This window comes from Phaseolus vulgaris, chromosome 10, assembly GCF_000499845.2.
Source record: "Phaseolus vulgaris cultivar G19833 chromosome 10, P. vulgaris v2.0, whole genome shotgun sequence".
NCBI classification, from domain to species: domain Eukaryota; kingdom Viridiplantae; phylum Streptophyta; class Magnoliopsida; order Fabales; family Fabaceae; genus Phaseolus; species Phaseolus vulgaris.
In genome coordinates, this window is record NC_023750.2 from 4,019,449 (window position 1) to 4,089,383 (window position 69,935).

The 69,935-nt window shown below is 34.6% G+C and overlaps 9 protein-coding genes and 1 pseudogene across 13 annotated transcripts; 4 read left to right on the forward strand and 6 right to left on the reverse strand.

The window, feature by feature from the left end:
* Positions 1-6,581: 6,581 nt before the first annotated feature.
* On the forward strand, positions 6,582-7,215 carry LOC137819192 (uncharacterized). The gene is made up of 2 exons (XM_068622966.1): positions 6,582-6,904; positions 7,059-7,215. Exons 1-2 carry the CDS (start codon positions 6,582-6,584, stop codon positions 7,213-7,215), a joined length of 480 nt encoding a protein of 159 aa, XP_068479067.1.
* Positions 7,216-8,086: 871 nt separating this feature from the next.
* Positions 8,087-11,991, forward strand: LOC137819586 (disease resistance protein RUN1-like). Of its 3 annotated transcripts, none has more exons than XM_068623481.1 (6): positions 8,087-8,203; positions 8,283-8,687; positions 8,779-9,862; positions 9,946-10,206; positions 10,318-11,043; positions 11,457-11,991. In XM_068623481.1, the coding sequence occupies exons 2-6, from the start codon at positions 8,548-8,550 to the stop codon at positions 11,877-11,879; spliced, it is 2,634 nt and encodes an 877-aa protein (XP_068479582.1). In that variant the 5' UTR covers positions 8,087-8,203; positions 8,283-8,547; the 3' UTR covers positions 11,880-11,991. The 3 variants fall into 3 exon arrangements, with proteins under 3 accessions (XP_068479582.1, XP_068479584.1, XP_068479583.1); XM_068623483.1 differs by having other exon boundaries at positions 10,318-10,528; positions 11,457-11,692; XM_068623482.1 differs by lacking the exon at positions 8,087-8,203 and having other exon boundaries at positions 8,358-8,687; positions 8,856-9,862.
* An 804-nt stretch (positions 11,992-12,795) lies between these two features.
* On the reverse strand, positions 12,796-17,539 carry LOC137819587 (disease resistance protein RUN1-like). Of its 2 annotated transcripts, XR_011082339.1 has the most exons (6): positions 16,993-17,524; positions 15,807-16,825; positions 15,448-15,723; positions 14,606-15,334; positions 13,113-14,079; positions 12,796-13,015 (listed from the first exon to the last, which is right to left on the reverse strand). XR_011082339.1 is itself a non-coding variant. In XM_068623484.1 (3 exons), the coding sequence occupies exons 1-2, from the start codon at positions 17,496-17,498 to the stop codon at positions 15,846-15,848; spliced, it is 1,563 nt and encodes a 520-aa protein (XP_068479585.1). In that variant the 5' UTR covers positions 17,499-17,539; the 3' UTR covers positions 15,223-15,723; positions 15,807-15,845. The 2 variants fall into 2 exon arrangements, 1 of the variants encoding a protein (XP_068479585.1); XM_068623484.1 differs by lacking the exons at positions 12,796-13,015; positions 13,113-14,079 and having other exon boundaries at positions 15,223-15,723; positions 15,807-16,902; positions 16,993-17,539.
* A 1,972-nt stretch (positions 17,540-19,511) lies between these two features.
* LOC137818102 (disease resistance protein RUN1-like) lies at positions 19,512-23,763 on the reverse strand (annotated as a pseudogene).
* Positions 23,764-25,466: 1,703 nt separating this feature from the next.
* On the reverse strand, positions 25,467-27,247 carry LOC137819193 (uncharacterized). Its single transcript, XM_068622967.1, has 3 exons — positions 26,945-27,247; positions 26,194-26,872; positions 25,467-25,690 (listed from the first exon to the last, which is right to left on the reverse strand). The coding sequence occupies exons 1-3, from the start codon at positions 27,245-27,247 to the stop codon at positions 25,467-25,469; spliced, it is 1,206 nt and encodes a 401-aa protein (XP_068479068.1).
* A 2,172-nt stretch (positions 27,248-29,419) lies between these two features.
* On the reverse strand, positions 29,420-33,681 carry LOC137819568 (disease resistance protein RUN1-like). Of its 2 annotated transcripts, XM_068623450.1 has the most exons (6): positions 33,096-33,681; positions 31,903-33,004; positions 31,467-31,742; positions 30,630-31,358; positions 29,826-30,227; positions 29,420-29,723 (listed from the first exon to the last, which is right to left on the reverse strand). In XM_068623450.1, the coding sequence occupies exons 1-6, from the start codon at positions 33,611-33,613 to the stop codon at positions 29,706-29,708; spliced, it is 3,045 nt and encodes a 1,014-aa protein (XP_068479551.1). In that variant the 5' UTR covers positions 33,614-33,681; the 3' UTR covers positions 29,420-29,705. The 2 variants fall into 2 exon arrangements, with proteins under 2 accessions (XP_068479551.1, XP_068479552.1); XM_068623451.1 differs by lacking the exon at positions 29,420-29,723 and having other exon boundaries at positions 29,781-30,227.
* A 3,927-nt stretch (positions 33,682-37,608) lies between these two features.
* LOC137819194 (uncharacterized) lies at positions 37,609-38,187 on the forward strand. Its single transcript, XM_068622968.1, has one exon. It carries the CDS (start codon positions 37,609-37,611, stop codon positions 38,185-38,187), a length of 579 nt encoding a protein of 192 aa, XP_068479069.1.
* A 3,920-nt stretch (positions 38,188-42,107) lies between these two features.
* LOC137819532 (disease resistance protein RUN1-like) lies at positions 42,108-45,971 on the reverse strand. The gene is made up of 5 exons (XM_068623410.1): positions 45,401-45,971; positions 44,199-45,297; positions 43,794-44,036; positions 42,968-43,696; positions 42,108-42,563 (listed from the first exon to the last, which is right to left on the reverse strand). The coding sequence occupies exons 1-5, from the start codon at positions 45,925-45,927 to the stop codon at positions 42,144-42,146; spliced, it is 3,018 nt and encodes a 1,005-aa protein (XP_068479511.1). The 5' UTR covers positions 45,928-45,971; the 3' UTR covers positions 42,108-42,143.
* Positions 45,972-48,014: 2,043 nt separating this feature from the next.
* LOC137819195 (uncharacterized) lies at positions 48,015-51,003 on the reverse strand. Its single transcript, XM_068622969.1, has 6 exons — positions 50,731-51,003; positions 50,358-50,570; positions 49,965-50,015; positions 49,592-49,676; positions 48,286-49,158; positions 48,015-48,082 (listed from the first exon to the last, which is right to left on the reverse strand). The coding sequence occupies exons 1-6, from the start codon at positions 51,001-51,003 to the stop codon at positions 48,015-48,017; spliced, it is 1,563 nt and encodes a 520-aa protein (XP_068479070.1).
* Positions 51,004-59,205: 8,202 nt separating this feature from the next.
* LOC137818103 (disease resistance protein RUN1-like) lies at positions 59,206-66,081 on the forward strand. The gene is made up of 5 exons (XM_068621329.1): positions 59,206-59,800; positions 61,844-62,945; positions 63,081-63,356; positions 63,466-64,242; positions 65,464-66,081. Exons 1-5 carry the CDS (start codon positions 59,274-59,276, stop codon positions 65,938-65,940), a joined length of 3,159 nt encoding a protein of 1,052 aa, XP_068477430.1. The 5' UTR covers positions 59,206-59,273; the 3' UTR covers positions 65,941-66,081.
* Positions 66,082-69,935: the final 3,854 nt, after the last annotated feature.

Below are 69,935 nucleotides of genomic sequence, written 5' to 3' on the forward strand. Positions count from 1 at the left end.
TCCTAAATCTGGTTTCTTGCAAAGAATTTCATTCTATCTTAAAAAGTTTGCGAAAACCTCCTTTAAACCATTCACCCCCCCCTCTAGTTTAAAGCCGTACATTCTAACACAAGGGAAGTGGAGTGAGTGAGGCCAACAAAAGATGTACCTGAATATGCAACAGAAGTCGTGGAACTAGGGTTCTGATCCTCATACCATTTAAGAAATTCATTGAAAATAGCAGGCTGGCTTGAGGTATCAATTAATGTATGGTCCATAGTAGAAGGTTTCACAGGGGCAGTTTGTGCAACCACAACAGATTTAGGAGGACGACCATGTAAGGCATAACATCTGTCAATTTTGTGGCCAAGTTTGCCACAATGGTCACACTTGTGACGCCCTTTGCCTGGCTTGTGAGGGCGAGGACGATCATTATGTTGAGAGACTAAAGTAGAAGAATCATCAACATGAGACATTATATCAGTGGTGTGTTTACCTGGCACACACAAAAGGGTAGAACAAGTGGAAGTAAAATTGGGCACGATAGGAGATCCCAAAATTTGATCATGAACATGATAATAATCATTAGGAAGGCCATGTGAACCCAATAACATGAAGAACTTGGATCTTTGTTCTAGTTCTTGAGAAGGAGTGGGAGCATGAGGTAATAACTCATTAAAATCATGAAGAAAAGCATGAAGTTTACCAGATATTATGCCATTGTACCATCAAGACATTTGGGAGCAACAATTGTGAGAAGATTTTGACACACACCATAAAGACGTTGAGTATCATTGGTGTATAATAATTTTTCTTGTTCCCAAACTTTTGAACATGTCTCATAGGTACGAAATATTTGTTTTAAAGATGAGTGAATGGTAGATTTTATAACAATGCATATTTGAGCATAAATTTTCAACCAACGGGAAACCTCATTTTCAGCAACAGTAGGATGGGTAAGATGATCAACATATATAACCTTTTCTCTTAAGCCATAATTAAATATCTGATGCCCAAGTGTCATAATTGGTTCCATCCAATTTGTCAATGGAGAGATGAACATTGATGTAATTAGTATAAATAGATGGATCCGGCATAATGACTGCGGAAGAAGCCACAGTGGTAGCGGCAGCGGAAGAAGCCATAGTGGCAGCGGAAGTGAAAGAAGCCATAGAGGATAAGGACAAATCAAGTCATTGGTTAATTGGCGACAACAGCAAAGATGAAGGCTCTGGCAGCGTCTCTGGCGAAGGCTCCGGTGAGATTCTGGCGGCGACTCCAGTGAGGGTCTGGCGACGGCTCCGGCGAGGTTCTGGTGGCGGCTCCGGCGAGGTTCCGACGGCGACTCCGACAAGGCAATGGGGCAGTGGCTGGAAAATTCCTGTGAATAGTGGGTTCACCAAAAATTGAACCCTAACGCTATGCTTTGATACCATTTTAAAGGAAAAGAAAGAATAGGGTAAATCTCTTGTGTATATTGAACACATAAGGTTATATAAGAAAAGAAACATATGGGTTAAGCCCATTACATAAATATGAAATATCTAACAATATCTATAATATCTAATAATATCTAATAATATCTAATTATATATAATAATATGTAATAATACTTAACAATAATAAAAATTTATGCAATAAATTTGAGTTATTAGAAAATTAATGTATTTTTCCCTTTTAAAATTGTCTTACAATCATGCTAGAATTGTCAGAAATCCAACAAATATTTTTTGAATTGGACATTTCACCAATACGTGTCCCACAAGTGTCGTATGAGTCTTAGTGTCCAATACAGGTGTCTAACATGGACTGATGTGATTCCAATAGCATAGAAGAGAATGATTCTTGACATTCTTGGGAATCAACTTGAGTTGGACAAATGTTAGGCACTTTTTCTTAGAATTGGATCAATGTTCTAAGTCAAGAACTCACCAAAACTAGCACCAAATCCAAACTCACATGGAAGTTCCTCATATTGTCAAATTGAACCAACAAAAAGAGGTAAAACTTAAAATCACCGAACAGAATTGGACAAGGAACAAACTGAACCGAACAAAATGAAATTAAAAGGCAAAGAACTGAAAATGATTGCTGGAAAATAAGAACAATCGAACCAAAAACTCAAGAACACAAGACAACATGAACAATGAGAAGGAAGGAAGGAGAAGAGAATGCTCATGAAGATGGATGCAAGGTTGGATGATCACGCCACTAGAAGGATGGTTGCTCCTAGATGAGTGTGCTCCCGCCACTTGAGGACACCATGGATCCTTCAAGATAAGACTAGAGAAGAAGGCTCAAAAGCTCTCCAATGCACACTCAAAATTTGAGTATAGTTTCTTTACTATTAATTCCAATCTGAATTTTACAAAGGGAGCACCTCTATTTATAGCCTAAGGTGCTGAAATGCAAGCTGCACAAATTCAAAAACTCCCTCCTAAAAGCTTCTAGAAATTGGCGCCTAAAATAATGCATGAGGAAGGTGTGACCTCTTCCTTCATTTTGGCACCTCCTATTCTACTCCTACACCTATCTACTAACGCACCCCCCGTAAGACTCCTAACTAAAGACTAAAAGATGCTTTAACAATAGAGGTTTCTAATGTTTCCCTCTAAGCACCTTCAACAATATTCTTTATTATTTAATACTTGGCCTTGCCCTTCATAGGATGGACTTGGGTTTGGGCTTGGGCTTTGGGCTTGGGCCTCTCTTTATTTTATGTCTTCTTTTAATTTTGAGAAGACTAGAAGGAAGAACTTCAAGTGTGATGGTGAATTGCCTCTTCCTTCATTAATAGAAACCCCCTTTACTTGACTCTCATCATGGGCACACCATTTAAGAGGAGAGTTTGAGCCTTACAGGACACAACAGCAAGTTTGGTCTCCCAAACCTTGCATACTACTTACTTCCTTTCCTCAACGACAAATTTCCTCACCTTTATTGTTGAGACAGATTTAAGTCGACCTTTTCATTAGTTTTGTATTTGTACAGATCATCTCTTTGACTGTGTTGCATTATTGTTTTCTCTTCTTCTAACACTTCATCAACTCATCAATTTCTTCTGTGGAATCGTCATCTTCATCATCAAATCTGCCATGGATGTACGATGTGCTCATCAACTTTAATGGAGAAGACATCCAAAAGAAATTTGTTTCTCATCTTGATTCTGCCCTCTTTGATGTTGGCTTCACCACTTTCCTTCACTGCCCCAATGCACTCAACACAACGCACATCCAACAACCTATTCTCAATCTCTCTCGTGTAACATTTATTGTTTTCACCAAATCCTATACTCAATCTGCTTGGTGTCTTCATCAATTTCAACAAATCATTAAATGACACAAAACTTATAGTCTACATTATTAAGGAAATAATGATTATCAAATTATACGCAATTAACTTGATAATGATAGAATTATACCCCACCTATTATATATGTTATCATAATTATTATTAATGTTAGAAAAGAACTACAGTGGACGAAACTCGAAGCCAATTTCCTTGAGTGACCAAAGAAGCTTTAACCACCACACCAGACAAGTTCTTTTTGTCATATTATGATTTTTATTATACTTATTATTATTATTAATATTATTAATATTATTAATATTAATATTAATATCATTTATATTATTAATATTAATCATAATATAACTATTATTAATATTATGAATATCATTTATATTATTAATATTATAAACATTATAAATATAATTAGTATTAATAATATTATTAAATTTATTATTATTATTATTAATATTAATATTATCATTAATATTAATATTGTTATTATTAATATTAATAAAAATATGAATATCAATATTATCATTAATATCAATATTATTATTATTACAATTATTAAAAATATTTTTTATGTAATACTTTATATATGGATACAATCTGTATGTAATATTCCCGCTTCATACGCTTCATGCAACACCTAATTTTATTTTTAGTTTTTTAATGGGCTGCAACACATACGATGGAATTAGAAAAAATGTGTTATAATTCTAATTGAATTTAGAGGGAGACAATCAATATGAAATATTATTATTGATACTAATATTTATGTTATTTTTTTCATTTTTTATTTTTTTTATAATTTTAATATTATAAATTTTTCTTTAATTAAACTAAAATTACTTTTCTAATTTATTTCTAACAACGTAATACATCTTAAAATTATTTCAATTCCATGTAACCTTCTTTTATATTTTAATTTTTAATTTTTAATTTATTTTAGTTTGTCCATTGCTTTTATTTCCCATCAAGAACTATACGAATCTAAATCTAAACCCTAAACCCTAAACGAATCTAAATCTTAGTTTTTAATATATTTAATCTTATGTAATGCTCACTTTACATATGGATCTGGACCCGTATGTAAAAATCAATATGTAACACTTACTTTACATACGAATCTGGATCCGTATGTAAAAATTCGTATGTAATGCTAACTTTAGATACAGATTTGGATCTGTATGTAAAAATCGGTATGTAACACTTACTTTACATACAAATCTGGATCTGTATGTAAAAATCCGTACGTAACGCTCACTTTACATACGAATTATCCGTATGTAAAAAACTGTATGTAATGTTCACTTTACATACGGATCTGAATCCGTATGTAATAATCGGTATGTAAATAACAAATTTCTTGTAGTGTTATACCCTATATAATGGCGCTGAAATCATTTTCAATGAATTAAATTGCGACATTTATGACTGACACTATTTACATATAAAAATCGTCATTTTAAACAAAGTGTTAAAGTGGCAGGTGTTGCGGAAGGTAGCTTAAGACTGTCACATTAAACTTTGTGGTGGCCAATCCTATGACGGTTTGGGAAACTATCACACGCGTATATTGTGACGTTTATAAACGCTAGGTTATACGAAAATAATTGTCGCATTATACATCTTTTTTTTAGTGATTGTTTTAAGAAAAAGAAGTATAATAAAAATAAATTTGTAATTAAATTATGTGAAAAATTATTAAAATAACATTAGTAAGAGTTGTTTTATGGGTGTAAAATAAAATTTCGGCAATGTTAGAATAAGCTCGAGAAAACAATTTTTGTTATGAAGTTTAGGAAAGATGAATATTCATTTCAAATAAGACAGAAAAAGGGAGAATCAAAACAAAATATGTTTTTTTTATATAACCATGCCTAAAGCAGTGCAACATAAAAGTATGCAGCAGAGCAAAATGCAAAAATAGAATGAGTCATCAATATAATATATATGTGTACCTACAAAATATGTTTTTTTTCTTTATTTTAATTTAAAATAATAATTTAATTGTTAAAGAGTAACTGTAAAATTTTATTGTTTTTAATATGTAAAGGATAAAATTGAAAAATTAAATGTATGTGCAAAAGAGGAAAATTCTATTGTTATAGACTAATATTAATAATATTATTATTAAGTTAATATGATGGCTAGCATGGGTTTTTTTGAAAAATGGGTTTATTGTATCAAAGAATACCTCGAATCTTCTTCTATCTTTGTTTTAGTTAATGAAAGTCCATCTAAGTAATTCAAACCGTCTTAGAGGTCTAAGATAAGGGGATCCAATTGCACCGTTCTTATTCATAATTGTGGCTCAAGGCCTATCAAGTTTAGTAAATCAAGGGCTACAAAGGAAGTGTTTTCTGAATTAAAATTCGGTGCAAAAAATATAGAGGTGAAATTGCTTCCGTTTGCAAATGACACTTTGATCATGTGTAAATCTAATATCCAAAATATTAGTGGTATTAAAGGGATCCTTAAATGTTTTGAAATTTGCTCAGGGCTTAGAATAAACTTCTTTAAGAGAAAAATTGGAGCTATAGGAGTGGACAAAAATGTGTTAGGATCTTTCTTTGAGGTTCTCCATTGCAACATTATGAATATTCTTTTTTTATATCTTAGTTTACCAATTGGGGGAAATTCTACTAAGGTTTCTTTTTGTGACCTAGTGCTTACAAAGGTTAAGAAGAGGCTATCTATGTGGAAACGTAAACATCTATCATTTGCAGGTCGTGTGTGCTTCATTCATTTTGTGTTGAATGCAACCCCTTGTATTATCTCTCTTTGTTCAAAGCTCCATCATCTATATTGAAAAAAGATTACAAAGTTACAACGTAAGTTCTTGTGGGGCTGGGATACTGAAGGAAGGAAAATTGCTTGGATTAAATGGGATAATTTATGTAAACCTAAAGCGAAAGGTGGGTTGGGCATCAAGCAAATAGACATTTTCAACAAAGCTTTATTTGGAAAATGGAAATGGAGACTTGGCTCTCTTGATAACTGTCTATGGAAAGATATTCTTGCTTCTAAATATGGTTCTTGGAGAAATTTATCTGAATCTAGAGTTTCAAAGCATGCTTCAGGATGGTGGTGCCATTTAAACAAAGTGTGTGAGGATGAGCAGGACATCAATTGGTTTGATTGTAATATGGAATAGGCGGTTGGGTCTGGTGAAAAAGTAAAGTTGTGGGAAGACGTTTGTGTTTATATTGTTTCGGTTTATAATTGTCAATTGAAAGCTAGATTCCCAAGGTTGTTTAATAACTCTCATAGATAATTCCCAAGCTAGATTCCCAAGGTTGTGGTAAATGGAACAGAGACAACTGGGTTGGGAATTAAAGTGGAGAAGAGAGTGGTTTAAATGGGAGAAGGCCCAAGTAGATGAATTTATGACTGTGCTGGAAGGTCAAACCTTGAAAAAAGGTAAGGAGGATAAATGGTTATGGAGAGACCCGCAAACCTGTAAGTACTCTGTCAAATCTGCATATGCATTCGTTTCTAATTCTATTCCAAGTGCATCTAAGGATATGTATAGGGTTATGTGGGGCTTGTTGGTCCCACCATCAGCACAATATTTTGTTTGGAGAGCATTGCAAAATAGGATCACCAAAAAGCAAAATTTGATTAGAAGGTCAGTCCACCTTGCAGATTCATTATGCATTTTATGTGGGACGGAGGAGGAAACGTCCTCACACCTTTTCTTAACTTGTCAGATTGCGAGCGTTGTTTGAAATTATTGTAGTAAATGGATTGAGGTTAGATCTGTAAATCATTTTTCTTTGAAGGAACACTTTGAACAATTTCATTGCCCTTGGCTTAGCAAAGATGGCAATAAGTTCTGGAAATGAGTGTGGGTATCCATCATCTGGTGTATTTGGAAACATAGGAATGAGATTGTGTTTAACCAAGCAAAAGTGGATGCGAGTGAAATCTTTGCCCTGACCCAAATGCGATCATGGACTTGGTTAAAAAACAAGGCTCCAATAGTGCTTTTTTCTTTTTCCGACTAGGTCCAATGTCCAAATACTTGCATTAATATGACAGTAAAACGTTGATTTCGTGAGGATAGAGAGGTTGGTATGTCTTGGCTGGTTTTTCTTCCTTTTTTAGGATGCTTTGAGAGTATGTAATGTACCCTTAAAGCGCAGCGTATAAGGGTTGAAGCCCCTTTGTGCTCCTTTTCTACTAATTTATTTTTTTGCCAAATAAAAAAAAAAGTTTACAAAGGATGTTAAGCATATTAATTAATTCAATTCATCTACCTATATATTACGCATATCTATATGAGTGGTTAAGAGTAAAATATTAAATAAATTTATTTTCTCTTTTCTCTCAATGCCTTCCACTCATTCTCTTTCTTATTAATAGATTACTCTATAAATAGGTTGATATTTATTATGTATAGTATTCTTTGCACACACATTCCAACTAAGAGTACCTCCTGATAGAAGGCATGAAGATCTCATCTACGCTTTGAAAAGAAAGATTATATAAGATAATCTCTACTCGTGTAAAAGAAAAGTACAATAATATTTTTTACGGCATGATTAAATTATTAAATAAAAAATTGATTAAATTAGTAAATAAAAAATTGATTAAATTTTTGAAAGTTATATAACTTTTCACGTTTTTCATGAGTTTAGACATGCTAAACTAGCAAGGTAGAATTCAAAATCAATATAAATAAAAGAAAAAGAAAATATTTGTTTAATGATTTTAACAAAATGATATTGAAATAATTTTATAAACTGATTATAGATAAACTGAATGTTTTTCTAAACTGTATTTATACCTACATTAACCTGTTTTAGATATACATGTGTAATGTGAAAGATGATGATGTTATAAGCTTTTAAAACTTTAAGCGTTATTTGCATAAAATAAAAAGGTTCGGCGATGGTGTGAACGCGCTTCCACGACCACTACAGAAGTAAGTTTTGTGTCTGTACACATCATCTCTTTGACTGTTGCATTATTGCTTTCTCTTCTTCTAACAGTTGATCATGAAGGAAATTTGTGTCTCATCTCGATTCTGCCCTCTCTGCTGTTGGCTTCACCACTTTCCTTCACCACCCCAATGCACTCAACCCAATTCACATCCAACAATCTATTCTCAATCTCTCTCGTGTAGCAATTGTTGTTTTCACCACAACCTATTCTCAATCTGCTTGGTGTCTTCATCAACTTCAACAAATCATTGAATGGCACCAAACTTATTGCCGACATGTTCTGCCCGTTTATTACGAAATCCAGCCATCTGATGTACGTCTTCAGATGGGTGATTTTGGAAAAGCCCTCAAAGCAACTGCACAACAAACATTCTCACCACAACAACTGGAGCATGGCATGTCCAGGTGGAGCCACGCACTCACCAAAACTGCAAATTTCTTTGGATGGGATGAGAACAATCACAGGTAAATGACTCACTTAATCAATCATATTTTAAGCTTGTAATACAATTTTGTTAGTACATGACTTCTTCTATAATTGCTATTGAACTTGAAGGAGTGATGCAGAACTAGTGGACAAAATTGTTAAGATCGTTCTTAATTTATCAATCTTGTCTGCTACTAAATTTCCAGTTGGATTACAATCCCGTGTGGAGGATGTGATTCAAACCATAAAAAGTAAATCCACCCAAGTTTTTACGATAGCGATATGTGGAATAGGAGGATCGGGTAAAAGCACCCTTGCCAAAGCCATCTATAATCAAATTCATGGTACATTCACGGAGAAAAGTTTCATTGAAGATATTGGACAATTTAGTGGAATAAGAGGGGATCTTCGTTTACAAGAACAACTTCTTTCAGATGTCCTAAAAACGAAGGTGAAGATAAGCAGTGTTGAGATGGGAAAAAAAATGATTCGGGAAAGACTTTCTGGGAAAAGAGTGTTCATTGTACTTGACGATGTGAATGAGTATGGTCCATTAGACCTATGGGGAAGTAGTTCATGGTTAGGTGAAGGAACTGTAATAATCATTACAGCGAGAGATGAAGACCTACCGAATATGCTTCGAGTTGATTATGTTTATCCGATGATTATGATGAACGCAAACGAGTCCGTTGAGCTTCTTAGTTGGCACGCATTTAGAGAACCAAAACCAAAAAAAGAATACTATTTACTTGCAAAAAGAGTAGTTGCTTATTGTGGATCACTACCTCTAGCTCTTGAAGTCATTGGAACTTATTTATATAAAAGGACGAAAGAAGAATGGAATACAGTATTGATAAGATTAAACAATATTCCCCATAATGAAGTTCCACAGATATTGAAAATAAGCTTCGACGGTTTACGTAATCAAATAGAGAAAGATTTATTCCTTGATGTATGTTGTTTCTTTGTTGGTAAAAGCAGAGCCTATGTTACCAAGATCCTAAATGGCTGTGGAGTAGACCATGATAGTGGAATAAGAGTTCTCATAAAGCGTAACCTCATCAAAGTTAAAGAAAACAACAAATTTGGAATGCATCATTTGCTAAGAGAAATGGGAAGAGAAATGATTCGTGAAATTTCAGGAAAGGAATCTGGAAAGAACAGTCGACTGTGGCTTGAGGAGGATCTAAAACATGCATTGTCAGAGAACACTGTAAGAACATTCTTAATCTATGGTTTTGAAACTTCTTTTGAAAGTGGTTGATTTCTCATGTGCAATACAAATATTTTTCTTAGCTCTTTTCATCACCGGGCACAAAAGTCATTCAGAGATTGTCTAGCGGAAGAGATTTCTTCGAACGTTATCCTGTAGAGGTAAGAGACCCATCAAAACTGCTTAAACTCGCTGGAGATTCTGAGTACCCTTCTAAGAAACTGAGAGGGATCAGTCTGCAAAGGTTTTCTTCAGAATACTTACCTAACGACTTTAATCTGCATGATGCAATAGCGATTGATTTAAAACACAGTCTTCTTCGATTCGTCTGGAAAGAAACCCAGGTTTTTATTATGTGCCATTTTCTTTTAAAGCTCAGCTTAAAATAGAAATATTATTTCTTTCCACTTATAACTATTTTATTTTTTTCATTTTCTATTTTAATATTCTTGAAGGTTTTGGCTTGTCTAAAAGTCTTGAATCTTAGTCACTCGAAGTACTTGACAAAAACCCCTGACTTTTCGAGACTACCAAGTCTTGAACACCTCATTCTCAAAGATTGTCCTAGATTGCGCGAAGTACACCAATCTATTGGTTGTCTCTGCAATCTTATACTACTAAATTTGAAGGACTGTACAAGTCTAAGCACTCTCCCCAGTGAGATATGTAAGTTGAAATCCTTGAAAAATCTCATTATATCTGGTTGTTTGAAAATTGACCTATTGGAAAAAGATATAGTGCAAATGGAATCCTTGAGAACTCAAATTTCTGAAAATACAGATGTGAAACAAGTGCCTTTTTCAATTGTATGCTCAAAAAGCTTTGCATATTTATTCCTACCTAGATTTGAAGGATTATCACATAATCTTTTTCCTTCTGTGATTCGGTCTCTGATGTCGCCAACAATGAATCCCTTATCTTATATTCATTCCTTCATGGATATGGAGGATAATAGTTGGGATGATATTTCACCATTGCTTGGCAGCCTTACAAATCTTCGAAGTGTTTTGGTGCAATGTGACGCCAAGTTTGAACTATATGAGCAAGTAAAAACTATATTGGTCGAATATGATGCAAATATTACAGAATCAGGAATTTCAAAGCATAAGTTCAGGTCTTCTCTGACTGGCGTTGGAAGATACAAAGAATTCTTCAATACTATCAGCGATAGCATACCTAAGGTTCTTCTCTAGCCTTCCTTTGCTTATAACCTTCACCATCATTTTAGCTATTATTTTTTAGAACAGAAAATAATCCTAATGAAGTATTTAGTAGAAACTACGCTACTGAACTTTTAGCACCCTTCGCTTCTATAGCCCCGCGACTTCATCTAAAAGTATCTGAGTTGAATAATCAAAGAACCAAGTGATTATGCTTATACTAAGTACTTTGAAATTGATTTCCACTTTATTGCTTTACTAGCTTCATGGTTTTTTTATTCCTAATGATCGTATAAATATAAACTAAGAGAGACAAAAACAGAAATGCAAAATGATGGTGATATATACACAACAAAACTATTAACCAGATTTGTTTTAATCATGTATAACATTTTTGTTTCACTAAACATGCCCTTGTTTGTCACGTGATACAGGTATTTGCAAGCAGTGAGTCATGTGATGTTTCTCTGCCAGGTGACAACGATCCTTATTGGTTGGCCCATATGGGTGATGGACATTCTGTTTCTTTCACTGTGCCTCAAGATCGTGAGGTGAAGGGAATGGCTTTGTGTGTCGTTTATTCATCAACCTCCGAAATCATTGAACCTAAACATACTACTGTCTTAATTGTTAATTACACGAAGTGCACATGCCAGATACACAACCATGGCACAGTAATTTCCTTTAATGATGAAGATTGGCATGACATAATGTCAAATTTAGGATCAGGAGACAAGGTGGAGATTTTTGTGACTTTTGGTCAGGATTTGGTGATTAAGAGCACAGCTGTCTACCTGATATATGGTGAGCCAAGGAAAAATTCCCTCATTAGATTCATAAAGAAAATTGTAATGTGACTTTTCTGGTAAGTCATTTATCTTCTTTTTGAACAGCAGGATCATTTTTTTCCCATCTTTTCTTTTGTTTATAGTGTAGCTTATAGTTAAGAAATTCATGTTTATTTCATCCTGTTTTCACTCCTTAGTGGTGCTTCCTTGGCTTTGCGTGAGCGGTTTATTGTATTTGTTTTCTGGATTTTACTTTTGTCAATTATTTTCCCTTTTAGCATATAATATTTCAATAGGAATCCTCTTAAAATAAGACATTGCATTATGATATAAAGACAGCTGCAGTTTGATAGTTTGCTATGTGTTTTGTTTTGTTATCTGGTAGGTAGTCTCTGTTTTCGTTTGAATATAATAAACATTGAAAGATGAGTACATTTTTTTATAGTGGTGCAAGCACGTTTAAAAAATTCGACCAACGCCCGCCTACTTTGAACCACTGGAAAAATAAATATTATGCTAATACCAATGAAATTTTGTCCAATATATTCCTTTTTCTTTATATATTATGCGTCCACTTTTTTAAGTTTTAAAATATAACACAGGCATCTTTGTTTACATTACCCATTCATCTCGTTAAGATAAATCATTGTAACAAAATAAAAAAAAGTATACATATAATTTGAGAAAAAATACGACAGGTCATTTTTTATAAATAAGAAGAAACAGGGTAAAATAAACATGAATTTGTTAACTGTAAACTATACTCAAAGAAAAACAAGGATAGGATCATAGGATTAATTCCATAATAAGGCAGTTGTTTGACCGTTGTATTTTCAGCAATTACAGTTATCAAGGATTTCATTCGCACTATATCATTCGACAGAGTTTTTAAGGATTTTAACTTATATTTCTTTCTGGGAAGATTGCTTTAAAACGAGATGGTTATAAGTGGAAACAAATAATGATTTTAAAAGAGAATGGCACGTAATAAAAACCTGGGATTCTTTCCAAACGAAACGAAGAAGACTGTGTTTTAAGTCAATCACTATTGCATCATGCAGATAAATATCGTTAGATAGGTATTCTTATAAAGGTACTCCGAATGTCCAGCGAATTTCAGCAGTCTTGTTGGGTCTCTTACCTCTAAAGGATAACGTTCCAAGAAATCACTTCCGGTAGGCAATCTCTGAATCACTTTTGTCCTCCTAGATGAAAAGAGCAAAGAGAAAGAAGTATATTGCACATGAGAAAGCAACCACTTCCAAAAGAAGTTTCAAAACCATAGATAAAGGATGTTCTTACCGTATTCTCTCACAGTGCATAGTCTGCATCCTTATTAAACAACAGTTGACTGTTCTTCCCTGAAATTTGACGAATAATTTATCTTCCCATTTGTCTTCCTAATTTGTTGTTCTTATTATGAGACTACGATATATGAGAACTCTTATTCCACTATCAGCGTCTATTCCACAGCCATTTAGGATCTTAGTAACATAGACTCTGTCCTTACCAACAAAGGAAAGAACATACATCAAGGAATAAATCTTTTTCCATTTCTTTGTGTAACCCGTCGAAGCTTGTTTTCAATATTGTGTAAAATAAATATGAATTTAACTATGAGCTATACTCAAAGGAAAACAAGGAAAGGATCAGAAAGATAAATTGCACTAGAGGACACAAGGATTAATTCCATAACTCAAGGGATCCTGCTTTTCTCAAAGAAGATGAATTGTAATAAGGACACAGGGATTGATTCCATAACTCAACGGATCCTGTTATGTTCTCAATGAAGAACATTAACTTAGCAGAAGTCACACATTACCATTTTCTTAAAGAATTTAATTAAGGTATTTTCCTTTGGCTCAGGCCAAGAATCCATTTCCAAGTCATTTGATTCACCATATATCAGATAGGCAACTGTGTTATTGACCACCAATCCATGACCAAAAGTCACAAAAATCTCCACGTTGTCTCCTGATCTTAAACATGAAATTACGCCATGCCAATCTTTATCATTAAAGGAAATTACTGCGTCATGCTTGTGCATATGTAACGTGCACTTTGTGTAATTAACAATTAAGACAGTAGTAAGTTTGGGTTCAATGATTTTGGAGGTTGATAAATAAACAGCACACAAAGCCATTCCCTTTATCTCACGATCTCCAGGTACAGTGAAAGAAACAGAATGTCCCTCACCCTTATGGGCCAACCAATAAGGATCATTGTCACCCGGGAGAGAAACATCACAAGACTCACTGCTTACCAATACCTGTACAATGAGATGAAAAGCTTAGTCAATTATGTAATTTTTCAATTCAAACTGTCTTCTGCAATTATTATTTTATAATTCAAATTACAAAATGAGAATTATAATCAAATAATGTAACTCATAATTAAGAAATAGCACTGATGATTAATTTAAACAAATCTGGCTAATAGTCTTGTGTATATATATAACACCATCATGTCCTTAGGACTTAGAATGCATTTCTGTTTTCGTCTCTTACAGTTTATAATTCTACGATCATTGGGAATAAAACAATTATGAAGCAAGTAAAGCAAGAAAGTGGAAATCAATTTCCTATTAAATAGTATAAAAAAGTATAATCACTTGGTTAGTTGATTATTAAAATTAGATACTTTTAGATGAAGCTGTGTGGCAATAGAAGTGAAGGGTTCTAAAAGTTTCATATTGTAGTTTCTGTCAGATACTTGATCAGGATTATTTAATCTTTTCTTAATAATAGCTAAAATGATAGTGCAGGTTATAAACAAAGGGAAAGCTAGAGAAGAACCTTAGATATGCTATCGTTCACAGTATTGAAGAGTTCATTGTATCTTCCAAAACCAAGGAAAGAAGACCTCAACTGATGCTTTGAAATTCCTGATTCTGAAATATTTGCACCATATTCGACCAGAATAGTTTTTACTTGCTTAGATTGCTGAAACTCGGTATCACATTGCACCAAAACACTTCGAAGATTTGAAAGAATTTTAAACAACGGTGCAATATCATCCCAACTACTATCCTCCTCATCCATGCAAACCAAATGAATATAAGATAGGGGATCCATTGTTGGTGACATCCAAGACCTAATGATAGAAGGAAAAAGATTATGTGACAATCCCTCAAATCCACTTAGGGATATATATCCAATGCTTTTTGAGTATACAATTGAAAAAGGCACTTGTTTGACAGCTGTATTTTCAGCAATTAGTGTTATCAAGGATTCCATCTGCACTATATCTTTTTCCAATAGGTCAATCTTCGAACAACCAGATAGAATGAGAGTTTTCAAAGATTTCAACTTATATATCTTTCTGTGCAGATTGCTTAGACTTGTACAATCCTTCAAATTTAGCAGTATAAGATTGCAGAGACATCCAATAGAAGGGTGTACTTCGCGCAATCTTGGGCAATCTTTGAGAATGATCTGTTCAAGACTTGGTAGTTTCGAAATGTCAGGGGTTTTTGTCAAGTACTTGGAGTGACTAAGATTAAGGACTTTTAGCCACGCCAAAACCTTCAAGAAGATAGTTTTTTGATAAAATATTAGAAAATAAAATAGTTATAAATGAAAACTAATAATGCTTATTTTAAGCTGAGTTTGAAAAGAAAATGGTACGTCATAAAAACCTGGGGTTCATTCCAGACGAATCGAAGAAGACTGTATTTTAAATCAATTGCTATTGCATAATGCAGAAAAAAGTCATTAGGAAGGTATTCTGAAGAAAACCCTTGCAAACTGATCCATCTCAGTTTCGTATAATGGTACTCAGAGTTTCCTGCGAATCTCAGAAGTCTTAATGTGTCTTCTACCACTAAAGGATAACGGTCGAAGAAATCTTTTGTTGTTAAAAGCATTTTCAAAGGCAATCTCTGAATGACTTTTGTCTCCTGCGACGAAAAGAGCTAACAAGAACAAACATAATGTGCATGAGCAAGCAACCCCTTTGAAAAGAAGTTTCAAAACCATTCATTAAGAATTTTCTTACAGTATTATCAGATAGTGCATGTTCTATGTCCTCATCAAGTCACAGTCGACTTCTCTTCCCAGGTTCCTCAGGTCCCTTTCCTGAAATTTGACGAATAATTTCTCTTCCCATTTCTCGTAGCAAATGATGCATTCCAAATTTGTTGTTTTCTTTAACTTTTATGAGCTTACGCTTTATGAGAACTCTTATTCCACTATCATGGTCTACTCCACAGCCATTTAGGATCTTCGTAACATAGGCTCTGCTTTTACCAACAAAGAAACAACATACATCAAGGAATAAATCTTTTTCCATTTGACTATGTAAACCGTCAAAGCTTATTTTCAATATATGTGACATTTCATGCTGGGGAATATTGTCTAATCTTAACAATACTCTATCCCATTCTTCTTTCTTCCTTTCATATAAATAACTTCCAATGACTTCAAGAGCAAGAGGTAGTCCTCCACAATAAGCAACTACTCTTTTTGCAAGAAAATGGTATTCTTCTTTTGGTTTTGGTTCTCTAAATGCATGCCAACTAAGAAGCTCAAGGGACTCGTTTGGGCTCATTGGATTTATCCGAAAAATATAATCAACTTGATGTCTCCTCAGTATGTGTTCATCTCTCGTTGTAATGATTATTATAGTTCCTCCTCTGAACCAATGGTGGTATTCCCATAGGTCGAGTAATGCACAAAACTCAGGCACATCGTCAAGTACAATGAACACCCTTTTCCCAGAAAGTCTTTCCCGAATCATTCTTTTTCCCATCTCAACGCTGCTTATCTTCACCTTTGTTTTTAGGACATCTGAAAGAAGTTGTTCTTGTAAACGAAGATCCCCTCTTATTCCACTAAATTGTCCAATATCTTCAATAAAACTTTTCTCCGTGAATGTACCATGAATTTGATTATAGATGGCTTTTGCAAGGGTGGTTTTACCACATCCTCCCTGTCCACATATCGCTATCCTAAAATCTTCCGTGGATTTACTTTTGATAGTTCCAATCAGATCCTCCACTTGGTATTGTAATCCAACTGGAAATTTAGTAGCAGACAACACTGGTAAATTAAGAAGGCTTTTAACAATTTTGTCGACTAGTTCAGCATCACTCCTTCAAGTTCAATAGCAAGTATCGAAGAAGTCATGTATTACCAAAATTAAATCTCAAGCATAAAATTTGGTCATTGATTGAGTGATTTACCTGTGGTTGCTTTCATCCCATCCAAATAAATTTGCAGCTTTGGTGAGTGCCTGGCTCCATCTGGACGTGCCATGCTCCAGTTGTTGTCCTGAAAATGTTTGGTGTGCCGTTTCTTTGAAAGCTTTACCAAAATCACCCATCTGAAGACGTACATCAGATGGCTCAATTTCGTAATAAACGGGCAGAACATGTCGGCAATAAGTTTCGTGCCATTCAATGATTTGTTGAAGTTGATGAAGACACCAAGCAGATTGAGAATAGGTTTTGGTGAAAACAACAATTGCTACACGAGAGAGATTGAGAATAGGTTGTTGGATGTGCATTGGGTTGAGTGCATTGGGGTGGTGAAGGAAAGTGGTGAAGCCAACATCAGAGAGGACAGAATCGAGATGAGAAACAAATTTCTTTTGGATGTCTTCTCCAGTAAAGTTGATGAGCACATCGTACATCAGTGGGAGTTTGGATGTCGAAGACAGCAATTCCATGGAAGGAAATGATGACGTCATGAACTATTACAAGAAGAGAAAGCAATAATTCAACAAAGTACGCCGAAGATTCTTTTATACTTGTGGAATCGAGTTAAGACCATAAGAGAACCTTCTTTACTTTAGCATTTAAGATATGGCTAATTCTTTATACAAGTGAAGTAAATTGAAAAGGTAAATCTTGAATAGATTTTTGTATTCTAAAATTGGAAAACAAAATCCATAAAGTTATTATGGAATTAAAAAAGTGTTTAAATACATATATATTTAATGTAACAAAATAAATATATATATATATAAATACATATTTTTTGGTTATACATTTGTACGACTACAAATTAAATATTAAATATAACTACAAAAACTATAGCTATATATTTGGATATATTCTATTTAATATTTTTCTATATTTTATTTCCTTAATTCATTTGGTTAATCAGATCTTGATTGTAATGGTCTTATAAGTAAATAACGTGTCATGTTAAATAAATTAATAACATTGTTTTAATAAAAGAGAATAAATATAAGAATAATATTTTTTATGTTATATTATGTTACTTGAATTATTATTAATCGAGTCAACTATCGAATAAATGTGAATCTCATTCTTAGAGTAACATTTGTTATTTGAATAGTGTTCGAATCTTTTTTTTATAAGTCTTATTTTTTTTATATGATTTTGTTTTTCTTCATTCAATGGTCATTCTTTATTTTTTATTTGCACCATTACGAAATTTGATAAATTTTTGGATTGGTGCTTTCAGTAAAATTTTGGATTGACGCGTTCGATAAACTTCCAGATTGGTACTATCTATCGGTAGTACATGAATGATAGTGTTAATCCAAAATAAAAAAACAGAACATCCATAATTAAAAAAACCATTATGGATCCGCTAATCCGTAATTCAAAATATGCATTTCGGATTCAGAAATCCATAATTGAAAAAAATCATTCCATATACATCATTCCATAATAGAAATCAAGCTTCTAGATTCAACAATCTGAAAATAAAAAATTTATGCAAACTTTGCTTCCAGAACACCTCCTCGTCTAGAAAGCAGCATGATGAATCCATAGCACACTCCTAGATTCCAATTTCAAATAAAAAGTGTAGGTCAATTTCGAGATTTATAAAATTATAGGGGTGCAGGAAGAAAAATGTAGGAGTGCAATAAGAAACTACCATAATTGATGTAAACTGGAATGAAAAAATATAACCATGTTTCAGGAAATATCTCAGAGAATACCATGTTAGAATAAACTCGAGAAAACAGAAATTTTTTATGAAGTTTAGGAAAAATGAATATTCATGTTCAAATAAGACAAAGAAAAGGAGAATCAAAACAAAATATGTCTTATTGATATAACCATGCTTAAAGCAGTGCAACATAAAAGTATGAAGCAGAGCAAAAGTGCAAAAACAGAATGAGTCATCAATATAATATGTGTACCCACGAAATATCAACATTATTGATATAAAACAAAAGTATCAACATTACAATTTTCATAAATTATTATCATAATTACTTTTAATATTATGATTATTATTATTATCATCTTTATTATTATTACATCAATTTATTAAATTAATTTTTTATTATGTTATATATTCATATAAAATAAAATTATTAGTATTATAATTATAAATAAATATTTTTAAGATTAAGAAAATTATATTATTATTATTATTATTAAAAATAATATTTGAATACAGAGAACTGATAAACATGATCAATGGTTCAAGAAACAAGCACAAGAACCACCATAAGAACAACAAAGCAAGTGGATAAGAAAACCCATTTGTGAGGAGTTCCTTCATAAACTTAACATAACATATGTTGACATTTTTTGCTTAAAAGGAATGATAATTTTCAATCACTTTAATATGCCCATGAATTGTGTTAATGACCTTTCCTTATCTTTCTTTATTACGATAGGTAAACTCTTCAATTGTGGTATCTGATCTTTCACCTTTTTCTTTTTCTTTTCTATTATTACGATAGGGAATATATTGTGTTAAATTTTAGAAATAGTTTAACAATAATAATATTAAAAATAATAATAATTTTATCATTATTATTACACACAAAACTAAGAGAATGAGCAACTAGAAAGGAAATACAATAAACAACTTAAGCACAGGCAATGCGAGAAGTGAGAAACAGGACAAAATAAACGTTGAATTTCTTAACTATAAAAAACTACTCAACAGGTTCTTTTTCCAAGTCATTTGATTCACCACATATCAAATAGAGAGCTGTGTTCTTGACCAGCAATCCATCCCCAAAAGTCATGAAAATCTCCACCTTGTCTCCGGATCCTAAATTTGACATTATGGCATGCCAATCTTCATCATTGAAGGAAATTACTCTGCCATGCCTGTGCATATGTAATGTGCACTTTGTGTAATTAACCACTAAGACACTTGTAAGACATTCAGTTGCCACGATTTCAGGGGTTGATAAATAAACAACACACAAAACCATTCCCTTCAGTTCACAATCCTGAGGCACATTGAAACAAACTGAATGTCCCTCACCCACATTCGCCAACCAATAAGGATGGTTGTCACCTGGAAGAGAAATATCACAAGACTCCCTGCTTGCCAACCCCTGTACAAGGAGATAGGCTTAGTCATGTTTATAAGTTTGCTATTCAAATGATCACCTACAATCACCATTTGATAATTCCAAATCACAAATATGGGCATTTTTAATTCAAATTACAATGTAATACACAGATCAAATTTAACCAAACTGATAATAGTTTGCTGTTTATTTCTAAATCATGTGTAGCATGATCGTTTGGTGTGTCGATCATTAAAATCAAGTACTTTTAGATGAAACATTACGACTATAGAAACGAGTTGCAAAAAGGTAAGTAATGTAGTTTCTTTTAGATATTGTATTAGGATCATTTCATGTTGTCTTAACTGATAGCTAAAATGAAGGGTGAAGGTATGTAAACAGAGGTAAAGAGCTAGAGAAGGAACCTCAGAAACGCTATTGCTGAGAGTATTGAGGAATTCATTGTAACTTCCAACACCAATCAAAGAAAACCTCAAGTGATGCTTTGAAATTCTTGATTCTGTAACATTTACACCGTATTCAACAACAATTGTTTTCACTTCATTAGATAGCTGAAACTCCGTGTCACCTTGAACCAAAATACTGCGAAGATTTGCAAGGCTGCTATGAAATGGTGCAAGGTCACGCCAATTATTATTCTCCATATCCATGCAAAACGGACTAACAAAAGATTGGGGATTCAGTGTTGGTGACATCCAAGACCGAATGATAGAAGGAAAAATACTAGTTGACAATCCTTCAAATCCACGTAGGGATATATATCCAATGCTTTTTGAGATTACAATTGAAAAGGGCACTTGTTTCACAGCTGTATTTTCAGCTACTAGAGTTATCAAGGATTTGATCTGCGCTATATCTTCTTCCAATATGTCAATCTTGAAACAACCAGAAAGAATGAAAGTTCTTAAAGATTTCAACTTATATACCTCTCTGGGAAGATTGCTTAGACTTGTGCAGTCTTTCAAATTTATCAGTAGTAGATTGCGGAGATCTCCAATGGATTGGTGTACCTTGCACAAACTTGGGCAATCTTTTAGAATGAGCTTTTCAAGACTTGGTAGTCCTGAAAAGTCAGGTGTTTCTCTCAAAAACTTGGAGTGACTAAGATTAAGGAATTTTAACCACTTTACAACCTACAAAGATAGTTATTTTGCAAAAGATTAGAAAGAAAATAGAAAATTGCAATAGTTATAACAAGAACCAATTATACTATAACATGTGAGTTTTAAAACAAAAAAGCATGTAATAAATACCTGGGGTTGTTTCCAGACGAGTTGAAGATGACTATGTTTTAAATCAATTGCAATTACATTTTCCATATGAAAGTTATTTGGTACGTACTCAAAACGAAACCCTTGCCAAGAAATCCATCTCAATTGTTTAGAAATGTACCCATAATCTCCAGTAAGTTGTACATGATCCAGTTGTAGCAGTCTTAATCTCTTCATTTTCTTGAAAGCACGAGCTTTGAAGCAATCTCTGCTGGTTAAATGTAGTTTCAGGGACAATCCCTGGGTAGCTTCTGTCCCCTGTGATGAATATAGAGAACAGGTTAACAACAAATGCATTGCACTAGAAAAAGAAAATAAATACAAAATAAGTTTCAAAATCATATAAAGAATGTTCTTACAGTATTCTTTTTCAGTACATCTTGTACATCATCCTGAAACCATAATCGACTCCTTTTCTCTGGTTCGTTTGGGCAACTTTGACGAATAATTTCTCTTCCCATTTCTCGTAACAAAGGATGCATTTGAAGTTTGTTGTTCCCTTCAACTTTTATGAGACCACGCTCTATGAGAACTCTTATTCCAATATCAGCATGCAGTCCACATCCATTTAGTATCTCTGTCACATAGCCTCTATCTTTACCAATAAAGAAACAACATACATCAAGAAATATATCCTTTTCCATGTCATCGCACAAACCGTCAAAATTTAATCTCAATATTTTCTGAACTTGAAGCTTGGGAATTACTTTTGCTTTTGGCAATACTCTTTCCCACTCTTCCATTGTCTTATCACATAAAAAGGAACCAAGGACCTCGAGAGCTAGTGGTAGTCCTCTACAATAAGCAACCGTGTTTCTTGCAAGTTCATTAAACTGTTTTCTTGGTTTTGCTTTTCTAAAGGCATGCCAACTAAAGAGCTCAAGGGACTCATTTTCATTCATAACATCTATTTTATAAACATAATCAACTTTGAGTCGGCTCAGTACGTGAACATCTCTAGTTGTAATGATTATCACAGTTCCTTGACCGAACCATTCACGATTCCCGCATAGGTTTTCTAATTGTTCAAACCCATTCACATCATCAAGCACAATCAGCAACTTTTTTTGAGAAAGTCCATTCTCGATCATAGTTCTTCCCATCCCAACGCTTTTCACCTCAGGCTTGGATTTAAGGACACCATAAAGAAGATTTTCTTGCAAATCAACATGCCTTCTATCTACTCGATCCCAAACTTGTCTAATATTTATAAAACTCTTACCGATGAATGGACGATAAATTCGATTATAGATGGCTTTGGCTATGGTAGTTTTACCCGATCCTGCCATTCCCCATATTCCTATCATACAGACTTTGGTGGAATGATTTTCAATACATTCAATTACCTTTTCCACGCGGGTGTCTAATCCAACAGGAAATTGGGTATTAGACAAGTCTTCATAGTCCAGCAATTCAAGAATGCGGAAAACAACTTTCTCCACAAGTTCAGCATCATGCCTTCAAGATGAAGGGTAATGTATTACCAAAAGTAAATAACAAGCTTAACATATGTTCATTCAGTCTCAAACAGAAAAAAGTACCAAGAATTCATTTGTTTACCTGAAATCTCTGACATCCAAACCACTGATACCTGCAGCTGTGGTGAGTGCACGGCTCCATCTGGACAATGCATGCTCCATTTGCTCTCCAGAATAGCTTTTGTGTGCAGCTTCTTCCAACGCTTTTCCGAAATCATCCTTCTGATAACGTACATCCAATGGGTCAATCTCGTAAAATATGGGTAGAAATATTTGACCAAAAGTTTCGTGGCATTCAATGATTTTTTCAAGCTGAAGAAGACAGCAGGTAGATAAAGGGTATGATTTGGAGAAAACGATTATTGCAATCTTAGAGGCTGCTATTGCTCGCATGTGTTCTTCCAGCTCCATTCCCTCCTGCAGATTCTTCCTTAATCAAAGTTTTGACTTGAGCTTGTAAAAGGAGAGAATGGAGATGGGAAACGAACTTTTTACCGATGTCTTCTCCCCAAAAGTTGATAAAGACATCGTATCTGAACTGGGGTTCTGATTTTAAGAAGGATGAAGACGATGATGATGATGATGGATAAGAAGAAGCAAACTCCATCAAAGGAATTGAAGTCAACTCTTCAGAAGCAATAATGTTAAGATGTTAAAATTACAATTGTTTATGGACTTATCATCTCATCTAAGAGTCTGGTAAGAAATTTCAGGATAAAAAAGTTATATAAACGGTGGCGTCTTGGAGGAAACGGAGAATATTCTCCTCGGGTGAATCCAAAACACACCTCTGTATATTCAGCCTAGTTACCAACGAATCCACACTCATTTCCACGCAACCATGAACAAGGTCTGCGGCCACCACCACCACACTCATTCTCCTCCGCCACGTATTCGCGGCCATGCTTGGCTTTATCTTAATCATCTGGATCATCCTCTGTTTGAAATTCAAAAAAATCTAATTTTCAATTAATTTTTTACTAAACTATTCTCTCAATCTACATTACTACACCTAACACCTCGTACACACCCAATTCCACTTTTATCTACATTAACAGCACACATATGATGTGGTAAAGTGTCACTTAAAAAAAAAATTAATTTGTATATATTTTAAAAAAATATAAGGATTCAATTTATTTTTTTAATTTTTTTTATATTAAATTAAATATAACTCTAAATATACAACGAATAAAGTAATTATATTTTATTTAAGAAAAAAGATGGTGAAAAGATAATAAACTCTATTATATTAAAAAAACAGGTTAGTGCTGCAAAGAATAATATTTTTTATATGTAATCTCGAAGTGCGTTATGACCCACCCTCAATCACTCTATTTTAAATTCCATATATTTTTATTGATTAAAGTGCTTAGCTCAAGCAAAAATATATTTCCGGGCATTAAATTTTTAATGGAAGGTTTATCTCCGGTAGGTTATTTTTTATATTGTTTATGTTTTTTGTAATGCAGTGATAAGGAGTTTATCATTGTTTTAATTAGGTGAAAAGCTACCTCTGTTAGATAACAGACTGCTACCTTAAAAGCCATTTTAAACCCATAGATGATTACAATTTATAACAAAAAAAAAAATTGAGATGATGAACAAATGAGAAAAAAAAAAGACAAAGAATATAAAAAAGAATATTTTATTTATTTATTTTCTTTTTCTTACTTAAATCCAAGTAAAGAGTCTGAATATATACTAGTATACTCATTATAGGTTAAACTAAAGAGATATAATGTAAAATAAAGAGTCTATAAAGGCTATAATAAGAAAAGATAAAATAAAAGCTACACATATATACAAAGAGAAAAGAAACTACCAAAAATTAGAAAAGACAAAATTAATATTAGCTTCCTTCTAGAAATCTTGTATTCATATCCTTTGTTAGCTCCCACAATTTGGAGAGCAAATATTGATAAAACCCAACTTGGAACAAATACTCTTGAAAGATTGAGGACTGAAGACTTTGGTATAAATTTCAGTCAGTTGTTTTGTGGTAGAAATGGAAAACAAATGTGAGACACTTCTTCATTTTTTTCCAGAAAATGTAACAATCTATTTTACGTGTTTCGTACGCTCATGAAACACTGGATTTGATGCAATATATATGGCTGAGTCATTGTCGCAGTATAAAAGAGATGGTTTCTCAAAAGGAACTTTGAAATCTAGGAGATAAGTTAGCCATTGAATTTCACATGTAACAATGGTCATTGCCTTGTATTCAACTTCATAATTAATAACTCTTTGATATTGTTCCTTTCTGTTAGTGTTGAGGGAATAAAACGGAACAAGATATTTGTGAACAGAGAATATATATTTTATTTCACTACTACTTTTCAAATAAGAATACAATCTCCTAAATCGTCTTACAATAGACTTCTCAAATTCTACATTCTCTCTCATAAAACCTATACTGTAATTTACATTTAACTCAGTATAAATTACATTCAAAACTAGAATTAAAGATAATAATTATTGACTATTCAAATGCTAAAATAAAACTGATGACGACTTTGAGTTTAATGCTAAAATATCCTCCTCAAATTCAAACCTTTCATATTATTCATTCAGATTTCTTTTCTGAGTGTCATCACTTCCAAATTTATATTTTTCCTTACCCCAACTGCCCTCTAGTAGTCACCATACTATTCTGGATTGGAAGCAACTTTAGTTTTCTTCACTGCATCAATCCGTGCAGAATTTTGTATTGAATTACTTTTAATTTTCCAAACAAAATCTTCTTCACTTTCACCCTTTGAATTAAAAGGATTTAAGAAAGAAAATGACTTCAATGAGCTTTGAACATAATGATTAGACCATATATCCCTTTCAGATGATGTCTCAACACCATTCCATTTATGGTCTTCTCCTAAATCAAAACCACTATTTTCAAGTAAAACACATGAACCAAAAGGGACTTTTAATTTGAATTGTAATTCATTCACCTTTTATTTTTGTGCCAAAAGCAACAAATGAAGTTCTTCAACTTGATTGAATCTAGCTTCCTTGTCTTTCTCCATATCAACATATTTTTCTTCCAATTTTGTAAACCTTTTTTCTAGATTATCAAATTTTGCTTCAACGCTCTCCAATAATTGTCCCACACTGAGAATATTACTTTTCAAGTCAGGTACATAAATTTCAGTGACACTTTATTTGGATTTAAAGGCCATGTGCTCCTCCTCCATTGGATTGAGAGCAAAACTTTTTCCCTTCATTTCAACTTTAAACAAATCTTTGCCATCAACATCTTTGATTAAGCAATGTTTATTTTCAAACATCACTTTATAGCCTTTTTCCAACAATTGACCAACACTCAAAAGATTTTGATCAATCTCTGGCACAAAAAGAACATATGTAATGATTTTATACCTTTATAGCTTGTGATAGCTACTGTGCCTTTTCCTTTTACTACCAGGTGTTCACCATTTCCAATCCTCACCCTTTTAATCTTAGTAGTTCTCAATTCTTTGAAGAGTTCTTTGTCATGTGTCATGTGGTTGGTGCAACCACTGTTAATTAGCCGAGATGCACTTGAAATATTGTTGCAAAAACCAGTTGCAACGAAAAGTACATCCTCCTTCTCATTTGCAATTTGAGCATGTACATCTTGTTGCTTACTTTGGTTTCTACAAATGACTGCTTCATGCCCAAGTTGATTGCACTTAGCATCAGGTCTTCTCCAGCACTTAAACGGTGGATGACCTAACTTGTTGCAATGCTTATAAGGAGGATAATTTCTACCTTTGTTTCTCCAACCACCTTCATATTTGGTTGGTAAGGCTCCTTCTACTACTGCTCCATCTTGTCTCATGGCTCTCCTTTGTTCTTGTGCTTGTAAAACATTTAAGAGCTCTGCAAGAGAAATCTTTGATAGGTCCTTTGCATTCTCCAGGGTTGTTATGGTGGCTTCAAACCTCTCTAGAACTGTTACAAGCAGTTTTTCCACAATTCTTGAATCTTTTAACACAGATCCAAGCAACCTCACTTTGTTGGCAATGCTTAGAAGTCTGCCAGAGTACTCTTTTACAGATTCTGACTCCTTCATTCTCTGCAATTCAAACTCCCTGATTAGATTCAAGGCTTACATTCCACGAATCCTCTCATCACCTTCATATTCTACCTTGAGGTAATCCCATATTGCTTTTGTTGACTTCAAGGACATTATCCTTGTGAATACCATAGGAGATACAGCTGCAAATAGGCATGTTTTTGCCTTTGACCACTTCATCTTTTTTTCCTTCTGTGATTTTATTTGTGCCACCGTAGGGTTTTCTGGAAGGGACTGAATTTCATAGTCCTCTTCTATAGCTTCCCATAAATCCAATGCTTCTAGGTAGGTTTCCATACGAACAACCCACATTTGATAATTGTCTCCATCAAAGACAGGTGGTGTCATTGCAGAAAAATTTGATCCTCCTTCCATTGGTGTACTCTACTAACCTCACATGTCCCTCAAGAAAATAGCTTTGATACCAATTGTTGGTGTTGAGGGAATAAAACAGAGTAAGATATTTGTGAACAAAGAATATATATTTTATTTCACTACTACTTTTCAAATAAGAATACAATCTCTCTAAATAGTCTTACAATAGACTTCTCAAATTCTACATTGTCTCTCATAAAACCTATACTATAATTTACATTTAAATCATAGTATAAATGACATTCAAAACTAGAATTAAAGATAATAATTATTGGCTATTCAAATGCTAAAATAAAAGATGACGACTTTGCGTTTAATGCTAACACTTTCTTCTTTGATTTCGAGGATATGAGGGAATTCCCAAGATACACACTAAAACAAGTCACTAATTGTCTTGAATCACTAAAGGTGCCCCAATCACTATCACAAAGGCTTTTAAATGAGCAGAAGTGTTGGAAGAGAAAAATAAACCAAGACTCGAAGCTCCTTTAATATATTTGAGAATTCTAATTGCAGGCTCAACAAGAATTTGAGAAAGTTGTTGCACAAAAAAGTTATGTCAAGTCGAGTATTAGTGAGATACACAAGTCTTCCAATCAATCTTCTGTAGGCGTGAACATCTATGAAAGGAACACTTTCAGTAGAAGATAATTTTGCATGATTATCAATTGGAGTAAGTGCAGTGCAGGTTTGCTGGCTAAAAGACCTGCATCTACTAACAATTCCAATGCATATTTCCTTTCATTCATCATTATCCCTTTCTTACTTGTTGCTATTTCAACAGCAAGAAAATATCTTAAACCCCAAGATCCTTAATCTTGAATGTTTGATTCAAGGCTTGTTTGATTCGCTCAATCTCCTATTTATCATTTCCTGCCAATATTATCCACATACACCAATAATGTTGTAAAAAATCCTTTAGAAGAAGAATTAATGAACAAGGTATGATCATTCATAGATTTTGTATATCCCATAGAAAACAAAAAGGATAACAATTTGGAAAACCACTCTCTGCTAGCTTGGTTAAGGCCATATAAAACCTTTTCTAATTTACAAACTTGTCGTGGTTGAATAGAAGTCAATCCAGGAGGAGCAACCATGTATACATCTTCTTCCAACTCTCCATGTAAAAAGGCATTGTTTATGTCTAATTGTTTCAATTCCAATTATAGATAGAAGTTAGAGAAAGAAACAACCTTATGGTGATCATCTTTGCTAATGGAGAGAAAGTATCAAGGTAGTCAATGCCTTCTGTTTGTGTGTATCTCTTTGCTACTAGCCTTGCTTTATACCTTTCAACTGTCCCATTAGCCTTATATTTTATTTTGAATATCTATTAATATCTATTTTATTTTATTTTACTTAGCTAGAATAATAGTCTCCCATGTTTGATTTGACTCCAAAGCAGTTATCTCACATTGTATAACTTTTCTCTAACAGTCATGTTTCACAGCTTCTCAGAATAAAATCAAAGTATCAACATTACAATTATCATAAATTATTATCATAATTATTTTTAATATTATGATTATTATTATTATCATCTTTATTATTATTACATCAATTTATTAAATTAATTTTTTTATTATGTTATATATCTATATAAAATAAAATTATTAGTATTATAGTTATAAAAAAATATTTTTAAGATTAAGAAAATTATTATTATTATTATTATTATTATTAAAGAGAATATTTGAATACAATGGAGAGAACTGATAAACATGATCAATAGTTCAAGAAACAAGCACAAGAACCACCATAAGCACAACATAGTAAGTGGATAAGAAAACCCATTTGTAAGGAGTTCCTTCATAAACTTAACATAACATATGTTGACATTTTTTCCATTGCTTAAAAGGAATGTTAATTTTCAATCTCTTTAATATGCCCATGAATTGTGTTATTGACCTTTCCTTATATTTCTTTATTACGATAGGTAAACTCTTCAATTGTGGTATCTCATCTTTCACCTTTTTCTTTTTCTTTTCTATTATTAGGATAAGGAATATATTGTGATAAACTTTATCATTAGTTTAACAATAATAATAATAATAAATTTATCATTATTATTACACAAAACTACGAGAATGAGCGACTAGAAAGGAAATACAATAAACAACTTAAGCACAGGCAAGAAGGTATAATCACAGGACAAATTTTTTTTTTTTTTATCAGCAAAGAATAGAATTTAATTAAAGGGGATACAAAAGGGTTATCCCAACCCTTTTACACCAACATACTGAAGATATACATATTCTATCTTCTGAAACAAGCTACTGTTACAACAAGGTGACCCTACTGTACTGTGTGTCCTGCCATTACTATGCTGCTTTAGAATTTACCATCTATGCTTTTGGACAGCAGCTCCTCCGTGATATGGCTCCACCAAGGTGTAAGCACCATTCACATTTGATTCTCTATCATTCAGAACCACATCATCATGACCATTCATTCTTCATTCCATAACAGCACCCTCCAAAAAAGTAAATGACACAAGCTCCTTCAGCCAATCACTCATTCATAAGCACAGGACAAAATAAACATTGAATTTATTAACTATAAATTACTACTCAACAGGTTCTTTTTCCAAGTCATTTGATTCACCACATATCAAATAGAGAGCTGTGTTCTTCACCACCAATCCATGACCAAAAGTCACGAAAATCTCCACCTTGTCTCCAGATCCTAAATTTGACATTATGCCATGCCAATCTTCATCATTGAAGGAAATTACTCTGCCATGCCTGTGCATATGTAATGTGCACTTTGTGTAATTAACCACTAAGACACTTGTAAGACATTCAGTTGCCACGATTTCAGGGGTTGATAAATATACAACACACAAAGCCATTCCCTTCATGTCACAATCCTGAGGCACATTGAAACAAACTGAATGTCCCTCACCCACATTCGCCAACCAATAAGGATAGTTGTCACCTGGAAGAGAAACATCACAAGACTCACTGCTTGACAATCCCTGTACCAGGAAATCAAGGCTTAGTCATGTTTGTAATTTTGCTATTCAAATGATCACCTACAATCACCATTTAATCATTCCAAATCACTAATATGGGTTTTTTTAATTCAAATTACAATGTAATACACAGATCAAATTTACCCAAACTGATAATAGTTTGCTGTTTATTTCTGCTTAAGTATTACAGCTCTTTGAATCTTGTGTAGCATGATCGTTTGGCTTGTCGATCATTAAAATCAAGTACTTTTAGATGAAACATTCCGACTATAGAACGAGTTGAAAAAAGGTAAGTAATGTAGTTTCTTTTAGATATTGTATTAGGATCATTTCATGTTGTCTTAACTAATAGCTAAAATGAAGGGTGAAGGTAAGTAAACAGAGGTAAAGAGCTAGAGAAGGAACCTCAGAAACGCTATTGCTAAGAGTATTCAGGAATTCATTGTAACTTCCAACACCAATCAAAGAAAACCTCAAGTGATGCTTTGAAATTCTTGATTCTGTAAAATTTACACCGTATTCAACAAGAATGGTTTTCACTTCATTAGATAGTTGAAACTCCGTGTCACCTTGAACCAAAATACTGCGAAGATTTGCAAGGCTGCTATGCAATGGCGCAAGGTCACGCCAATTATTATTCTCCATATCCATGCAAAACGGACTAACAAAAGATTGGGGATTCAGTGTTGGTGACATCCAAGACCGAATGATAGAAGGAAAAATACTAGTTGACAATCCTTCAAATCCACGTAGGGATATATATCCAATGCTTTTTGAGATTACAATTGAAAAGGGCACTTGTTTCACAGCTGTACTTTCAGCTACTAGAGTTATCAAGGATTTGATCTGCGCTATATCTTCTTCCAATATGTCAATCTTCAAACAACCAGAGAGAATGAAAGTTCTTAAAGATTTCAACTTATATACCTCTTTGGGGAGATTGCTTAGACTTGTGCAGTCTTTCAAATTTATCAGTAGTAGATTGCGGAGATCTCCAATGGATTCGTGTACCTCGCACAAACTTGGGCAATCCTTTAGAATTAGCTTTTCAAGACTTGGTAGTCCTGAAAAGTCAGGTGTTTCTATCAAGAACTTGGAGTGACTAAGATTAAGAAATTTTAGCCACTTTAAATCCTACAAAGAAGAAAATAGAAGAATGCAATAGTTATGACCGGAACCAATTATACTATATCTATTTTAATTAACCTACCGATTTAAAACAAAAAAACACGTAATAATTACCTGGGGTGTTTTCCAGATGAGCTGAAGATGACTATGTTTTAAATCAATTGCAATTACGTTTTCCATAGGAAAGTTTTTTGGTATGTACTTAGAACGAAACCCTTGCCAACAAATCCATATCAATTCTTTGGAAAAGTATCCATAATCTCCAGTAAGATGTACATGATCCAGTTGTAGCAGTCTTAATCTCTTCATTTCCTTGAAAGCATGAGCTTTGAAGCTACCTCTGTTGGTTGAATGCAGTTTCAGGGACAATCCCTGGGTAGCTTCTGTCCCCTGTGATTAATATAGCGAAGAGAAACAATTCAGAAATCTCTCAATATCTGTTGATCATTTACTTAATGCTGAGCCTAACAGGTTAACAACACATGCATTGCACTTGAAAAAGAAAATAAATTCAAAATAAGTTTCAAAATCATATAAAGAATTTTCTTACACTATTCTCTTTCAGTACATCTATTACGTTATCCTGAAACCATAATCGACTCCTTTTACCCGGTTCTTCTGGCGAACTTTGACGAATAATTTCTCTTCCCATGTCTCGTAACAAGGGATGCATTGCAAGTTTGTTGTTCTTTTTAACTTTTATAAGACCACGTTCAATGAGAACACTTATTCCAATATCAGCATGTAGTCTACATCCATTTAGTATCTCTGTCACATAACCTCTCTCTTTACCAATAAAGAAACAACATAAATCAAGAAATATATCCTTTTCCGTGTCATTCCATAAACCGTCAAAACTTATTCTCAATATTTCCTGAACTTCATCCATGGGAATTCTTTTTAGTGTTTCCAGTACACTTTCACACTCTTCCACTCTCTTTTTATATAAAAAGTAACCAAGGACATTAAGAGCTAGTGGTAGTCCTCCACAGTAAGCTACTATGTTTCTTGCAAGTTCATTGAAGTCTTTTCTTGGTTTTGCTTCTCTAAAGGCATGCCAACTAAAAAGCTCAAGGGACTCGTTTTCGTTCATATCATCCATTTTATAAACATAATCAACTTTGAGTCTGTTCAGTACGTCAACATTTCTAGTTGTAATGATTATCACAGTTCCTTGACCGAACCATTCACGATTCCCGCATATGTTTTCTAATTGGTCAAACTCATTCACATCATCAAGCACAATCAGCAACTTTTTTCGAGAAAGTACGTTCTGGATCATAGTTCTTCCCATCCCAACGCTTTCCACCTCAACCTTGGATTTTAGGACATCATAAAGAAGTTTTTCTTGCAAAGGAACACGCCTTCTAAATACTCGATTCCAAACTTGTCTAATATTTTCAAAAAAACTCTTACCGATGAATAGACGATAAATTCGATTATAGATGGCTTTGGCTATGGTAGTTTTACCTGATCCTCCCATTCCCCATATCCCTATCATACACACTCTCGTGGAATGATTTTCAATACATCTAATCAGCTTTTCCACCTGGGAGTCTAATCCAACAGGAAATTCGGTAATAGGCAAGTCTGCATAGCCCAACAATGTCTGAACGCGGCCAACAATTTGCTCCACAAGTTCAGCATCATGCCTTGAAGATGAAAGGTAATGTATTACGAAAAATAATCACAACCTTAACATAAGTTTCATTCAGTCTCAAACAGAATAATTCATTTGTTTACCTTAGATCTCTGACATCCCAACCACTGATACCTGCAGCTTTGGTGAGTGCACGGCTCCACATTAACAATGCATGTTCCAGTTGTTCTCCTGAATAGATTTTGTGTGCAGCTTCTTCCAACGCTTTTCCACAATCATCCTTCTGATCACGTAAATCCAATGGGTCAATCTCGTAAAATATGGGCAGAACTATTTGGCCAAAAGTTTCTTGGCATTCAATGATTTTTTGAAGCTGAAGAAGACAGCAGGTAGATTCAGTGTATGATTTGGAGAAAACGATTATTGCAATCTTAGAGGCTGCTATTGCTCGCATGTGTTCTTCCAGCTCCATTCCCTGCAGATTTTCCTCCTTGATCAAAGTGTTGACTTTAGCTTGTAAAAGGACAGAATGGAGATGAGAAACCAACTTTCTACCGATGTCTTCTCCCCAAAAGTTGATGAACACATCGTATCTGAACTGGGGTTCTGATTTTAAGAAGGATAAAGACGATGATGATGATGAAGAAGAAGCGAATTCCATCAAAGGATTGAAGTCAACTCTTCAAAAGCAATAATGTTAAGATGTTCAAATTACAATTGTTTATGGACTTATCATCTCATCTAAGAGTCTGTTAAGAAATTTCATATTTCTTTTGTTTATGTTTTTTTTGTAATGCAGTGACAAGGAGTTCATCATTTTTTTAATTAGGTGAAAAGCTACCTCTGTTAGATAACAGACTGCTACCTTAAAAGCCATTTTAAACCCATCAATTCTCCATCTTTAAGCATGATAACAATTAATGAATATTTGATAACATAATTTAAAGATACTAAAATCTGACTTTAAACAATAAATGTATAAACCAAGCAGCATAATACAACACATATTATTGAGAAATACAGGAGCAGTTTCAACATTGAGGCATACAAGTTCAACAACAAAATTTAATTAAAAAATGGAACATAATTTACCATGAGTGAGAAAAGTTAAAAATTCTGATAAAATCTGTGGTTATTCAAATGGATACTTTTATTTTTGTTGATCTTTACACTGGAATATGGAACTTAGGCCAATTCATCCCTCCATTCCTTGCATATATAGTTCTCTTGTAATAGAGGACATTCACTGATGCTAAGGAAAGAAAGAGAATGAGGGAGCAATTCCATTTGTGGCAACAACTTAAGGTTCAAACAATTTGCAATCTATGGATTTTCAAGAGAGATCAAATCTTGAAGTCCCACACCATTAAAGAAAGAAATGTCTTTGATGCACAGTGACAAAAGAGAAATTTGAAGCAATTGCTTTTTCATCAAGTCATGTACCACATCATCTCCTCCTATGGTTACTATTTTCAAATGAGGTTGGAACCAAGAGAACTATTCGGGTCCTCCTTCGATTGGTCTGCACCTTTTTCCTTTTCGGTCGAACCTTCCCACTCGCTCTTCCACTCCTCCTTGCTTGCTTCGGACTCAAATGGTACCCGCAAAAGGCACTCCGACACTCAAGTTAATCTTCAACACTCGACACTCAGTATTTAGGATTAGATGAATGCCTGATCCCTTGCGATCTGTGCTAATTTATATTATTGTTATGGGCCCATTGTTATTAATGGGCCTAATAAAAGGGGATTATCCAATGTTAGGTCATTAGCTAGTCTCACTGTTGGTCATGTCAGTCGGTTTGGACCGGGTGCTGAGTCATAGTCCCGGTCGTGCTGATCGGACCGGTACACTTGCCCCCCAGATTCGAGGATGTCTAATCTGAAGAGTCTTTATTTGGGGTTGGTGTGACGGTTGGGATTCCCGAGGTGGTATGTGACGTTGGCAGCGCCGAATGCATGATATGACCTGTAATGATGAATTAAAATTTTGGCGTCATTCGTTGAGGGTCGTTGGATCAAGGGAGATCTAACGGTTGAAATGTAATGTTGCTTACAACGGGAAGACCCATTGTGGCCTTTCCAAACTCTATTTTAATACCAGTGCAGTGAATGAATGAGAAAGACATTTCATTTTTCTTAGAATCCTATCTTAGTTTTTAGGTTTTAGTGTTACTATAGCGAAAACCTGTCAGGCAATGTTCCAGAGATATCTCAGAGAATACCATGTTAGAATAAACTCGAGAAAACATAAATTATTTAAGTAGTTTAAGAAAAATGAATATTCATGCTCAAATAAGACATTGAAAAGGAGAATCAAAACAAGATATGTCTTGTTGATATAACCACGCTTAAAGCAGTGCAACATAAAAGTATGCAGCAGAGCAAAAATGCAAAAACAGAATGAGTCATCAATATAATATGTCTATCCACAAAATATCAACATTACAATTATAAATTATTATCATAATTACTTTTAACATTGTTATTATTATTATCATCTTTGTTATTATTACATCAATTTATTAAATTAAATTTTATTATGTTATATATCAATATAAAATAAAATTATTAGTATTAATATTATAAAAAGATAGGGGCTTACCACTGAAGTTATGGAATTCATAATGTTTCAAGCACATAGCAGCGTTACTGGGAACCCCTGTCGAGATTGACGAGGCAACTTTGGCATTGGAAGAGCTCGAGTATGCAAGGTTCAGAATTAGAGTTTCAGTGGGATGTGAGGCGAAGATAACCAGTTATATGAAGATTAACGAGGTTCTGTATCAGGTTTCGGTGGAGGAAGAGTGTACTGTCCCAGACTATAAACTGTGTCAATGCCATTGGAGCGAAGAATCTGAAGGCATGGAAACAGAGGTGGGCTCAACTGCATCAAATGCTTCAACGCGCTCGGGGAGTAGGGATTTCGAGGACGTTAGAAAGGTGGAGGAGGAGAATATGATGGCGGAAATGCGAAACGTCCAGCCACCGCCGATGCAAGGCCACCGGAGATCGGAACCTATTGTATCGGTGGGTGGTGGCGAGTCTACCTCGGTTAGACCAATAGGCCCTCTCTCTGCACCTATTTTCAGTACTATCATAGGAAAGGATGTCCTAGAGGCTAATTCTCCAACGGCTCTAAGTAGGGCTGATGTAGACAATAGGTTTGGGCCTTCAGTAATGGCCCAAGAAGGGCTGGTCTTCGCAACCTATGTGGAGAAGGAAGGGAGGTGCAGAAGTAAAAATCTTATTGAGGCCCCGTCGAAATCTGGCCCAGCTGTTTGTGGAGAGGAGAAGCTTTGGAACGGGTCGCTGGGAAGGCAACTCATATCTGGAAATTTTATTTCTCTCAATGAATCAGAACAAGGAGGCCTTAGCGGGAAAGACAAAATCACCTCACACTATGGGAAAGCACGAAACAAAGCAACCACCGCGCCCCCTTCTAAATTGTTTAAGGTTACGAAGGAGAATAGGAGGAGTTTTCCGTGCACGGTGAGACCGGAAGTGAAAGGAACAGAGGATTTATCCTCTCAAACATCGTCGACGGTGGAAGGGAACAAGGGGGGAGTTCACGTTTCATCTAAGTCTGTATCGAGGGTGGAGGATTCGTTACGAGAGTCACAAGAGGGGAAGGTAAACGAATCTTCTAAGCTACTCTCCCTTGTCGTCGTAAAGACTAAGCACAAGCAATGCCATTTTCAATCGGATTCAAAATCAAGCAGAATCAAAGACACTTATCTTCCGTTTGACAAGCAAAAGAAAAAGGGGACCCAACTGATTGAGGATGAAGTGGACTACCTAAAAAAGCAAGTCCACAATTCGTTCACCTCTAATTCGTCTGCAACAATGGAGAGGAGAGTGTTATGGGTGGGAGAATCAAGCAAAAGTAGCAAGCGGGATGAACGCAAGAATATAAGGTCAGTTCTTTCTCAAATTAGTAATTTTGTTTCTGACACGGCCATTGATAACTGCAATCGCTTATTTTGGTTGAAACATGGGAGCCTTGAAACAATTAGAGTGTGGGAGTTGGGCAAACAGTTAGGGGCTTCTTGTGGGGAAGAAGGAAAAGTTATGGTAAGCTTAGAAGAATTAGAAAAAAGGGACAGGTTTATGAAACTTAAAAGGGAAGAGGGGGAGGTTTTAGGTTGTTTATGAGAATCCTTTCTTTAAACGTGAAAGGGTTTGGGAGCCCTGTAAAGTGGAGGTATGTAAAGGAAATTATTAGAAAGGAAGGGATTAAATTGTTCTGTTTGCAAGAAGTAAGAATGAATAACTTCAGTTTAGATTTATGTTGTAAGTTATGGGGAGACAATGACATTGATTTCTTATATAGTGAGCCAGCAAACGGGTCAGAGGGTATTCTTATGGCTTGGCACAAAATGTTCTTTTAGTGCACTAGTAACATTATTAATAGACGGTTCATTGTGTTCTCTGGGTTATCTAAGGAGAAAAATATCCCTGTTATTATTGTAAATGTGTATTCTTCCTGTATTATACATGAGAAAACACAGATGTGGTCAGAGTTATTGGAGGTTAGGCAAAGGGAACCTTGCTGCTCTTGGTGTATATTGGGGGATTTCAACTCTATAAGAAATGAGAGGGAACGAAGGGGGGTTAATAGAGAGAGATGCAAGGTTTTAATAACTTCATTGATAATATGGAAATGGTGGATATACCCTGCATTGGAAGAAAATACACTTGGTATAGACCTAACGGTAAAGCAAAGAGTAGGCTTGACAAGTTTTTTATGTCCTTTGAATGGTTACAACACTGGCCAAGTAGTAAGCAATACGTTGCAAAGAGACAAATATCTGATCACTGTGCGATAGTGTTAAAATCAAATGTGGCAGATTGGGGCCCAAAACCTTTTAGGTTTCTTGACATTTGGCAGGAAGATAAAGAGTTTGTTAATTTTGTTAAAAGCAAGTGGGAAAGTTACTTGGTTCAAGGTAACAAAATTTTGGTATTAAAAGAGAAACTGAAAATGCTAAAGAGTGACCTGAAAGGTTGGAACAAAGATGTTTTTGGGTACACTGATAAGTTAAAACTTGAGATCTTGAGGAAAATACAAGTGTTGGATTCGAGAGATGATGAGGAAGGTTTGAACGAAAACATGATCATTGAAAGAAGAGAACTTCTAAGTCAGTTACAGGTTTTAAAAAATGAGAGAATCGAATCTCTATTACAACAAAAGTCAAGAGCATTGTGGATTAAGCAGGGGGATTTAAACTCTTAATTTTTTTCATGCTTCAATCAAATGGAGGAGGATGAGGAATGAAATAAAAGGTGTTAATTGTAATATATCCGGGAACTGGGTGGAAGAACCAAACAAGGTAAAAGAGATGGTTTTGGAATTTTACAAAAACAAGATGTCGGCTACCGAAGATATCAGAGTTAGGTTGGACAATGTGGTTTTCAAGGAGATATCTGATTCTGAAAACAGGTTCTTGACAGATCCGTTTGATGAAAAAGAAATAAAGGAAGCCATCTGGAATTGCGATAGCCATAAAAGTCCTGGCCCAGATGGAGTAACATTCAGCTTCATTAAAAATAATTGGAATATCTTAGAAAAAGACATGTTGGGAGTTGTAAAATTCTTTCATAAAGAGGGGATGATACCGAAGGGTTGTAATGCTTCCTTTATAACGTTGATCCCAAAATCGGAGAATCCCCAATCCCTTGAAGAGTATAAACCTATATCTCTTGTGGGTTGTCTATATAAGATTCTGACGAAAGTGCTAGCTAATAGGATTAAAAGGGTCATTGCGAATGTGATTGACAGGTCACAATCTACTTTTCTGTCTAATAGAGGTTTGCTAGACAGTGTTCTCGTTATGAATGAGGTGGTGGACGATTTGAAAAAAAGGAGAAAGAGTGGGGTGATCGTGAAACTTGACTTTGAGAAGGCATATGATTCGGTAAGTTAGGAGTTTTTATTTTACATGATGGGAAGGCTAGGCTTCTGCGGGAAGTGGATTCAATGGATTAGAGCCTGCCTTGAATCAGCTACAGTCTCGATTTTGGTAAATGATATTCCGACAAAGGAATTCAAACCAACTAGAGGCCTTAGACAAGGGGATCCGTTGGCGCCGTTCTTGTTCTTGATTGTCGCACAAGGATTAGCTGGGTTAGCAAAGCAAGCGACAAGAAAAAACTTGCTTTCAGGTATCAAAGTAGGGGGTAAGAAGGAGGAGGTGAATTTACTACAATTTGCGGATGATACCCTTTTCGTATGTGAACCAAATGTGAAGAACATCATGTGCATCAAGGCTATTCTAAGATGTTTTGAGTTAAGCTCTGGCCTCAAAGTAAACTTTCACAAGAGTAAGATCGGGGCAATCGAAGTAGATAGGTACGAGGTGAAAATGTATTCTGAAATTCTCCATTGTGGTCTAATGGATATTCCGTTCACTTACCTAGGCTTACCTAAAGGCGGCAATCCATCTAGGTGTTCTTTATGGGAACCAGTGTTAGTAAAGATAAGAAAGAAGTTGTCTCTCTGGAAGGGAAGAAATTTATCTTTTGCAGGAAGAGTCTGCCTTATAAAATTTGTTATCAATGTTGTTCCACTATTTTTTCTATCCTTTTTTAAAGCCCCAACTGGAGTGTGTAAAGAAATTGCTAAGCTACAGAGAAAGTTTTTGTGGGGATGGGGAAAGGAAGGGAGGAAAATCGCTTGGACTAGTTGGGAAAATATTTGTAAAGCGAAGGAGGAGGGTGGTTTAGGCATTAGACGTATTGATTCGTTTAATAAGGCTCTTTTGGAAAAATGGTTATGGAGGTTAGAGTCCAATGAGTGTGGACTTTGGAAGGAGGTTTTGGAATCTAAGTACGACCTGAGGAGGTTGTCGATTTCATGTGCACCGAAACGAAATAAGTTTACATCTAGATGGTGGAATGATTTATTTAAAGTTGGTCGCTTAGACCAAGGTGACAACTGGTTCAATCAGAATACAACCTGGAAAGTTGGAACAGGGGAGAAGATCAAATTTTGGGAAGACGAATGGCTAGCTATTGGCCAACTCAAAGCAAGGTATGAAAGAATATACAACAACTCTGAGCTTAAAGACAAGACTATCAGAAGTTTTGGCAGGTGGAATACAGGCAGGTGGGAGTGGAAGTTCAGTTGGAGAAGAGAATGGTTCGAATGGGAGAAGTCTATGGTAGAGGATTTTATGTCGGTAATATCACTGGTGTCAGTTCAACCTGAGTACGAGGATGTAAGGTTATGGAACGACCCTCCATCAAACACTTTCTCGGTTAAATCCGCTTATAATAAGCTAGTTAATTACAGGCAATGGGGGAAATCAGTGTTTGGTACTCTCTGGAATCTGAAGGCCATGCCTTCAGCCTTGTTCTTTGTGTGGACAGCCCTCTCGAAGAGGATCGCGACAAAACAAAATTTGTATAAGAGGGGAATGCCATTAAGGGATACTTCATGTGCTTTATGCGGAAGGGAAGAGGAGACATCTACACATACCCTTCTTTTATGTAGGGAATCAAGTGAAGTGTGGAATATGTGCTTTATCTGGTTGGGAATAAGTTCAGTGAACCACAATGTGTTGACTAATCATCTCGATCAATTCTATAGAATTTGCTTTAATAAGGAAGGCAATAGACTTTGGAAGAGTCTTTGGGTCTCAATTGTATGGAGTATATGGAAGCATAGAAATAGGGTCACTTTCAATCATGCAAAGGTAGATGCAGAGGAAATTTTCACCATGGCACAAGTACAATCATGGATATGGATGAAACATAAAGATAAGAAAGTCACTTTCTCCTTTTCAGACTGGATTTTATCACCTTTAACCTGTATCAATATGGTAACACGGTAAGTGCGGAGTTTTTAATTCTGTTAATTCTGTTAATTTTGTATTTTGTTTTTTTCAATCTCACACATACTTCTGTTAGTAAATTAAAGGAGTTCTTACAACCTTCTATATAAGATGTTTGCATGGCTGGACGTGGTGTAATTTGTTTGTAGAAGTCATCTGTCTTGATTCTTTGTGTTAGATTTGTGTGGTGGGAAGGTTGTTTCTCTTGATGCAGGTCCAGCCGTGGGGATCATGATTTATTCCTTTAAGGGGAGCAGGGTTTATTCCAGTAAAAGGAGTAGGAAGACAGAAAGTACCTTGAAGGAAGACGGTCGGAATTACGTCTTTAAAGTTACGCAAGATTGTGGGAGAAAGAATCACTAGTTGTGGGGAGGTTTTGGCAGGAAGCTGAAGACTAAGTCGGAAGCGTTTTTAAGCTCATGTTCTACCAAGCACTTTCCCAAACTGGAGTAACCACGAAGGACTACTTCAATGTATGCTTCGGTGCTAAATCATTACTTGGGTTGGTGGAGTACAGTTTCTTTTGAAGTGGTTAAAAGAGAATGGAAATGGTTGATGTGTGTATCCTTAAGGCTTCATTGGTTAACAGGTAACCTTTATGTGGAGTGATCTGTGAGTTTTTTATGTGAAGTTTGTCTTGTAGGTTGTTGGGGTTGTTTTTTTTTTTTTTTTGAACCAATGTGTGTTTGGTTAAGTAGGCTAATTTAATCTTTTGGTAGAATAGGTTTTATGTTTTATTGTATAAGGGTTGGGACACCCCTAAAGTGTCCTTAATTTAATTTAATTAATTCTTTGTGAAAATAAAATATTTTAAAGATTAAGAAAATTATTATTATAGAGAATATTTGAATACAATGGAGAAAACTGATAAACATGATCAATGGTTCAAGAAACAAGCACAAGAACCACCATAAGCACAACACAGTAAGTGGATAAGAAAACCCATTTGTAAGGAGTTCCTTCATAAACTTAACATAACATATGTTTGCATTTTTTCCATTGCTTAAAAGGAATGTTAATTTTCAATCTCTTTAATATGCCCATGAATTGTGTTAATGACCTTTCCTTATCTTTATTTATTACGATGGTAAACTCTTCAATTGTGGTATCTCATCTTTCACCTTTTTCTTTTTCTTTTTCTTTTCTATTATTAGGATAGGGAATATATTGTGTTAAATTTTAGCAATAGTTTAACAATAATAATATTAAAAATAATAATAATTTTATCATTATTATTACACACAAAACTAAGAGAATGAGCAACTAGAAAGGAAATACAATAAACAACTTAAGCACAGACAAGAAGGTATAATGCGAGAAGTGAGAAACAGGACAAAATAAACATTGAATTTCTTAACTATAAAAAACTACTCAACAGTTCTTTTTCCAAGTCATTTGATTCACCACATATCAAATAGAGAGCTGTGTTCTTGACCACCAATCCATGACCAAAAGTCACGAAAATCTCCACCTTGTCTCCAGATCCTAAATTTGACATTATGGCATGCCAATCTTCATCATTGAAGGAAATTACTCTGCCATGCCTGTGCATATGTAATGTGCACTTTGTGTAATTAACCACTAAGACACTTGTAAGACATTCAGTTGCCACCATTTCAGGGGTTGATAAATAAACAACACACAAAACCATTCCCTTCATGTCACAATCCTGAGGCACATTGAAACAAACTGAATGTCCCTCACCCACATTCGCCAACCAATAAGGATGGTTGTCACCTGGAAGAGAAACATCACAAGACTCACTGCTTGCCAATCCCTGTACCAGGAAATCAAGGCTTAGTCATGTTTGTAATTTTGCTATTCAAATGATCACCTACAATCACCATTTAATCATTCCAAATCACAAATATGGGCATTTTTAATTCAAATTACAATGTAATACACAGATCAAATTTAACCGAACTGATAATAGTTTTGCTGTTTATTTCTACTTAAGTATTACAGCTCTTTGAATCATGTGTAGCATGATCGTTTGGCTTGTCGATCATTAAAATCAAGTACTTTTAGATGAAACATTACGACTATAGAAACGAGTTGCAAAAGGGTAAGTAATGTAGTTTCTTTTAGAAATTGTATTAGGATCATTTCATGTTGTCTTAACTAATAGCTAAAATGAATGGTGAAGGTATGTAAACAGAGGTAAAGAGCTAGAGAAGGAACCTCAGAAACGCTATTGCTGAGAGTATTGAGGAATTCATTGTAACTTCCAACACCAATCAAAGAAAACCTCAAGTGATGCTTTGAAATTCTTGATTCTGTAAAATTTACACCGTATTCAACAAGAATTGTTTTCACTTCATTAGATAGTTGAAACTCCGAGTCACCTTGAACCAAAATACTTCGAAGATTTGCAAGGCTACTATGCAGTGGCGCAAGGTCGTGCCAATTATTATTCTCCATATCCATGCAAAACGGACTAACAAAAGATTGGGGATTTAGTGTTGGTGACATCCAAGACCGAATGATAGAAGGAAAAATACTATCTGACAATCTCTCAAATCCACGTAGGGATAGATATCCAATGCGTTTTGAGCTTACAATCGAAAAGGGCACTTGTTTCACAGCTGTATTTTCAGCAATTAGAGTTATCAAGGATTTGATTTGCGCTATATCTTCTTCCAATATTTTAATCTTGAAACAACCAGAGAGAATGAAAGTTCTTAAAGATTTCAACTTATATACCTCTCTGGGGAGATTGCTTAGACTTGTGCAGTCTTTCAAATTTATCAGTAGTAGATTGCGGAGATCTCCAATGGATTGGTGTACCTTGCACAAACTTGGGCAATCTTTTAGAATGAGATTTTCAAGACTTGGCATTCCTGAAAAGTCAGGTGTTTCTCTCAAAAACTTGGAGTGACTAAGATTAAGGAATTTTAGCCACTTTAAAACCTACAAAGATTATTTTGCAAAATATCAGAAAGAAAATAAAAAAATGCAATAGTTATCACAAGAATCAATTATACTATATCTATTTTAATTAACCTACGAGTTTTAAATCAATTGCAATTACTTTTTCCATATGAAAGTTATTTGATATGTACTTAGAAGGAAACCCTCTCCAATAAATCCATCTCAATTGTTTAGAAAAGTACCCATATTTTCCAGTAAGTTGTACATGATCCAGTTGTAGCAGTCTTAATCTCTTCATTTCCTTGAAAGCATGAGCTTGGAAGCGATCTCTTCTGGTTGAATGCGGTTGCAGGGACAATCCCTGAGTAGCTTCTGTCCCCTGTGATGAATATAGCGAAAAGAAACAATTGAGAAATTTCTCAATATCTGTTGATCATTTACTTAATGCTGAGCCTAACAGGTTAACAACACATGCATTGCACTTGAAAAAGAAAATAAATTCAAAATAAATTTCAAAATCATATAAAAAGAATGTTCTTACATTATTCTCTCTCAGTACATCTTTTACATCATCCTGAAAAAATAATCCACTCCTTTTCCCCGGTTTCTTTGGCCAACTTTGACGAATAATTTCTCTTCCCATGTCTCGTAACAAAGGATGCATTTCAAGTTTGTTGTTCCTTTCAACTTTCAGAAGACCACGTTCTATGAGAACTCTTATTCCAATATCAGCATGTAGTCCACAACCATTTAGTATCTCTGTGACATAACCTCTCTCTTTACCAGTAAAGAAACAACACACATAAAGAAATATATCCTGTTCCATGTCATTTAAACCGTCAAAACTTATTTTTAATACCTCTTGAACATTATCAATGGGAATTATTTTTAGTTTTGACGGTTCAATTTCCCACTCTTCCATTCTCGCTTCAAAAAAAGAAGAACCAAGGACCTTAAGAGCTAGTGGTAATCCTCCACAATAAGCAACTATGCTTCTTGCAAGTTCATTAAAGTCTTTTCTTGGTTTTGCTTCTCTAAAGGCATGCCAACTAAAGAGCTCAAGGGACTCATTTTCATTCATAACATCCATTTTATAAACATAATCAACTTTGAGTCGGTTCAGTACGTGAACATCTCTAGTTGTAATGATTATCACAGTTCCTTGACCGAACCCTTCACGATTCCCGCATAGATTTTCTAATTGGTCAAACTGATTCACATCATCAAGCACAATCAGCAACTTTTTTCGAGAAAGTCCGTTCTCGATCACAGTTCTTCCCATCCCAAAACTTTTCATCCCGGGCTTGAATTTTAGGATATCATAAAGAAGATTTTCCTGCAAAGGAACACGCCTTCCAAATACTTGATCCCAAACTTGTCTAATATTTTCAATAAAACTCTTACCAATGAATTGACGATAAATTCGATTATAGATGGCTTTGGCTATGGTAGTTTTACCTGATCCTACCATTCCCCATATTCCTATCATACACACTTTGGAGGAATGATTTTCAATACATCCAGTCACCTTTTCCACGTGCGAGTTTAATCCAACAGGAAATCGGGTAATAGACAAGTCTGCATAGCCCAGCAATATCTGAACGCGGCTAACAATTCGCTCCACAAGTTCAGCATCATGCCTTGAAGATGAAGGGTAATGTATTACGAAAAATAAATCACAAGCTTAGCATATGCTTCATTCAGTCTCAAACAGAAGAAAGTACGAAGGATTTATCTGTTTACCTGAAATCTCTGACATCCCAACCACTGATACCTGCAGCTGTGGTGAGTGTACGGCTCCACCTGGACAATGGATGCTCCAGTTGGTCTCCTGAATAGCTTTTGTGTGCAGCTTCTTCCAACGCTTTTCCACAATCATCCTTCTGATCATGTACATCCAATGGGTCAATCTCGTAAAATATGGGCAGAACTATTTGGCCAAAAGTTTCGTGGCATTCAATGATTTTTTCAAGCTGAAGAAGACGGCAGGTAGATTCAGTGTATGATTTGGAGAAAACGATTATTGCAATCTTAGAGGCTGCTATTGCTCGCATGTGTTCTTCCAGCTCCATTCCCTCCTGCAGATTCTCCTCCTTGATCAAAGTTTTGACTTGAGCTTGTAAAAGGACAGAATGGAGATGAGAAACCAACTTTCTACCGATGTCTTCTTCCCAAAAGTTGATGAACACATCGTATCTGAACTGGGGTTCTGAGTTTAAGAAGGATGATGAAGAAGAAGAAGAAGAAGAAGAAGAAGAGGCGAACTCCATCAAAGGAATTGAAGTCAACTCTTCAAAAGCAATAATGTTAAGATGTTAAATTAAAATTGTTTATGGACTTATCATCTCATCTAAGAGTCTGATAAGAAATTTCATATATCTTTTGTTTATTTTTTTTGTAATTCAATGACAAGGAGGTTATCATTTTTTTTAATTAGGTGAAAAGCTACCTCTGTTAGACAACAGACTACTACCCTAAAAGCCATTTTAAACCCATCAATTCTCCATCTTTAAGCATGATTGCAATTAATGAATATTTGATAACATAATTTAAAGATACTGAAATCTGATGCTAAACAATAAATGTATAAACCAAGCAGCATAATACAACACATATTATTGAGAAACAGAGGAGCAGTTTTGAACATTGAGGCGTACAAGTTCAACAACAAAATTTAATTAAACAAATGGAACATAATTTACCATGAGTAAAAAAAGTTAAAAATTCTGATAAAATCTGTGGTTCACCAGTACAAAAAGGTAGATTAACAATGATTAAAATTAACATTTAAAGACGATTTCAAAATCGTCGTTATTGTGGGCGTCGTTAAAAGGTGGGGGTTTTCACGACGTCATCGTTAAAACTAAGACTTATAACGACGGTTGTGAAAACCGTCGTTAAAGGTGGCTTGTGATTTTTTTTAAAACGAAAATTAAGGAACTTTTAAAGACGGTTTCCAGAGAAATCGTCGTTGTAAGTAGGCCTTTATTAAAGACGGTTCCGTGGAACTGTCGTTATATGTAGTGATTAAAAAAAACATAATTTTTTTTTTTAATTTTTTTTTTTTTATCAGCAAAGAATTAAATAAATTAAAGGGGATACTTCAGGGGTATCCCAATCCTTATACAAACCATCACAATCTAGCCTACCAAAGCTTTAGAAAAACAGGGTAGAGAAAGTACAGATAAGACCCTATAAAACAACTACCCAAACATAAGCTTCTATGTGAAAAAAGGGAACACAACACATATGAAGGAGCAGAAACATATGCCCACTTTCTCACCACAGCAGCATGAAAAACAATCCCACTTCACCACAACCACCATACGGGGTCAACTCTTCACACACCTTGGCACCTTGAACTATCCCATATTACATGAGATAGTCTCATCCTACCCCGGACATCACACCGAACCACCACCTTCAAACCATCAAGGTCCAGTTGTTGTACTGCTGGTGTCAAGTTTGGTGCAGCTCTAACTTCAAATACAATTCTCTCCTTTCCAATTCACTCCTCCAAGACTTCCCTGCTTCGGCACTTACCTCTTAGAAATTCACAGCTTTAAGAAGCACTCAAGAATTAAAATCAGCTCCACGTACAAGCTCACTTTTCATGACATAACCAAATTACTGAACCCAACTTTGGTACCTCAGCAGCTGCATCACACTTCAACAGATTCAAAAAATACGTACTCCAAAGAGTGGCCCCTTCCTAGCAGACAACCCCTGAATTCACCACTAAGAAAGAATAATAGTCTCAGCAGTGCCACCACTTGTCCCCACATTAAAAAGCCAACACACCACCGCTTACTGTCTTAGTCCTAGGTCCATAGATAGAGAGTAACTACATAGGTTCTTTTGACTTCATCAGGACCTCCTTCTTCCTTTTTATACTACTAAACAACAGTGTTTATCTTTCTTCCGCTCTGCTTTCCTTCCCCTGCACCACTGACGCTCCTTTGTTTACATATATTAGACTCCTTGAGCGCCTGATAATCCCATAGTTCCGCTTCAATGGCCCCTGTGAACATCAGAAGACTTGTTGCCCAATATGTTCCTGCACCAAAACTGGTTCTCCGCTGTGCACAAACCATCCGAACCTCCCAGTTTTTAAAAACAATCCATAACCAGGATTCCACTCCAACATATCTTGATTTTCTTCCATTCTAGTTATCCCCTCTCTTCTAAGTCATGTAACAACAATCTACAGTTCAGTTTAGTAACCTTGTAGGCACAGAATGGGGTTAATAATCCAGTCAGAAAAGGATAATTAAAAACACAAGTCCCATGTTTCAGCCTTAACCACACAGATAATTGTGCTGAATGAAATATTTCTTCAACATCCACTACCCCTTGTTTAAACACAATCAGGTTTCTCTGTTCCCATATACTCCTGATAATCGCAACCCATACTCCCTTCCAAGCCTGGTTTTGTTTGTGGTTTAAATGAACTAGGTGAAAGCTCTCAAAATGGTTCAGAAGATCCTTATGTTGAGCAGACAAAATACCTATCCACCTGAGACAGAGAGACCACACTTTTTGTGCAGAACAGTAAGATAGAAAGATATGATGACTTGATTCCTCCGCTGCCTTACAAAAAACACAAAGCGTGGGACTGACGACCATACCTCTCCTAGTAAGATTGTGAAGTCTCCCAATCACAACCCTCCATGCAGTGTACAACGCCTTAGGTAGTGCTTTAGCTTGCCAAAGGAGAGAAAACCCGTTATGTGATATACCAGTGATAGAGTGACATAAATACTGGTATGCAGATTTCACTGCAAAAACTCCATTTGGATCCCCGTTCCACACCATTACATGCTCGGTTTCCTTTGTCAGCCTCTTCCTTGTAATCAGATTCATCAAATCTGCCTCCATAGTACTTTTCCACTCAAATCTAGGCCTTCTCCACCTTAACCTCCATGACCACTCCATATCCTCCCAATAGCCTACCTCACTCACCTTCTTTCCTTGATCTAAAGAAATGGTATGCAACCTGGGAAACAGCTGTTTAAGCTTTTTATTGTCCATCCAGACATCGTCCCAAAAACTGATTTGCTCCCCTGAACCAACTTTCCATGCAACTTGATTATGAAACCAACCCTCACCCTCTTCCTCTCCGCAAGCCTTGGAAAGATCCCTCCACCACCAAGAATGACAGTGGCCATAGTCTTTATTCCTGTTATCTCTACTATAATATTTGGACTCCAAAACCTCTTTCCATAACCCTTTTTCCTCACTCATCAATCTCCACTTCCATTTGGCTAGCAGGGCTCGATTAAACAACCTAACATCCTTAATTCCCAAACCCCCTTCCTCTCTTACTTTGCACACTCTGTCCCACCGAACCCAAGATATATATCTTTGTTCTTTCTCTGCTGCCCAAAGTAACCTTCTCTGAATGCTAGTAATTTTCTTAAAAACTGATATCGGGGCTTTATAGAATGAAAGATAGAACAAGGGTATAGCCGTTAACACTGATTTGATCAAACAAACTCTTCCTGCAAACGATAAACATTTCCCCTTCCAAGCACTAAGTCTAGCTTTAACTTTGTCCACTACCGGTTCCCAAAACTGCACTCTCCTTGGATTGCCCCTAACCCTTTAATTTTGTTTTTTAATAAATCTCAAACCTGCATAAAATTTTCAATTCCAGAAAATAAAAACATTTAAAATCATAATTTAAATGTAAAAATTACATACAACAAATTATAACATTATATAAAAAAGTTTTGCTACTATATGAAAAAATTTGTCATTTTAATGATTTATCTATACTAGAGTGTTATACATGGTTACAAAATACTTTGACCATGTTGTTCTCACATACTCCAATACTCGTTGAACAACTGTGACATTTGAAATTTTTTAAATTAGTGCATGAATAATAAATCTCAAATTTTAAAGTGTTTATTGTATTAACCTTATCCCAACCTTTCTTAATATCAGCTTGCAAAATAGTCAACATCCACTGCATAACATAATAACCGCACTCATAATTTCCACGTTGCCTGTTGGACTGCATGTGAAAATAAATGTATTAAATGAATGAGTGAAACATATTAAATTAAGTGAACAAATATACTTTAAATACCTTAAGGGACATCCAAGTGAGTTTTTGTGCGTTTGAAGTTCTCCTCCCACACAACATATTATATCCAGAGTAAGCACTAAAATAATAAGATTTCATGTTAGAATACATAACATTATATAATATATAAGTAATAATAAATGTTAAATGAAATTGTCGTACCTATCTATAATGTTTTTAAAATAGGTAGGAGGTTTTTTATGCAAGGAGCAAAACCATGTAGCGGTATGATCTTGAACAGACATGATCAATAGTTGCCAATGACTCCTGTATAACAAATAAGTTAATTAGTTTCTCTTATTTCAATAATTTATTAAAACTTATTTAATAAATAAGAACTTACTCATGGATGTACGAGGCAAAATAAATGTGTTTTCCACCATTCTTTAAGGCAGTGGTGATGTATGTTTGTGTTTCCGACTTCATGTTTCCAATTGATTGAGTGATTTGAGGGTTTAAAAACCCATATATATTGTGTTTCCCCTCATCAAAGCATAATCTAAAAAGATACCTAAATTTCAATAAGTTAGTACTAATATATTTAATAAATCAAAAGTATAAGAATTTTAATATTTGAACTTACATCATCCATAATTGCATAATTGTTACGTTAATCTCTTGATCTCTGGCTGCAAGGTCCAACAAATCAGACATGTGAACATACAACGGTAGATTACTATGCCTTCCAAAAACATTGGCATCCCATGGAACCTCTAAGACGATTGTATCTAATTTTGTAGCAACTTCCACCAATGCCGCCACAGGATCATCAATGGATAATATTTTCTTCTTTCGCAGAGGCAATTTTGTCTTAGGTTCCTGCTACTCATCAACAAACAAACAAATACTTAAATTAGTTAGAATGTAATATATCTAATATATAATTCTATTAGAATTAGTGCAAAGATATACCATAGAGTCTATAGGTCTGACGAGATGTCTAGGCAACGAAAGTATGTAATGCCTCTGCTACAATTGTGACCTCTGATGTCGGCACAGGAACTGCAAGATCACCATTAAGGACCTTCTCCATTGTGACCTTCATGAAATTAGAAGGAAGAGACACATTGTGTAACATTTTGACCCCTTCATAACACTTACCCAAGGCAACGAATCGGGTCAAAGAATTACACTCAACATATAACTCGCATTGGCTAGTTGAGCCAAAGTCATCCCCTGATAGATCAACCGCCGAACAACTCCCTTTAGTGTTGACTTTCTTAATAGGAGGCGCAGCTGGTTCATCTTCTACCATAGTAGGTGGTTGCTGAGGGAGTCCTAAACCCTCCTACCGCTTTTTGAACTCCATTTCCATTCGCACATTAAACTCCTCCATGAAACTTTCTTTAAGCTCTTGAGTTACCTCAGCCTTTAACTGCTCACGTAATTGTAGAAAATACTCTTGGCTAGGTTGATTGGACGATTGTTCCTTGCTATGTGATGAAGGTCCAAAGTATGAGTGAATCCCAACCCCATACCCAGCTACACGAACACGTCCAGGGTGCTCATGTCGTCCACGGTGCTCATTAAGAACACGTCAAACACATCAACCCTTTCATTCCACAATAACTTCAAATCTTCAATCAGTGGATTAAGATAAACATCTATGTCATTTCCAGGTTGTTTTGGACCAGAGATCAGCATAGATAACATCATGTATTTGCGCTTCATACACAAAGCAGGAGGTAAGTTGTAAATCACTAACAAAACTGGCCATGAACTATGATTACTACTTAAATTTCCAAAGGGATTCATTCCATCAGTTGCCAATCCAAGTCTTAAGTTTCTTGATTCTTTTCCAAATTCAGGAAATTCTTTATCAATATTCTTCCACTGCAAAGAATCAGCAGGATGACGAAGTAGTCCATCACATTTTCTATTATCTGCATGCCACCTAAGGTTTTTAGCGTTATTTGCATTTGCAAACAAACACTTAAGCCTTAGAATTATTAGAAGATACCAAACAACCTTAGCAGGAGGACCTTCCTTTGTGAATTCATCAATTTCATCATTCTGACCAACTTTAACCTTATAACGTGACAAACCACAACTGGGACATCTTCTTAAATCTTCATACTCATTTCTGTATAAAATACAATCGTTAGGACATGAATGTATTTTTCTATACTCTATACCCATTGGACAAAGTATTTTTTTTGCCTCATAATTTCGATTAGGCAAGGTATTTCCTTATGGAACCATGTCCTTAAGCAATTGAAGCAATTTTGTAAAACTTTTGTCAGTCCATCCATTCATTGCCTTCAAATTCATCAACCTTAACACTGCTGATAATCGTGTGAAGTTAGTTGAATCAGGATACAAAGGAGTCTCTGCATCATTAGACATATTTTCGAAAACTGCATTAGCAAAAGATTCTGCTCCCACATCACGAATCATGTCTTCTAATCTATCATCCATTGAGAAATGAACTTCCTCCGAAGCTCCACGCACACTTGGCAAGTCTAACAATTCACCATGTCACGTCCATGTTGTATAACTTTTCAAAAATCCATCAGACAAAAGATGTTCTCTTATTTCGGAAACACTCAATATCCTTCCATTTAAACAATTGACACAAGGACACCTTATCTGTATTCCATTCTTACAACTAACGGCATTATGTTCTGCAAATTGTATGAATTCTTTCACCCCTTTTTCATAAGTATCACTTATTTGTGGTGTATTAATCCAACTTCGATCCATAGAACTGTTAAACTAAGAACCAATACTTTCAATATGTAATGAAATGGATACTTTTTTTTTTGGTTAATCTTGACACATGGAATATGAGAACTTAGGCCAATTCATCCCTCCATTCCTTGCAATGTTCTCTTGTAATAGAGGACATTCACTGATGCTAAGGAAAGAAAGGGAAAAAGGGAGCAATTCCTTTTGTGGCAACAACTTAAGGTTCAATCAGTTTGCAATATGTAGATTTTCAAGAGAGATCAGATATTGAAGCCCCACACCATTCAAGAAAGAAATGTCTTTGATGCACAGTGACAAAAGAGAAATTGGAAGCAATTGCTTTTTCATCAAGCCATGTACCACATCATCTCCTCCAATGGTTATTGCTCTCGAACGAGGTTGGAACCAAGAGAACTATTCAGGTTCCTCCTTCGGTCGGCCTGTCTGCACCTCACTCCTTTTCGGCCGAACCTTCCCACTCACTATTCCACACCTCCTTGCTTGTTTCGGACTCGGATGATACGTGCAAAATTCACTTCGACCCTCAAGTTAATCTTCAACACTCGACACTCAATATTTAGGATTAGATTAATGCATACCTGATTTCTTGGGATTTGTGCTAATTTATATTATTTTTATGGGCTTATTGTTGTTAATGGGAGTAATAAAAGGAGATTATCCAACGCTAGGTTAGCTAGTCTCGTTGTTGGTCATATCGGTCGTTTTGGACCGGGTGTTGAGTCATAGTCTCGGTCGTGCTGATTGTACCGATACACTTGTCCCCAGGCTCGAGGATGTCTAATCCGAAGAGTCTTTATTTAGGGTCGGTGTAACGGTTGGGATTCCCGAGGTGGGATGTGAAGTTGGTGGCACCAAATGCGTGAGATGATCTGTAATGATGACTTAATATTTTGGCGCCATTCATTGAGGGTCGTTGGATAGGAAGATCTAACGATTGAGATGAAGGTGATGCTCCGTCTCCCATCCCTTGTAAAGGCTATAAATAGTGGTCCCTCACTGTTTTGAGATATTGCTTCCTTGCTTAGAAATTTGAAAACCGAATCCTAGCGCGTTGTTTTCCTTACCCGAGAGGTTAGTCATGTCTTCCTTGTCTTCTTCTTCGCCCTCTTCTCTTTCGTCTTCGTCTCCTTCTTCTTCTGACTCTTCCACGATCGAGCCCCTGTCGGTCGGGGCAATCCAAACATTACCCCCATGGAGGATGTTGTAAGGGTAGATGACCCGAAAGGTGTTGTCGATCAGTCATATCCCTTGGAACAGTCGTCCCACCTCTTGGGGCTCGACTGGGTAGACCCTAAGGTGACTGGGTTTGCTTCCACTTTCCTGGACCGACGTTCTGTCTCTTCTTTTATAGAGAAGTATACCATTATGAAGCCAGACGCCAGTGATGGTATCTTGGCTGCTGATTATTTTCGAACGACTGATACCATATGTATGGGTCGGTCTCCTACAGAGGGTCCTTTTTCTTTGTTTATTGATGAATTTATACGGCAAGTGCACCGCATTGTCAGAAGTAATAATGTGTCCCTAAGGAAGAATATCGATTCCACAAGGAACAATTGACTAATCAAGTAAAATATTCGTTAAATATAAAACAAAACAATAAAAAGTGTGTTGAAAGTGGTTGTGTTGGCAATGATTAATAAGAAAACAGGCAAAGAATTGGTTGCTTCAAGTTGGAAAAATAGGGATTAGGTTTCATCTTTCTCACTCTCATGTATTTTGATTAGCATGGTAAAATTATGTTCTTTGATGATGTCGATATAAAATTCATTTATATCATATAAAATTCATTTATATTGATTCCTCGCATATTTATTAAAACAACTTAGAGTCAATCTCAGACGTTGACAATTAACATTTCAAGTTTATTCCTAACACTCAAATATGTTAAGTATTATTGTTTAGGTCAGAACCATAAAAATACTTTCCAGTCACATTTAAGATTCTAGATCAAGAGTTAGAAACAAAACAACAATACCAATAATCAATCAAGAACAAAACATTATACTATATTTAAATATCACCTCAATACGTAAGAGTTGGAACAAATTACTCCTAATCCTAAAGGGTGAAATTAGCCACTCATGATGACTAGTACACGCAAGGATGACATGAAAAGAAGATTTAGGATGTTTCTCCTTAACGGTTGCCTCCTCCAATATTTCCTACACCTCCTATTCTCCAATTAGATTACAAGTCACTCAATGGTGTTTTCCTCTTGATCTGGCACACTAGAGTTGTGCCTCAAGCCCCTATTTAACCTAATTTGCTAGGGTGAAGTGACTTCTTGCATCGCGCCGATGGACTTGCTGCTTAAAACATAAAATGGCTCAATGTTTCTGACACTTTCTCGCTCAAGCGACATGTAGCTCACTCAAGCGAGAAAGGCATCAATTTTTTATAATGCCACTGGAGCATTCTCGCTCAAGCGAGAATGAGCTCGCTTAAGCGAGTTGCTCTGCTGTTGAGTTAGACTTTTTGTGCTTTTTGTGTGTTCTAAACCTTCTAACTTTATCTTTTTAACTTATATTATTCCTGTTTTGCCCCGTCATCTCCATTCTTCCCTATAAACCTGAAATTAACACCAAAGTTGGGAATAAAATTTCAATTTCCAAAGGGAAGAATTAACCACTCATGTTGGTCATTACAAGCATGGGAAGCAATAAAAGAAGATTCCAGATGTTTCTCCTTAACGGTTGCCTCTTTTAAGGTTTTTTATCTCTTTCTATTTTCTCAATGATGTCTAGGATTATGCCTCACGCCTTATACTTAGCCTAATTGGGCTTGGGTTAAGTGAAATCTCGCTTATGCAAGATATTACTTGCTCAAGCGAGTTATGCGATAAAAAGTCCAACTTCACTGGAGTGAACTCGCTTAAGCGAGCTTTGGGCGAGTATTGGGTGAGTTTGTGGAGAAAAAAAACAAACTTTGTTTTCAAACTCACTCAAGATAGATATTACTTGCTCAAGCGATTTTCACGGAAATAAAAAATAACTTCGTTGTCAAACTCGCTTAAGCGAGCCTGTGCGAGTTTGAGGAAGTTTTGACGAGTTTTCAATTTCCAACTTTCTTTTTTCATGTTGTTCATTCTCATTTTTTCCCTTTTATCCCCATTTTCCCTTAGAATCTTGAAATTAACACAGATTTGAGAATATATCGTCACATTCATCATATAATAAAAAATATTTAAAATGGTTCATATTTTTTTACGAGTTTGGGGGAGTTTTGACGAGTTTTCATTGTTCCAACTTTATCTTTTGATCTTGTCCATTTTCCTTTCACCCTTTTATCTCTATTTTCTCCTAGAATCTTAAAATTAACATAGATTTAGGAATAAATTGTTCACATTCATCTTATAATAATAGAAAATATGTAAAATAATTCATATTCTTAAGTGTATATCTTTTTATATGTAATATTACACTTATCAGTAAATTACATTAAATTACATTAAAAGGTTAAGTTGGCAATTAAAAGTAGCTGGTTAGTAATTGACAACAGTAAACTTCGGTAAAAATAGTTTACTTACTAATATCAAATCCTTAAATCTTCATATAATCTTGTCTGAATACTGCATTTGTGCTCTCCATCATACATTTAAGTGTAACTTACACTAATTTTTATCGGGACACACTAATAAATAAATTGTATTGTTGCATTATTCTTCTTACATTCTTTTTGTTTCAAGGCGCAGTGACCAATAAATTGCACCATTGTGCATTTTATGCTTTATCTTTCTTCAAGACACACCGATCAATAACCTATACACACATCATAAATCTCACAACCATCAATGTTTTCATAACACATACATTATTTCATTGCCTAGAATCTAGTATACGCCTATTATGGTAGATCTCATCTATACCAATCATTTAAATTTACCACTCATGCTTACGTATCACCTAATTATTTTTCTTTTGTAAATTCAACCTACTATCAAATTACAACCATTGAGTAAAAAACCACAATCCACACTCTTTGACATTTATCAAAGATGAACTTGAACAAAAACCTAGTGAAGAAAAATGAAAGCAGAGCACGTGAATAGAAGGAGAGAAATTTATGAATTGAATTGTTTAATATTATTTACATTATGCAAACGTTGTATATGCAACCTTACATACATGCAAAGAGAAAATAGAAGATGGCCACGTATAATGGGATGGCCCAAAAGAGGTACAAACACAGAAAATGGCAAACACAGAAACAAAGCAAAATGCAAAACCTTTTCTCAAGATGGAGTGTAAATACTTAACACTCGAAGCTTAGAAACAAGCTTATGAAACACATCATTATCCAAATATTTTGTAAACACATCAACGGGCTATTCAACAGATCTTATGGGAAGAAGGTGGAATAATTGTTGTTGAAGCTTTTCTCTAACCACATGTTGTTGTGTGCAATGTGTCTTGCTAATTGATTGTTGCAAAAGAAGCTTGCAATACGCAGGGAGTATACACAGATCCTCAAGTAAGTAGACCAATCCTTGTATCTCATGGTAGGTGGAGACTAAGGCCTGATAGGAAGACCTGGATCTTGGTTCTCTAGGATATAAAAGGATCACAATTGAACCAACAAACACTTTGACTTACTTTCTTTTGCAATCATAACAAACTTTATTATTTTGTTTTCTATTTAGTAAATCTTTTACTTAATTATTCAACGGTTCCTTGTGGGTTGAATATTCGTCCTTAGGGACAAATTATTACTTTTGACAACAAGTGCACTTTTCGTAAGCATTCATCACTTGGCCAAATAACAATGGGTACAAATGTTACTCCTATAATAATGTATATTAATACAATTTTTGGAAAAAACATTTGATGACTATTTTACGTCAAGTGTACCATGTCAAAAATAATAATTTGTCCCTAAAGATGAATAATGAACCCACAAGGAAAAGTTGAACTATCAAGTATAAGATTCACTAAATAGAAAACAATAAGTAAAAGTTTGTGGGATGTTTGGTGTGTATGAATGCAAGAATTGTAAATAAAGCAAAGTAAAGAGTTGTTGATTCAATTGGAAAAATTGGGATTGGGATTCATCCTTCTCAGTCTTTTGTATTTTGAAAAGCATAATAATATTCTATCCTTTGAATTAAATTGATGCCCATATAAAATTTATTTATATCGATTTCTCTTAAATAAAATTATTAAGATAGTCTCCTAAATATCGATTCATCGCATATTTATAGAAACTTTTTATCCTTAGAATTAGATGTTGATAGCAATTAACATTTCAAATCTATTCCTAACATTTCAACATATTAAGCATTATCATTTAGGTTAGAAACTTAGAAATTACTTTCAATCAAATCTTACGTCATAGTAAACAAGCCTTACGAATAAAATGACAATATCAATCATCAATTAAGAACAAAATATTATAATTAAATATCACCTAAATACAGAATTTGAATAGATTACTCTCAATACCAAAGGATAGAATTAGCCACTCATGTTGGCCACTACAAGAATGGAAAGAAAGAAAAGAAGATCCATGATGTTTCTCCTTGACGCCTGCTTCCTCTAATGTTTTCTATCACCTCCTATTCTCCCAATGATCTCTAGGATTGTGCTTCATGCCTCATATTTAAACTAGTTGGGCTTAGAATAAGTGACTTCTCGTCTGGGCAAGTTGGACGAGAAAAAGTACAACTTCTCTGGAGTCATCTCGCTTGGGCGAGATTGAGATTGGGCTCGCTTGGGCTAGTTCTTCTAGAATGCTTCTGGCTTAGGCGAGTTTTTGGGCGAGTTTTGAGCGTTCCAACCTTCTCTTTTCATCTTGTTTATTCTTCTTTAGCTCTTTCATCTCCATTTTCTTCTAGAATCCTAAAATTAACACAAATTTGGGAATAAATCATTCTTATTCACATTATAATCACAAAATATGTAAAAAAGGTTCAAATTCATAAATTAGGAGTTAAATTATAGTTATTTTATCAATAAATATTCATAAGTGTCTACCTTTTAATGTGAAATATGACACTTGTCAACCTCTCATTTGAGAGGATCATGAGCATGAAAAATGTGATGTCACTTGTCACCTTGCCAATGAAGAAATTTTAGGTTGAAATTCCCATTTTAGACTGCATTTCTCTTGTAATTTTTAACTTTGATTTGAGTAATGAAATATTGTTTGAGACCCTTCTATTTGTTAAAGTTCACACTATGTTATCACATCTTGTAGTGACTTATTGCTGAAGAAAAAAAAAATCTTCTTGTGACTAACCTAGGTACCTCTTGAAGTTGACCTCACCTCTTCTAGAATTCTTTCTCCACTATTTTCACCTCATTCTTTTGCTCGAATTACAATTCTTTATAGCTTGTGCAAGTCATCTTCCACCTTCATCCAAAGACTAAATTCGAATTTAAAACCGTTACTAACTAAATCTTGATAGCTAATGTTAGATATCAATTTAAAAACTAGTTTATAATTTTTTATTAATAATAGAAACTATTTTAGATATCAACAATTGTTTAGTTTATAAAATAATATCTAACTTAGTCAATATATATATAGTAACTAATTATTTTTTGTCCTTAAAATTATTTTTTATTTAAATATTTGTTTGTAATGTATGATACCAAAGATTTTTGTTCAACTGAGAATGTTTTACGAGATTGAGCCTAATAGAATAAAAAATTATTTAATAAAAATAAAATCCACAATTTAAAATTTTATTTCTATTCTTATAAACTTCTAGTAATGATGTAACATAACAGGTATTATTTCTTTGCGGTTGGAAATTTTCAGTTGTACCATTTGAGTCCTCAGTTTGACCCTTCAGCACAGACGTTGACTTCAATTATGGAATGTGTGGTTTCAGCTTCTGCTGCTGCTTCTTCTTCTTCTTCATCATCAAAATCCAAAACCCATTGGAGATACGATGTGTTTTTGAACTTCAGAGGAGGAGACACTCGTAGCACCTTCGTATCTCATCTCCACAGTGCCCTCTCAAACGCAGGAGTCCACACTTTCATCGATGCGGGACTTGACAAGGGGCAGAACCTGGGGCCAGAACTACTGCGAGCAATTGAAGGGTCTCAGATAGCAATAGTTGTTTTCTCCAAAAACTACGCTGAATCAGGCTGGTGCCTTGACGAGTTGGCAAAAATTGCAGAATGTCACAGAAGTCAAGGGCAGGTGGTTGTGCCCATATTTTACGACGTCGCTCCATCGGTTGTTCGTAAACAAACAGGTGCTTTTGGAAAAGCCATGGAAGCAGTTGCTGTGAGAACATTCCCGAGTAAGATCTTGCTAGATTCGTTGGTGAGATGGAGCGATGCACTCTACCAGGTTGCAAATTTTACTGGTTGGGATATGAGGCAATGCAGGTAATAGCTCAGTTTTCTTCCATTTCTTTACAGAGATCTCACATTAGTTAAGATCATGTCAAATTATAACATATTAATCACTGTAATTCTGATTTTAGAACACTTTTGCTGAAGTAAAGATAAGTTTAAAATTTATTTTGTGAGATCAATTTAGATTTAAATCTAACTTTTTAAAAAAAAAATTTTTATCTAACTTGTTCACTTAAAAGTCTAAAAAATGTGAAAAAACGTATATGAGGACTTTTTTTTATATTTTTATGTATGAGTTTATTTTTTATTTTATTTTTATTTTTTTATCAGCATGACTTTATTTCTTTGTCATATTGTTTTAAATTGTTTTGGAACTCACTCTAAGAAATATCATTTTTTTTAATGACTATCATTTTTACTTTTAGAAGATTTAAATTTTTCGATTCACATCTTTTTATGCAAACTTAAATTTGAATATATATTGTTGCTTTTTTGTTTAATGACAGTAGAGTTAAACTAATTCTAAAATCTTGGAGAGAAAAAAAATACAGCTTATCTTTTTACCTTTTAGAGGGAATTTTATTTTAATTACTAACAAAATTCTAATTATATATACATATATATATATATATATAACCCTAAACCCTAAATTAAAAAGTTTAATTAATCTTTTATGGAACTAATGTCGTAATAAATAATTATTTTTTGATTTAATTTTTTCAGTGGTTAATGAGCTAAACTCTTTCTTTTTTATATATAATTTAAAAAATGTTTATAATTATTTAATATATTATAACAAAATAAAATCGTGGCTTATTTTAAACAAATGAAAGTCATGTTTTAATTTACGAATTTAGTTAAAAGTAAACTACAGTGGTAAATTAAAACACGATTTCAATAAAGTTAATATATAAATTATAAAACATATATGAAGAGATATTTTAGAAAAAGGTAATGTTTGTGAAACACAACTTAACCATTTATTTGATTACATGTTTTAAATAAAAAGAAAATTATCGTTGTTCTAAACAAAATCCAGACATATATAGTCACTTGTATCAGATTTCTACGGTTAATTAATTTTTCTTGTGATTTTCAACTGTGACTTGGTTTCCTTATTTGTTTAATGAAGTGACACAAACATCATATTTTGATTAACTAAGTGATACTAACTCCTGCTATATAACGAGGTTTAATTACTATTTTTGTACTTGAATTTATTATTAAAGTTTCATTTAGTCTTCTATATTTTAAAGATACTTCAATTAGATTCAAAGTTTCAATTATTGGACCCCTTATTATTAAAAAGAATTCTATTTCGTCTCATTTAAAACCAAATTTAATCTTAATTTTCAAAAAAATTGATGAAAGAAAAATGGTATCAAAATTGAACTTATTTAAGAAAGAGGAACAATTTTATCAAAATGGAGCTTTTTATATAAGGACTTGTTGAAGCATTTTAACCATAAGAACATCTAATTGAACTTTTTAATAAAGAGGAACAATTTGAACATTATAACTAAATTAAAGGATCCAAATATATTGTAATTAAACCATACCACAAACATTACTCTATTAACAAAGCCATCCAAAGGAGTTTTTTCACAACTCTACCCTACAATTCACAGAACAAAAATGTTTGATACACATCCCATCATCTTTTTGAGATACAGAAATATATACATGATTGGTGGTACATGTGATAAGAGGAAAGAAAAAAAGAAATGGTATATTGAAGTATATAAATTATGTAAAAGAAAAAGTAGTATTTGAAATGAAGAAGTGCTTATGGAGCTCAAAATCAGTGCTAATGTTTTTAAGATACACAGCACCATATTCTGTGCCAGCAAAATTCTCAACCGTTCTGCTATAAGTACTTGTTCTTTCTTTCTGCTTCTTCATTTATCTTTCCACTGCGTGGTCTTTCGTGAATCCGGGAGAGTGATTTGTTTATGGATAAAGAGAACAAGTGAAGAACCTGCGATTTTCCCACAATCTTTTGTATATAGAGATTTTTGGGTGGTCACTGCAATTTTCTGAAAATCTTTTTTGTGTTCATTCTGTCTGATGAAGGGATGAAGCTGAAGAAGTGAAGAAAATTGTAAAGGGAGTTTTGGCAGAGCTAGACAACACATTACTATCTATTACCCAATTTCCAGTTGGCTTAGAATCTCGTGTGAAAGAAGTGATTATGTTTATTGAAAATCAATCAAACAAAGGTTGTAAAATAGGGATATGGGGGATGGGAGGATTGGGTAAAACAACAACAGCAAAAGCCATCTACAATCAAATTCGTCGTAAATATGTCCATAGAAGTTTCATTGAAAGTATTAGACAAGTTTGTGAACAGGAGAGTAAAGGGTATATTCATTTGCAAGAACAACTTCTTTTAGATGTTCTAAAAACAGAAATGAAGGTAAATAGTACCGCAGCAGGGACCACTTTGATTGAGGAAAGACTTCGTGGAAAAAGCACACTCCTTGTACTTGATGATGTGACTAAGTTTGAGCAAGTCCATGCCCTATGTGGAAATTGTAAATGGATAAGCTCAGGAAGTGTGTTTATGGTTACATCTAGAGACATACGATTACTTCATTTGCTTGAAGTTGATTACATTTATAAAGTGGAGGAAATGAATGAAAATGAGTCTCTTGAGCTTTTCAGTTGGCATGCTTTTAGGGAAGTAACTCCGACACAAGACTTCATTGAGCTTTCAAGAAATGTAGTTTCTTACTGTGGAGAACTACCACTAGCACTTGAAGTGCTTGGATCTTACTTACACAAGAGAACCAAACAGGACTGGAAAAGTGTATTATCAAAGCTAAGAATAATTCCCAATGATCACGTTCAGGAGAAATTGAGAATAAGCTTTGATGGTCTACAGGATGAGATGGAAAGGGATATATTTCTTGACATTTGCTGTTTCTTTATAGGAAAAGAGAGAGGCTATGTTACGGAGATACTGAATAGCTGTGGACTGCATGCTGATATTGGAATAACAGTTCTTATAGAGCGTAGTCTGGTGAGAATTGAAGAGAATAATAAACTTGGAATGCATGATTTGGTACGAGACATGGGAAGAGAGATTATTCGTCACAGTTCACCAAAGGATCCTGGGAAACGCAGCCGATTGTGGTTTCATGAGGATGTTCTTGATGTATTGACAAATAACACTGTAAGAACGTTCTCTATAAACACTTTTGAAACTTTTCTTTAGAGAGTTTTCCTTTCATTTCATAAGAACGTTGTACTTCATTTTCTTGTAAACAAACAAAAGTGGTTTACTTTTTTCTGCGCTTATTCATTTCAGGGGAGAGACACCATTGAGGGATTGGCATTGAAATTGCATGGAACTGGTAGAGATTGCTTTGAAGCAAGTGCTTTTAAGGAAATGAAAAGGTTGAAACTGTTGAAACTTGATTCTGTACAACTCACTGGATCTTTTGCGCATCTTTCTAAGCAGCTGAGATGGATCTGTTGGCGAGGATTTCCTTTGAAATATATACCTGTAAACTTTTATCAAAGAAGTGTTGTTGCCATAAACTTAAAACACAGTAATCTGAAACTAGTCTGGAAGGAAACTCAGGTATATATATATTACATGCCAATAATTATTATTTGTTGCCACTTGCCACCACAGTTCATTTTCCATTTTCTTTCTCTAACTTCTGTATGAAAATATTTGTCTTCTGTAGCTGCTGGAGTGCCTAAAAATCCTCAATCTTAGTCATTCCAAAAACTTGACCACCACCCCAGACTTTTCTAAACTACCTAATCTTGAAAAGCTCATTCTCAAAGATTGCCCAAATTTGTGCAAGCTTGACAAGTCCATTGGAGATCTCTGCAAACTTCTGCTGATAAATTTGAAGGACTGCACAAGTCTTAGCAATCTGCCAAGGAGAACCTACAAGTTGAAATCTGTGAAAACTCTAATCCTTTCTGGTTGTTTGAAGATGGACAGGTTGGATGAAGACATAGTGCAGATGGAATCCTTGACAACTTTAATAGCGGAAAATATTGCTGTGAAACAAGTTCCCTTTTCGATAGTAAGATCAAAAAGCATCGGATATATATCTCTGTGTGGACATGAAGGATTATCACGTAATGTTTTTCCATCCATCATTTGGTCTTGGATGTCACCAAAATTAAATCCCTTATCTGGTATTTACCTATGTTCGAGCATGTCATCGACTCTAACCTCCATAGATGTGCAGAGTAACAATATGGGTGATCTAGCATCAACCCTTAGAAGCCTTTCAAAACTTCGTAGTGTTTTGTTGCATTGCGACACGGAGTTTCAGCTATCTAAAGAATTAAGAACAATTCTGGATGATGTACATGACGTAAGTTCTATTAAATTAGAAACAAGGTCGAATAAATCACAGATAACAATGCATTCCTTGAGGCCTTATTTGATTGGAATAGGAAGCTACCATGAAGTCTTCAATACTCTCAACAAGAGCATATCAGAGGTTCCTTCTGTCAACTTTCTTTTGATCATTAGTATTAATCTTGGTAAAAAATATCTATAGGAGATCCTTTGCATGCTTTCTTCTAGAGTCATTCCCCTTCTATAATCACATGGCTCCCTGAAGTTAACTTATTTCAATAAATTGAAAGATCTGCATGACAAACAAGCCTGCACCTAGCGTTATATTGTTTGATACCATGAGAATACTGAGATTGTTTATCTTTAGCATTAAATGAGTGATTAGACATTGAAATTGTTTGTACAATTGGGTAAAGGGACAGATTACATAGTAGGGGAGTTTAAAAGTTTTTGTAAACAAGCAGAATTCAACATCAATTGATTGTTTCTTACACTCAACAACAAAAAGGAGTTAGTGAAAGGAAAAAGAACCAATTATGGAGATGACAAGGTGTTTGCTCTTTGAAAAAAGTCTTCCTAAAACCTTTCAAGCAACAGTTAACACCTCAACATACTTGTTGAATATGTTACCTACCAATGCCTTGCGAAGTAAAATACCTTTTGAAGCATGATATGGAAGGAAACATTTGGTGAGCATCTCAATATTTTTGTCCTAGTCAAGCTCATTACCGTGTAGCAAATCGAGTATTAAGAACACAAGAGGCATAACTAATTATGATTTACAATATTTATAGAATAAAAGTGAAGGTCATCAAGGATACACAAATAATGCCTTGGCTTAGATAATTCCAAGAAGGGTAATGGTATTTTCTCTAGGAATTCAAAGAGACAAGACTGGTTGGCTCAATCCATAGTTGAACTCGAGTATATCTTAATTACAAATCAATACATCTAGCTTAGAAAAGATTTACATGATATGGGGCAGCTACGTGATGAATTTAGTGTTCTATAGGTTGATAATATGTCATGCATTGCAATTGTAAAGAATCATGTCTAACATGATAAAACTAAGCACATCAAGGTGAAAAATATCATTTTTACTGTGGATGCATACTGTTTGATTCTATATTCCAACTAAGTGTTATATCTTTTTCCAGAAGCAATATTGTACCAGATAAGTAACAAAATTGTAATATGAATTAGTTTCACTTAGTTATCATGGTTACACAAAAAATTCCTATTTATGAGATTGTTCTCTATGTACTACATAAAGCTTTTCTCTATGTAATTTGGAATGACATATTGATAAGTCCATTTGAATTGCATGATCAGGTAATGACTTTGCTTTTTGTATATGGTACAGGGATTGAGTACCATTGAGTCTTGTGATGTTTTTCTCCCGGGTGACAACTATCCATTTTGGTTGACTCATACAGGTGAAGGACATTCAGTGTTTTTCAAAGTGCCTCAGGATCATAATTGTCTCATGAAGGGAATGTTAGTGTGTGTTGTTTATTTATCACCCCCTGAAAAAGTGGCAAAGAAATGCCTTCTTAGTGTATTGATAGTTAATTACACAAAGTGCACCATTCAAATCTACAAGCGAGACACAGTAATTTCCTTCAATGAAGAAGATTGGAAAGGCATAATATCACAGCTAGGATTTGGTGACCAAGTAGAGATTTTCGTAACTTTTGGGCATGGATTGATTGTCATGAAGATGGCTATCTATCTATTATTTACTGAATCAACTGACATGCAAATGAATCCTTCTCTCGAACCAAAGGAAAATACCCTTCTTAGATTCCTAAAGAGAATTGTAATGTGTGACTACTGGTAAATCTGTTATGAAATTGAATCGTAGTTTCCTTCGCTGCAATTTATTTACTTCTATGTTTCTTAATTTTTGTTTTGACTAATTGTAAGAAGGAAATACCTTACGAAGAATGATATGGAAGGAAACCTTTGGTGATCATCTCAATATTTGGTTGTATATGTTACACTCTTGTAACAGATGTAAAGAGAGACAAGTCTAAAATTGGTATTTTCTTGGGGTACAGTTTCCAAAGTCTAAAGGCTTTGTTGTTTCAGACTGTGAAAACAAAGTCTATAAGCTTTAAAAAGATCCATATGGATTGAAATGGGCACCAATGACCTAATATAATAGAATTGACAATTATCTTTTTAAATTATGAGTTTACACGAAGTGAAAATGAAGCATACCATAACGACCTCAAAAATCACTTGTTACAGTTCTACCTTTTCCAGTTCAACTTGAAACAGAACAGAGTTTGGAAGAGTGTTTGGGTGGCAGTTTTATGGAGTATTTGGAGTCATAGGAACGGAGTTGTGTTTAAAGAAGGGAAGGTAGATGCAGAAGAAATCTTTAATATAGCACAATTGCAAGCGTGATCTTGGATGAAGAGGAAAATATCTACTTTTAACTTTTCTTTTTCTGATTGGGCTTTATACCCCCTGAATTGCCTGCATTCTTTAAGCTAGCTGTCAATTATCTATGATAGAAGAGATGACAAAGGGACAAAGGTTGATTAAATAGGTTCAAAGTAAATAAATGCTTCACAAGGGTATAGTTTTAATGCTTGCAGGGGACTCAACATTAGAGAAACAAGACAGCCAGGAGGAAGATGCAGAGAAGGGAAGAGGTTGCAGATCCGGAAGAAGATGGCACAAAGGAGTAGGTTCCTGACCAAGCACATCAGCCTTTCAGCACAGAGGGCTTCAAATAGGAAGTTTTATAGGCCATGGAGAAAGGTGCAAGAACGAAATGCAGAGGAAGGAGGACAATCAGTGTGGTAAAATTCAGAGGACAATGGAGCAGCCAAAGGCAAGTTAGCCTAGGAGGAGGAAGCATTATGTTGACTGTGATGCCGGCAAAGGAAGAAGGAAATTGAGATTTTGTTGATTGTGCAGTAATTATGCAGAGATTTTTTCACTGAGGCAGCAGAAGATCAATGTGGTAATTCTGTTGAAAATGCAGAGGAGGAAGAAACTGCAGGGCTATCAACGGGAAAGCTATTGTTATTGCAAATGAGATGCTTAAATTACGAGGTCTGCTGCAAGTTCTGGAGTCTGGTTAAATGCAAATGTAATTTAGTCGATAGAACTGCTTCAGTAAAATCTTTTGCTTTCTTTTTTCATCTTCGAAGCAGTTGTATTCTTGGAGGGCCTAAAGAATGGATTCTAGTCAACTTTAAATAGGTTTAGGGTTTAGGATTGTAGTTTTCCATATGATTTTCTTATTTTGTTTGGTGTAATTTATTGCTTATAAAAAAACTAAGTGAAAATGAAGCTACCTTGTATGTAAAAAAGGTCAAGCAATCAAGTACAACTCATTGTGTCATTGTATGTTGATCATTTACTGGATATTGGAACATGTTATGCTAATGAAAAAGTAGGTGCTTCTGTTTATAGAAAGCTTAGTTGAAAGTTTATTGTATCTTTCAACCATTAGGTCAAACATGATGTTAGTTGCAAGTTTTTTTTCCATATTGTCCTGGTCAAGCTCATTATATCGAGTTTTAAGAACATAAGAGGCATAACTTTTACAAATTTTAAAGAATAAAAGTGAAGATCTTCATGGATACACAAGTGCCTCGACTTAGATGATTCTATAAGTATTGCAGGTTATTTTTTAATTTGGTAATGGAATTTTCAAAAATCTAAAACTAATGTTCCGAATCAGATATAGATTCAAAAACAACAAAAAGAAAAAGTCCAAAAAGAAGAACAAAAGCTATAACTTGCAGCATATCTCCTAAAAAGGCCTCTAAAACATAACCAAAGACCTGCATAAAAGTGTCATCACCAAAAACCTCCTAGTATAAAATATTTAAACTACTCCCCAAGGATCTGCATACACCACTCAAAGAATCTTGCAACCTTCATAAGAGAGCGATAAAAACTTCAAAATTAGCTATAAATAAGGATCAAGCTAAAATTTTTAGCGTCATATAGGTTGATAATATGTCATGGGAATCGATTGATTATCATGAAGATGGCTATCTATCTATTATATACTAAATCAACTAACATGCAATTGAATCCTCTCTCAAACCAAACCAAAGTCTTAGAAACGTTGGTCGAATTTAAGAGGGGAGAGGGAGTGAATCGAACTTTCAAAGTTTTTTTCAAAAGATCTGAGTTAGAATAATATTTTTACAAAATCAACCAATTAGAATATTGAAAAAACAAACTTAAAATAGTTAACAAAAATAAACTAGAAAAATTTGATCAGTTAAATTTGGTCAAATCAATTAGTTTTTTTTTTTATAAAAAGTTTTCATGTTAGGCATCATTATGCAACTTGACATCTCAACAAGACTGACACCTCAAGTAACAACAATCATCTGCCATCACATGAAAAAAAATATTATTAAAACAAAAAAAATACAAAAATATGGGGGGACTAGACCAAAACTCATATGTTAACAAAACGATACATAGGTAGACTATACCTATTCATAAAGAATTCTAAGAACAGACTAGATGGAAGTCTATTATACCAATGAAATGATTCTCTATGAATAAATCATAAATTAGCCAACTTATGAGCACACGCATTCCCTTCACGAAAAATATGAGTAACCCTAAACTTATTTGTCCCACAGAAATTAAGACAAGTGGTCAAATCAATTAGTTAAATTTATAGATGTTCACAAAAAATACATGAAATATGCATGTAGAAATGTAAAGAGAAGGAGAAAGAGGACCATACTATTGGGTTTAATAGTGTCAAAGTTCAAGAGGGGGTGAATTGATCTTTTAAAAGTTTCTCGCAGAATCAGTATTTAACACAGTATACAGAAAATAAATCAATTTATTTGGAAATGAACAGATTTATTTTGGCACTGTTTGTGTTTGAAAACGTTTATACAGTCAAGTCAATCACGAGATTATGCAGATTGATTTTCCAGATACACACACTAATATTAGGAAGAAGAACAGTGAACCACAAAACTGCAAACTTCAATTTTAAGCAAGTGATTAAGGTTCAATTGATAGCTTGACACTTAATTGAGTAACCTATCACAATCAACCTGTTCCAGTGGCTTTTAACAAATTATAGATGTTCTTTTCAGAATCAAACAGTTTTTCCAGAAATTAAGAACAATATGAAACAAGCCCAGAAAGAACAAATTTATTATTGATTGAACAGATTTATTTATTGACAGTTTAACAGATGTGCAGAAAATTAAGTGCAGAGATTAAGGAAGAGTGAATACAAGGCAATTATACTAGTTCACTCAACTAAGCTACATCCAGTCTTCACCTAAATCAAGGTGAAATTTACTAAAACACAATTCAAACAAACACAAATCCCATTGTTCTTGAACCCTACAAGAACTTAGGTACACTAGCTGAAAAACTTTATTTCAGCATACACACTCTTCAAGAAACCCTATCAAGAAGAGTTTACAAACACACTTTTACAATAAATGAAATGTGAAACGAATACACCTGATAGAGGATGCAGAAATCTGCTTTAAACCAGTAGAACAGATTGCTAAAACTGTAGCAGCACCTCTCACCAAGCTTCGGAACCAAACAAGAACAAGCACACTTATGATTTTTGAAATCTTTCAACAACACATGCTAATTCTTTGTAAATCCTTAATACTCTGATGCAAAAGTATGATCGATGTTTAAACTCATAAACAAGTTTTCTTTTTATAGAAAACCAACTTATAACAAATTTTTGAAAAACAGTTAAAGTTGTTATAAAAAGAACAGATTGAAAATAAAATGAACAAATTTATTTTCAAAAGCAGTTAGAGAATCTGTTATGTGAGGAGACTTAGTCAACCATTCTGGTGC

Coding starts and splice junctions, on each gene's coding strand:
- LOC137819192 (XM_068622966.1), top strand. CDS start 6,582: ATGGAACAGAGACAACTGGGTTGGGAATTAAAGTGGAGAAGAGAGTGG. Junction 6,905..7,058: donor AAGCAAAATTTGATTAGAAG/GTCAGTCCACCT, acceptor TTTTCTTTGAAG/GAACACTTTGAACAATTTCA.
- LOC137819586 (XM_068623481.1), top strand. CDS start 8,548: ATGGGTGATTTTGGAAAAGCCCTCAAAGCAACTGCACAACAAACATTC. Junction 8,688..8,778: donor TGGGATGAGAACAATCACAG/GTAAATGACTCA, acceptor TTGAACTTGAAG/GAGTGATGCAGAACTAGTGG. Junction 9,863..9,945: donor ATGCATTGTCAGAGAACACT/GTAAGAACATTC, acceptor TATTTTTCTTAG/CTCTTTTCATCACCGGGCAC.
- LOC137819587 (XM_068623484.1), bottom strand. CDS start 17,498: ATGACGTCATCATTTCCTTCCATGGAATTGCTGTCTTCGACATCCAAA. Junction 16,903..16,992: donor TGGGATGAAAGCAACCACAG/GTAAATCACTCA, acceptor TTGAACTTGAAG/GAGTGATGCTGAACTAGTCG.
- LOC137819193 (XM_068622967.1), bottom strand. CDS start 27,247: ATGGAAGGAGGATCAAATTTTTCTGCAATGACACCACCTGTCTTTGAT. Junction 26,873..26,944: donor CAATATGGGATTACCTCAAG/GTAGAATATGAA, acceptor TTTGAATTGCAG/AGAATGAAGGAGTCAGAATC. Junction 25,691..26,193: donor AGCTATCACAAGCTATAAAG/GTATAAAATCAT, acceptor GTTTTGATTTAG/GAGAAGACCATAAATGGAAT.
- LOC137819568 (XM_068623450.1), bottom strand. CDS start 33,613: ATGGAATTCGCTTCTTCTTCATCATCATCATCGTCTTTATCCTTCTTA. Junction 31,359..31,466: donor TCATCTGGAAAACACCCCAG/GTAATTATTACG, acceptor TCTTCTTTGTAG/GATTTAAAGTGGCTAAAATT. Junction 30,228..30,629: donor TTAGCAATAGCGTTTCTGAG/GTTCCTTCTCTA, acceptor TTCCTGGTACAG/GGATTGTCAAGCAGTGAGTC.
- LOC137819194 (XM_068622968.1), top strand. CDS start 37,609: ATGGAAATGGTGGATATACCCTGCATTGGAAGAAAATACACTTGGTAT.
- LOC137819532 (XM_068623410.1), bottom strand. CDS start 45,927: ATGGAGTTCGCCTCTTCTTCTTCTTCTTCTTCTTCTTCTTCATCATCC. Junction 44,037..44,198: donor ATGTACTGAGAGAGAATAAT/GTAAGAACATTC, acceptor TATTCATCACAG/GGGACAGAAGCTACTCAGGG. Junction 43,697..43,793: donor TTGCAATTGATTTAAAACTC/GTAGGTTAATTA, acceptor TAATCTTTGTAG/GTTTTAAAGTGGCTAAAATT.
- LOC137819195 (XM_068622969.1), bottom strand. CDS start 51,003: ATGGTAGAAGATGAACCAGCTGCGCCTCCTATTAAGAAAGTCAACACT. Junction 50,571..50,730: donor TTCCTGTGCCGACATCAGAG/GTCACAATTGTA, acceptor GTTGATGAGTAG/CAGGAACCTAAGACAAAATT. Junction 49,677..49,964: donor CAAGATCATACCGCTACATG/GTTTTGCTCCTT, acceptor TTTCACATGCAG/TCCAACAGGCAACGTGGAAA.
- LOC137818103 (XM_068621329.1), top strand. CDS start 59,274: ATGGAATGTGTGGTTTCAGCTTCTGCTGCTGCTTCTTCTTCTTCTTCA. Junction 63,357..63,465: donor TAGTCTGGAAGGAAACTCAG/GTATATATATAT, acceptor TGTCTTCTGTAG/CTGCTGGAGTGCCTAAAAAT. Junction 64,243..65,463: donor TCAACAAGAGCATATCAGAG/GTTCCTTCTGTC, acceptor TATATGGTACAG/GGATTGAGTACCATTGAGTC.